The following is a 72,089-nucleotide window of genomic DNA, read 5'->3' as shown; positions in this document are numbered from 1 at the left end:
AACCTCTGTATGTTGTAAGTTCTTTTAAAATCACCTCACGTTTCAAGTTGACTGCATAAACCTGGGAAACGTACCGCTGGATTACCTGCAATGACCCGCCTTCTTCTACGGTAACTGATTGTTTGATGTTTCTTCCGTGGAATTTTTGCATTTTGTTACAGTTACACCGTCATAAGAAACAAAATGCTTTTGTTTCATGAAAATCAGTTACATATTAATAAAGTTATAAGCAGTTTTCAATACGAAGTTAATTCTCGCCCACTGAGATACTGGGGATATAGCGCTTACTTATACTATGTGGCCAAAAGTATTCGGACATCCCAAGAACATACGATTTTCATATTACGGTCATTTTGTTGCAACCTTCTGCCAGGTACTGTATACCAGCGACCTCGGTAGTCATTAGATATCATAGGAGTGCAGAATGGAGCGTTCCGCGGAACTCACCGACTTCGAACATGGACAGATTATTGGGTGTCACTTGTGTCATACGTCTGTATACACGATTTCCACACTCCTAAAGATCCCTAGGTCCACTGTTTCCGATGTGATAGTGAAGTGCAAACGTGAAGGGACGCATACAGCACAAAAGCGTGCAGGCCGACCTCGTCTGTTGACTGACAGAGACCGCCACTAGTTGAAGAGGGTCGTAATGTGTAATAGGCAGGCATCTATCCAGATCATCACACTAGAATTCCAAACTGCAAGTACTATGACAGTTAGGCGGGAGATGAGAAAACTTGGATTCCATGGTCGAGATTCTCTTCATATGGCACACATCACGCCGGTAAATGCCAAACGACGCCTCGCTTGGTGTAAGGAGCGTAAACGCTGGACGATTGGACAGTGGGAAAACGTTGTGTGGAGTGACGAATCACGGTACACAATGTGGCGGTCCGATAGCAGGGTTTGAGTACGGTGAATGCCCGGTGAACGTCATCTGCCAGCGTGTGTAGTACCAACAGTGAAATTCGGAGGCGGTGGTGTTATGGTGTGGTCGTGTTTTTCACGGAGGGGGCTTGCAACCCTTTTGTGTTGCGTGGCACTATCACAGCACAGGCCTACATTGATGTTTTAAGGACCTTATTGCTTCCCACTGTTGACGAGCAATTTGGGAATGGTGACTGCATCTTTCAACACGATCGAGTACCTGTTCATAATGCACGGCCTGTGGCGGAGTGGTTACACGACATAACTGGCCTGCACAGAGTCCTAACCTGAATCCTACAGAACATCTTTGGGATGTTTTGGAAGGCGACTCCGTGCCAGGTCTCACCGACGGACATCGATACCTCTCCTCACTGCAGCACTCCGTGAAGAATGGACAGCCATTCCTCAAGAAACCTTGCGGCACCTGATTGAACGTATGCCTGCGATAGTGGAAGCAGTTATCAAGGCTAAGGGTGCGCCAACACCGTTCTGAATGTCAGCATTACCGATGGAGGGCGTCAAGAACTAGTAAGTCATTTTCAGTCAGGTGTCCGGATACTTTTGATCATATGGTGTATTTCGAAATATTCAGCAGAGATTCTCGATCGACATCTAAACGTGTGGCGCTAGTGGTCGGACTCATCCTGCACTGCTGCTGACACAACTCTTGGCCTCGTTGGAATAAGTTCGGGGGTGACGGCGATCTGTAGGTGTTCGTGGCTGGCGAAGGCAGATCGCAGTGACACCCGCAGTGGTTACGACTGAGCGGTCGCTACGGAGCGGTTCGGTACAGCATTTCCGGCGTTGGGCCTGTTGTGGATACCATCTGCAGTCTGCTGACGATCCTCTGCAGAAAATAAAGGCCGGAAGGGCATCATCTGGTGGGCTGAGCCCGGATGCCGTAATCACCTCCGAACCCAAAGTGACGGCTGCGCGCTTGCTCTAATGGCGTGCGGTGCAGTCTGCCAATCGCCGGTGAGGCTGTGCTTACAGGTAAATTGGCAGGAAACCAAAGAGACCGAGGGACTGACGAGGCTCTCGTGGAAACAGCTGGAGACTCACGCCTCAGGAGCGGGTCTGCGCCGTCGTTCCTGATAACTGCAACAGCAAGGGTGACGTACGAGAGTGAATAACACCGTACCACAGTTCAAGAATGCGACACCTCACAAATAAATACCTATCGGGATGTGGAAGAGGTATCCCGAAGACTGCACAGGAAAGTAGTTTCGGCCGTTAACTGGAATTTAGTAAAAATCTTTTCTACGCGACTCTTACGACTTTTTTTTAACTGTACATAAAGGCATCCTTCAAACGGCCCTTTCATATGACCGAAGTAAATAATCGTTAAATAATACAAAATAATACATCAAATAAAGAGTTAATGCTACAATTCTTCCAGTCCAGTGCAAGAAACGTTCTTTGCGCCCAGGTAAATCATACGAGTAGCTCACATAGTCAACCGACTTTGGTTCGGAGATCATATCGGAAATACGGAAGTGTCATTTCCGTAAGACTTGAACCCAACGTGCTCTTAAAGTTATATCAGCAGAATATTAAGACTGTATCTGTTCATCACAATGAAATGGATTCTAAAAAGCGAAAATCGAAGTTGCGGTGGGCAATTTCAACAGCCATAGCACTTCATAATTTACGCCATATTGCAGGAAACGTGACCTCTTTCGTTGTAATAAATAAAGAGACACCGTCTGGATCACTTCTTTTATAGCCGATTTCCGGTTTCAATTTGCGCTGCAGATTATTTTCAGGTCTGCCGCCGCAAGTGCTGTTCGTCAAACTGCAACGCAGGTTGAAACCTGTAGTTGGCAAAAGAAGACAGTGACTGTTTATTTAGACACAGCATTATCTGCGTATATTGGGAAGATAATGAAAACGATGGTGAACCAAAACGATCGATTTGGCTGCGTGGCAGAAATTTTCGATGCTAGACTAACAAAAAACAGAGAAAAATTATTTAATGCAAAACATGATTATAATATCAGAACCTAAAACAATCTGTATAAGGACTATAAAAGGTTAACATTAGTACAAAAAGGAGAAACACCTGAGTACCCATATATTCAATAACTAACCAGTGCATATCAGAGTTCTTGTAAATGATGAAGATCAGTTTCGGAGTGAATTAAACCACTTCCTGGTGACCAACTCCTTCCACTCCATCGATGAATCTCTTCACAAGGATTATAGCTTATAACTCTGTCTGCAGTGGAATTGTACAATATCCATGTGTTTGAGTAAAAAAGAAAACAAACTTTGACCCTTTCCATATCCTAGAGATTTCTCTCCAAGGGATCAATGCAAAACGCTAAATGTAATGTAACGTAATTAAACACAATAACTGCGAGATGATGACTAATCAAAGTCTATAGCTCCTTTCTATTTTAATAAGTTAACTCCCTTGGTATGTATTTTACTAATGAAGTCGTTGTGTTTTATGTCCTCAACTTACAAAAAGTGAAAGTAGTTGCAATACACTTTTACATGTCTTACAATGGAGATGTCTTACATTAAGCTTTGCCTTGTATAATTTTAGTTGTTTTTGTCAACAATATTGTCCTTTTTTTGTAGATTACATTTTACGAAATTATCTTATGCTTAATATTTAGATCTTTAATTTTAACTTTTCACGTGACGAGTTCATTTCATTACTTTTATAGACTATTTTTCATAAAACGACAGTAACAATATCAGTTTATTATTTTATAGATGATTTTTTTCAAACGTCTGTATGGTTCATTTGTAAATGTTAATTTGAATTTTAATGTAACAACTATAATTCCATTTAGCGCCACCTGACGGTCACATATTGTACTTTAAGGTAGGTTGGCTCACTAAACAGCACTAGTCTGCGGTACGTTTTAGTTTTATTGTACACAGTGCATTATTGTATTTGTAGCAGATAAATTACTTCTCATTTTCTCTCTTTACCTGACAGATTCTGATGATGGCTGTAGCTGAATTCGTTAAACTACATATTTTAAAAAATGAAAACATAAATAGCGATTACATGGGCAGTAGTTTTGACTAGTGATAGTGATCATCGCCTCGTATAGTGATTCTATGTCATTTATGGACAAAACTGTGCTAGGGAGGGCTAAAAAATAGTTTAGAAATTATATTAGATGAAAAAGAACACAATGAGAGTTACAACGAAAATCAGATTTAATAAATGTCGTTTAGAACAAGGAATAATCCGTAAACATGCAAATATTAAAATTAGAAAGAATTCTGCAGCTGCCTTATCAGTAGAGGAAATAAGTGAAGTTATGTGTGTCAAGTGTGGATTTAGGTTGCAGTAAGTGAAGCGTAGAAGGTAAAAGATGAAACTAATCACGCAGTGTTTAGGCTATAACTACAGTCACGTACTATTATGACACATTGCAATTTTCATACATCTTTAGGAAAACCGAACTGATTATAGTGTATAAGCAATCAGTAGTTTTAAAGAGCCACAGGAACAAAATTTTCAATTTGCAGAGACGTTTTCGAACGAGTATGCAAGTTAGGCAAAGTATTTCTCGTCAATATGTGGATGGATTTTTAAACCTTACCAATATTATCCTGATAAAATATGAAAACGAAGGGCTTAAATTTAATATAGCATCTAAAATATTTTCCACCTAATGAAAACTACTGTGCGATATGTCTTAGATGAATCTGATTTGATTTGCTCAGCGAGATAAAAAGAACAGTAGTTGCATCCCATTATGACCGATACCAGAACTGACTCTATTTTGCACTTACTTTCTCTGTGATACTCGTAAAGCCGACTAGCGCTCTAAAGATCAGTAGATAGCGATAGAGATAGGCAGAAACTGACATCATGAATCCAGCCATTCCAGGACTTAGATCACAAATAAAAATTACACAAAGATAATCTATGAACAAGCCAACCATTAACGATACATTATGAGCTAATATGATGTCCTCGACAGCCAGTGTTCATCAGAGACAAGGGTATCTTCAGGAGCGCCCCAAGAAAGTGTGAAACTACCTTGTTTGTGTACACTGAAATAACTGAGTAGGTGAAACTTCTTAACATTTACTTAAACTGTTGAGTAAAAACTGAACCTGCTGTCTCATTTCTCATTTTAATTATTTCAACACTGACCTACAGAATTTTCCCAGACAAAGACAACACAAATTTAACTATTCATTTATTATCCACAATATACAAACCCAACGCAATCTGACTGTTCTAAAATAACAACAAGACCTCAAATAATTAACACAAAAGAATGGCCCTGAATTGGAAGAAATTCTAACAATAACCCATACCTTTCAAAAGTCACATACAGAAAATCTTCATAACACGAACTACAGCAATTACAGCAAGCAGCAACTACAGCCAATTACATAAAAGGATTCTAACTACTAGAGGCTCTAACTAGCATATGGTTAGAAAAAGAAAGGTTTTGTTGAAGATCAAAACATGTATTTTGCAGATTTTACCATATTCATGTGACATCCAGTTCCAAAAATCATATAGTCATCAATAATTCCACTACCCAAACATTACCAACTACATCCATCATCATTTTACGATGCATGTCCTACCGATACTGAGTCTCCACTAAGAACACATGTCCAAGCCGTCCACTCGCTAACTGCTAACTGCTAGTCCATCCAGCCACAGACACTCTTACCGAGGCCACAGAGAACCGTCAGCGACATTAATTACAGTCTGTAGCGCTGCCAACATACAAACATATAAAGAGGCTGCTTACATAGACCCCTGCTCCCCCCAAAAAATATTACAAAGTGTTTTGAGCAGTGGCCAAGACTATGTTGTTAAAATTTTTTATATTAACAATATCAAATAGATCAAATGCGCACAAAGGTTAAGTAATACGTTGTTGGTCAATAAAGTAAAAATTCTCCTCACAGTCCCTAAAGACAGTTCTAATTCAGCAGAAGAGACGTCTATGCCAGTTTTATGCACAAAAGCTGAGCAGTAAAAGAAAATGCGCATGTAAGTGCATGGGCCACCGTAGTGGACCACCATGCAGGCTTAAAGAAATACTGTTCTCCTCCCCATAGAAACACAGTGCTGACTCTTGATATGAAGATTTCAGTTGAGAAGATTGGTAATCGGCCACAACAGAGTGGACCCACAGCAGAGTCAGTCAGTCTTGAAGAATATTGGTATTCCTTGTAGAGATTACGGTAGCAATTGACCATCAAAAGTGCAGACCCACTGTAGTCTTTCTAGAGATTATGTTAGTAATGGCTCAGAAAAGATGCAGCAGCACTGTAGTCCTTGTAGAAATGGCCAGCAGCCATCCATTGCGACTGTGGGGGGTGCACAATCGCAACTGAAGAGTCTTGATGGTAATGTAGCAAATACATGCACCTCTTGTGCACTCACTTCCTTATTTTCTTTTTTTGCAATATCCTTACAACTAGCAATGCTGTTAACCATTCCCTTGCTGAATTATCAACACATGTGCAAGCACTAACACAAGCATATAATCTCTGTGATTTTATAGATATAGTATGACCAACAGACAAATGTGAGCAGTAAAATGAATCCCTACTACTTACCTAACTTAAAGAACTGATGTCTATATAATTACAATCTTACAGCATATGGATACAATTACAAATGTAAAGAAAACATCATTATAGTAATTAACATGATAATACAAATAACATTTGTAGTAATACAGGGTTACAAAAAGGATAAAAACAAGCATATATGGGATTATTACAGGAATTATGACATAAGTAAATAAATGGAAAATGAGAGTATCATTAGAAGCATAACAGAATAAATAATGTTTAAAGATCTTCCTAATATGAAGAAGATGGTACGAAACAGAGATTAGATTTAAGGATAGCAGTATTCCTCGTCATTGTGAATGCAGCTTAGTATTATACGGAAAAAAAATTCTACCGGATTTATCTTATCAGGTCAACACACAGAGATAGGAAGAACACAGAGACACAATGGTACACATAAACATAGTGAAATAACACGAAAGGAAAGGACATTGTCTGTTTTCAAGTGCAAATGTGTCAGAGTGTAAGTGTAACATTTGGTACTGCAGTACTTGTGGTGAGCATTTTATACCTACTTTATGCTCATACCTTCTTTACTTTCAACCAACACTATTTCATTTCCAACTAAAACTGCAAAATTCTCGCCAACTGCTCTTACTTCAACATTTCTTAGCAAAGAAAATCTTATTTATCCGTATTTAACCAAAACTACTTCATTTCCCCTTTCAAAATAATTATTCCTCGTTATACAATACTTTTTGGCCAAACCTTTTTCTTATAGCTTCTCAATGCATTTCTTCCCAACTCACAATAACTCATTTTCTTATATAGCATACGCCTCTTAAGCAAACTTAAATCTACTGAAGTCAGATACTTAAACTAGAGAATGAGGCAATGCAGCAGCTCAGAACAATTAGCACAAACAACAACGACAAAAACGCAAAGTGGCAAAGCAAGCAGCAGGTTATTTAAATTAGCAAAGCAATTGCAACATTACAACTAATGTAAGGCAATATGCAACAAACAAGTAAAGTAAATCAGTGGTAAAACTGGGTTATCACACTAATACAAAGTAAAATTCAGTAGGACATTGCCTGACAAATAGCAGCAGCAAATGAAATCACTTACAACTAAACATGAGAGTGCACAAGCAGTAAAAATATTACAATAAAGACAGCAATACAGGTAAGGGAAATATATGTGTAAACTTACACTAGCATGTGTGTATCTGTGAACATCTAAACTACTCAAAGCGCCAGCACTAGGAGCAAGATCTATCTTCCACGTCAAATGCAATGATTCTATGTCTCATCTTAACACTAAAGTGGTGCACCACAACAACTTCTTCTACCAAAAAATTACCAAGTCCTTGAAAAGAAAATTATGTATGCAGTTCCTTTTGGTAGTCCCTTCTCCTTCTTCTTGTTCTTTCCTTTTCAAGTGCTCTTTTTTTAAAATGTGGATCATAAAATTATTATTTAATGGATCTGTTGATAGAAAGAGTTCACATTAGCATATATATTGAATTTTATTTTATAAAACCATTGCTGCAGCGCAGCTAGAACCAGGTATCAAATAAAATAAGCAAATATGTTCAGAACAAAACATAAAAACATCATTCACCACCCATGTGGCATTTCATAAGTCAGCAGAAATCCTCTCAAATTGGCTCTGAGCACTATGGGACTTAACATCTGAGGTCATCAATCCCCTAGAACTTAGAACTACTTAAACCTAACTAACCTAAGGACACCACACACATCCATGACCCAGGCAGGATTTGAACCTGCGACCGTAGCGGTCACGCGGTTCCAGACTGAAGTGCCTAGAACCGCTCTGCCACTCCGGCTGGCGAAATTCTCTCAACTCTCGTAGAGAGACACTTGTCATAATTAGCTATGCAAAAGCAGGAATATTTCTCATCAGTTCATAAGCATTTCAGTAAGTAGCACAAAGAGGAAACTCCAAACTATAATCATATTTTTACAATTAATAGTGTATGTCGTGTTTGTGATGTGTTCTGCAAAGAAGTGTGTATAGCGAGGTCAATGGTCTCTCTGTCCTACAGCTGTGCGAGCAATTGCAGGAGTGCAGTCAGCGTAAAAGCGGCTGAAGCGACACAATTAAAGTTGGCAGGTAACACAATAAAGGGTTTTTCCCGCTGGGTAGCGCGCAGCCCGGCGCAGCAGAGCATTCTGTCAAGGTCACATACAAAATACATCACTCAAAGGTCTCGCAGGATCACAATGGTTCATAAAGCAAATGTGAACATTTCCCAAAATGCAGACACAGTACAATTTCATAAATGCGAAGTGATCCAACTCTGTAATTACTTAGACATATGACACAGACGTAGTAAAAATTTCTATTTCTCTCTGTTAAATGACTAGATTACTGTGTGATTCTGTGTTAAAGAAATGTGGTACGAATGTCTAAAACTGTATATGCAAGTACCATATTAGCTAGGATTCCTTGCCCTGGCCACTCTTGTGGTAGACAAAGCAGGCATACCCACATGAGGGATAATGTAATTATACCTCAGATCTTACAGATTAAAACTGCGGAATGAAATGTATCATCGAAAACAATCTCTGTATCATTGTGGTTCAAAAATATTTCTAATAAACTTCCAAGTACAAAAAGTAATCACTCAAATGCTAGTCATGTAGCGATAAACTATATTTCTTGTTGTAAGAAAATTTCTGTCATTGCTTAACAGTAAAAACGTGCCTAGTCTTAGTTAGAGTCGTCCATAACCAACGTCTCCAAAATTGATACACTTACCTTGTCATAGACAAAAGTAAAGTCCCATGCATATAAATGTCATAGTTATTAGTTCATTACCATGAGCTTGAAATTACTGTACTGTAACGTATCCATGTGAGACTGAGCAGACATAAAACAGATACAGCGTAAAAGGAATCATGAAAATTGTGTCACGTGTAATGCTTGATGATAACTATCAACTTTTACATGTTTGCCAATAGAATGACACGAAACATGTCAAATGCCCAAACGAAAGCTAAAGCTTCCAATTCAGTGATGGAATAATTTTTCTCAGATTTTGTTAGCGCGTGGCAACCAAAAGCGATCGTTTTCTTATCAGTAATGGCATTTTCTGTAGCTTCTTGAAAAAAATGGGCACCAAGACCAACTTTAGAAGAATCCGTGCTAAGGCAGAAATCTTGTGACAGACCTGGGTGTGCTAAGATTGGCGTGTTAAGTAGCCCTTTTTTCAATGCATCAAATTCCAACTGTGTTGTCCCAGTTCCAAACAGTGTTTTTGCCAGTTAGAGAACAAAGTTTTGGAGTTACTAGAATTTGCATATTCAGGAAACGACGGTAGAAAGTCACGAGACCTAGAAAACTGCGAACATGTCTTTTTTTGGATGGAACAGGAATGGCTCTGATTGCTTCCAACTTTTCAGGATCCGGCAGAATGCCCTCAGAAGAAGTAATGTGTCCTACCGAATTCAGATTTTTCCAAGTTAACTGTAATTCCAGATTCAGCAAAAATACGTAACAAACTGTTGAGGATACGTTTATGTTGTTCCCAAGAGGCTTCTGCTATTAAAATATCGTCCACGCACAAGGTGTGTTGTATTAAGAACTCAGGTAATATGGAATTTAGCCCACGAATGAATGCTACCGGAGAAATTTTCAAACCAAAAGAAAGTTTCCGAAATTGGTAACAAACGCCGGAACATAGAAAAGCCGTATATTTTCTACATTCTGGATGAAGTTCAGTTTGATAGAAGATGGATCTGAGATCAATAGAAGACAACATTTTTACACCATTGAAATTTTGAAGAAGTTCTTCCAACGTTTGCGGCCTGTCTGTTTCAGGAATGATTATGGTATTTATCTACAATCTAAGACAAGCCTGATCGATCCCTTTTTCTTCTCATCAACATACAATGGATTATTGTATCAGCTTACCGCTGGTTCAAAAATGCCCTCGGCAAGCATAGATTGTATTTCCGTTCTAACACGGTCCCTTTAATGTGCCGGAATTACGTATGGTCTGACGCAAAATTTAGTGTGATCACGAACACGAAATTTGTATTGAAATCCTTTAATTGTTCCTCTTTTGTGAGTTAAAACTTTGGAATGTGTTTGTAAGATGTTAAAAAGGTCCTGCCTATCAGTGTTATTACAGTTCTCAATTGTTAGAATTTTTTTCTGACAAGGGAACCTCCCCATCGCACCCCCCTCAGACATAGTTATAAGTTGGCAAGTGGATAGGCGTTGAAAAACTGTACACAGATCAATCGAGAAATCAGGAAGAAGTTGTGTGGAGCTACAAAAAAAAAGCGAAATATACAAACTGAGTAGTCCATGCGCAAGATAGGCAACATCAATGACAGACAATGTGAACGCAGGTGCGCCGTGGTCCCGTGATTAGCGTGGGCAGCTGCGGACCAAGAGGTCATTGGTTCAACCCTTCCCTCGAGCGAAAATTTTACCTTTTCTATTTTCGCAAAGCAATGATCTGTCCGTTCGTTCATTGACGTCTGTGTTCACCGTAATAAGTTTAGTGTCTGTGTTTTGCAACCGCACCGCAAAACCGTGCGATTAGTAGAGAGGCATTGGAGAGGCACGTCCTTTCGTCTACTGATCGCACGGTTTTGCGGTGCGGTCGCAAAACACAGACACCAAACTTACTACAGTGAACACAGACGTCAATGAACGAACGGACAGATCATAACTTTGCGAAAATAAAGAAAGTAAAATTTTCACTCGAGGGAAAACTTGAACCAATGACCTCTTGGTCCGCAGCTGCTCACGCTAATCACGGGACCACGGCGCACCTGCGTTCACATTGTCTGTCATTGATGTTGCCTATCTTGCAGATGGACTACTCAGTTTGTATATTTCGCTTATTTTTCTCATAGTTCCACATAACTTCTTCCTGTTTTCTCGATTGATCTGTGTTCAGTTTTTCAAGGCCGATCCACTGTGCCAACTTATAACTAAATCTGAGGGGGGTGCGATGGGGAGGTTCCCTTGTGGTCATCAATATCATCCCTGTCAGTATTCGAAATGTGATTCCGTCGAAAATTCCAAACTGTGATCTGACAAAAGGTAAAGCCCATTGATTTCCTCGTCATGGTTTGAAAGACAATCTTCAAATTTCAAAGCTATTGACGTACCTTCTTTCTCTAAACTCACTTCATCGTCGTGAAAGTTTAAAATTGCATTATACTCATTCAAAAAGTCTACACCAAATATAATCTCCGTCGACAAAAATGGAACAATAGCAAGCAAGATGACCTGGGTTCGAGTCCCGGACGCAGCATAAATTTTAATTCATTTCTTCTGCTCCGATCAATTCCAAGTTGGTTTGTTGGCGTACGTCTACACTTTTTTTTTTAAATTACACCTTGTCATTTGGAAATGCTGATCACATCTCTCTTGTCTGCAGGACATATTGAATGGAATGCGAGTTTCGTTATGAGAAAAAATGATCAGTTCAGAAAAACGATAGTCTGATCACAAACATTTTCTCGCAGTTAAATTACGAAATACATGCTACTTCAACAATATGGAAAGCTTCATCTGCCCATGTTAGGCAAAATTTTTCTGCCTGACTCATGTAGAACTATCAGCGTCAGAGGGTGGTACGGGACTACAAGTCCCACCGCCACACCTCCAAAGTGAATTGCAGTGACGCAGTTACTGCCCTGTGGAAATTTACTGCCTCACCTACACAGTTAGACCGCAATAGACCGGTGATGCTGTATTGTAACATATCACCCCGGACTACAAGTCCATTTAAAAAAAAAAAAAAAAAAAAAAAAAGCATTTATGTTGCTTTTAAATCATGGTGACTGAGTTGACAGGCAAAGCCAGGTACTGTAGGAAACTATTCTGTGAATCTAAGAGAATTATAGGAAACTATTCTGTGAATTCTGTGAATCTAAGAGAATTAGTGGATGTATTGATAGTTTCGGTCCTCAAACTGAATTATCAGGTAAAGCCAGCTACTGTTGGGAACAGTCTTGTGACTTCAAGAGAATAAGTTGCTATTGACAGTTTCGGTCCTGTTACGACATGCAAACGTGCGTCATTCTTTCAATGTTGTAGCTGTTGAGCTTTCTTTTTCTACAAAACTCGTAAAGAATTTTCTGAAAGAAGCAGGTCATGTTGACAAAGTAATTTCTGATAAAGGCGCACAACTTCGTTCTGTTATATGGCTAAAAACCTTGAGACGTACAAGAATTAGACCAGTATTTATACCACGCTTTATACCGTCTTGTAACCCCTCACAACGCATCATGAAGGAATTAGGGAAACTTTGCATATTGTATTGCTATCGTCAACACAGAAATTGGCTTATGCATTTGTGTGGCCATAATACCCGTAGTTACTTTATAATTCATGAGAGTATTTTTGATCCGTCGTTGCAACAACAAAATGCGTGATTTTTTCACCAGATGCATTTCGCTTTATTGAGGTAAAACATCATCAGTGGCGGTGATTTTTCGGCTGCAAGCGAGAAATTAGCAGCTACAAAATGCGTGATTTTTTCACCAGACGCGTTTCGCTTTATTGAGGTAAAACATCACCAGTGTGGTGATTTTTCGGATGGAAGCGAGAAATCAGCGAAAAAATCACCATCACTGATGATGCTTTACCCCATAAAGCGAAACGCGTCTGGTGAAAACATCAAGCACTTTGTAATTGCAAACGACGGATCAAAAATACCCTGATGAACAGAAATTGGGATTCACACCAATCTGATTTTGAAAATACCATTCCACAAATTTGCCTCCATTCCTTATATTAAAGAATAAACCACCACCAGATCGTGTACAGGTAAAACAGTCATTAGCCTTCCTGACACAACTACATTTAAGGCATCGTGAAATAATTAATATAGCACTGGAAAACATTAAGAAAGCCGCAGACAAAAGAAAGACGCTACAGAATCCACGAGTGAATGTCTCGAGTTTACACGTAGGCCAGAAAGTGTTGCTCAAGTCGCACCGTTTATCTCATAAAGATAAGTCATTAAGTAGCAAATTTTTCTTGGTGTATGAAAGTCCTTTTCGCATAGGGCGCGCACTTGCAAATACTGTGTAACTTGAAACCTTACGCACACACGAATCACGAGGTCCTAATCATGTATCGAACATAAAAGTGTACAAAGAATAGTACCCTCGGGGGTTTACTGTGCTTTGGCAAACATATGCAGTAACAAGCATAGCTTTCAGCACTGTTTCATAATCTTCAACTAACATTTGTGTCTTTCAATGTATCTCTTACTGTCAGTTCACTTAACACGGAATTTTAAAGAATAGTGATGATCTATGATTTGCGATATGACAAGAAAAGCACTTTGAATTTGCTGAGCATAGTCTCGTAAGCTATCTGTGAACAATTTGAATTCATCTGGTATTATTCTGAGTTTACTGGTGAAGTATCTGTCTGCAATGTAATATGATTATCTTATTTGATGATTTCCTTTCTTCAGGAAAGTAGTTTGCACATATAATGAAGTTTCTTGTGTCTTGTGGTAACTTGTGACGTACATTTTCCTTTGCTTTACCTTAACCTAACAGAATACTGTGTAACTTCTGAGGAAAGTGCATGAGATGACTCAAATAAGAAGTAACTACTATGTATATATCAACTCTGGAATCTGTGATTAACTGTAACATTTTTTAAAGTATGTCACTATTAATGTCTTTGGACAAATCTATATGTAATTCAGTGATGTTATATGTCACACATTTAGCGTGTTCTGGATCAAAAGATGTACATTGTGGTATTCTCTGTATTGTACCACCAAAAAATGAATTTATCTGTCTAAATTTCATATTTACATCTGCACTTCCAGGAAGTTGCCATACTTCAGTTATTACCTGTTGTTATACATACTTTGGGTCATTTACTAGGCACTGAGCTTATGTGCCTATTGGATAATGCTGACTTTTATGCTCAAGTGTATATAACTTATTATTATTTATTTATACACCATGATTCATTTCTGTTACTGTGTCATATATGATACTTTTGATTTTCTATGTCAACTACGAGAACCTGTTTTTTTTTCAAAGGGATACAATGTCAACAGTTTTATGATCTTCATGAATTCTTTGGTACTCAACAAGGTATACCTGTCTTGTACTATTACTACCGATTCTGTAGAGTATCTGTACCAGAATACGAAAAGGGGTGACACACTAAAACATTTTGGTTGGGATATCAGCGGACATAATGCATGAAATGAGTCCCCGAGTCTGCTTACACCCCAAAGTTCTAGTTTCCAAATCCATGTCATTTCTGATTATTTTTCTCAAGAATTTATTGTCTGAGTCATATTTGATTTAATTAAAATGTATGCTAAGCAACAGCCTTGCACAACAGCTGTTTGCTAACTTTACAATTTCAGGCATTAACAGAGACTAGATCGAAGAAAGTTACCATTGCGCAGATAAGCTAAGAAATTTTATTAATTCAGGGATAGCATTCATGAAGCATTTTGTTTTATTGCAAGGGCCAATTTCAAATCATTAGTGTCGCATCAAATTCAGTTTCGCTTTCACGTAAATTCATGCAGTTTTGTTTAGGTTTATAGTTATTGACAGTTTACATTCTCACAGCTAAATTAAATTTACATTCTCGCTGTCAGTTCAGTTAGGGCAAAGCACTTACGACATCAAACACACGTCCACGTGCCATTGCCATACCAACTGTTGTGTTCACTCTACTGTCAGCTACGTAACGTCACTTACATTTTTATTATGAGTGTTTCGTTAGCTCTAAACGCACATGCTTCAAATTAACCCCATTCCTGTACCACAGGGAACGTAATAAGATATTCAGAAACAAGTAAAAGTACTGCTCCGTGATTACGCAATAAGAGGGCGCGAAACAGGAGGATAAAATGGCAAAGTACGCTTTGCTGCCCCCCATGAACCATGGAACTTGCCGTTGGTGGGGAGGCTTGCGTGCCTCAGCGATACAGATGGCTGTACCGTAGGTGCAACCACAACGGAGGGGTATCTGTTGAGAGGACAGACAAACGTGTGGCTCCTGAATAGGGGCAACAGCCTTTTCAGTAGTTGCAGGGGCAATAGTCTGGATGATTGGCTGATCTGGCTCTGTAACACTAACCAAAACGGCCTTGCTGTGTTGGTACTGCGAACGGCTGAAAGCAAGGGGAAAATATAGCCGTAATTTTTCCCCGAGGGCATGCAGCTTTACTGTATGGTTAAATGATGATGGCGTCCTCTTGGGTAAAATACTCCGGAGGTAAAATAGTCCCCCATTCGGATCTCCGGGCGGGGACTACTCAGGAGGACGTCGTTATCAGGAGAAAGGAAACTTCTTTTCCTTTATATTTCCTTAATTATGTTTCATCATGTCTCTATTCTTCTCCTCCCTTCACCATGAGTCTCCCTCATACTCCCTGCTGCCGGCACTCCTATCTAAAATCTGTCTCTTCAATAATGTCTAATTATAACAGTACTTGTGACCTAAGAATATAAACTCTATATGTATGTATTTTTCCAGGTGTACCTTTCAAATTGTTTATTTCACTTTTTGTACTAGATGCAGTTTAACATGCCTACTAAAACATATGAATGTAAAATAAGTAGAATGCCTGGTTAGATGTAAGAGAGGGCCTGATGGCCCTAATCTTGCCAGGTTAAATAAACCAATAAATAAATAAATAAATAAATAAATAAATATGGGTCGCAGTGTGGAATGTCAGATCCCTTAATCGGGCAGGTAGGTCACAAAATTTAAAAAGGAATATGGATAGGTTAAAGTTAGATGTAGTGGGAATTAGTGAAGTTTGGTGGCAGGAAGAACAAGACTTTTGGTCACGTGAATACAGGGTTATATATACAAAATCAAATAGGGGTAATGCAGGAGTAGGTTTAATAATGCATAAAAAAATAGGAGTGCGGGTTAGCTACTACAAACAGCATAGTGAACGCATTATTGTGGCCAATATGGACGCGATGTCCACGCCTACTACAGTAGTACAAGTTTATATGCCAACTAGCTCTGCAGATGATGAAGAAATTGATGAAATGTATGATGAGATAAAAGAATTATTCAGATAGTGAAGGGAGACGAAAATTTAAAAGTCATGGGTGACTGGAATTCGAGAGTAGGAAAAGAGAGAGAAGGAAACGTAGTAGGTGAATATGGATTGGGGGAGAGAAATGAAAGAGGAAGCCGTCTGGTAGAATTTTGCACAGAGCACAACATAATCATAACTAGCACTTGGTTTAAGAATCATGAAAGAAGGTTGTATACATGGAAGAACCCTGGAGATACTAAAAGGTATCAGATAGATTATATAATGGTAAGACAGAGATTTAGGAACCAGGTTTTAAATTGTAAGACATTTCCAGGGGCAGATGTGGACTCTGACCACAATCTATTGGTTATGACCTGTAGATTAAAACTGAAGAAACTGCAAAAAGGTGGGAATTTAAGGAGATGAGACCTGGATAAACTGACTAAACCAGAGGTTGTACAGAGTTTCAGGACGAGCATAAGGGAACAATTGACAGGAATGGGAGAAAGAAGTACAGTAGAAAAAGAATGGGTAGCTCTGAGGGATGAAGTAGTGAAGGCAGCAGAGGATCAAGTAGGTCAAAAGACGAGGGCTAGTGGAAATCCTTGGGTGACAGAAGAAATACTAAATTTAATTGATGAAAGGAGAAAATATAAAAATGCAGTAAATGAAGCAGGCAAAAAGGAATACAAGCGTCTCAAAAATGAGATCGACAGGAAGTGCAAAATGGCTAGGCACGCATGGCTAGAGGACAAATGTAAGGATGCAGAGGCTTTTCTCACTAGGGGTAAGATAGATACTGCCTACAGGAAAATTAAAGAGACCTTTGGAGACTTATATGAATATCAAGAGCTCAGATGGAAACCGAGTTCTAAGCAAAGAAGGGAAAGCAGAAAGGTGGAAGGAGTATATAGAGGGTCTATACAAGGGCGATGTACTTGAGGACATTATGGAAATGGAAGAGGATGTAGATGAAGATGAAATGGGAGATACGATACTGCGTGAAGAGTTTGACAGAGCACTAAAACACCTGAGTCGAAACAAGGCCCCGGGAGTAGACAACATTCCATTAGAACGACTGACGGCCTTGGGAGAGCCAGTCCTGACAAAACTCTACCAACTGGGAGCAAGATGTATGAAACAGGCGAAATACACTCAGAGTTCAAGAAGAATATAATAATTCCGATCCCAAAGAAAGCAGATGTTGACAGATGTGAAATTAACCGAACTATCAGTTTAATAAGTCGCAGCTGCAAAATACTAACGCTAATTCTTTACAGACGAATGGAAAAGCTGGTAGAAGCCGACCTCGGGGAAGATCAGTTTGGATTCCGTAGAAATATTGGAACACGTGAGGCAATATTGACCTTACGACTTATCTTAGAAGAAAGATTAAGGAAAGGGAAACCTACGTTTCTAGCATTTGTAGACGTAGAGAAAGCTTTTGACAATGTTGACTGGAATACTCTCTTTCAAATTCTAAAGGTGGCAGGGGCAAAATACAGGGAGCGAAAGGCTATTTACAATTTGTACAGAAACCAGATGGCAGTTATAAGAGTCGAGGGGTATGAAAGGGAAGCAGTGGTTGGGAAGGGAGTGAGACAGGGTTGTAGCCTATCCCTGATGTTATTCAGTCTGTATATTGAGCAAGCAGTAAAGGAAACAAAAGAATAATTCAGAGTAGGTATTAAAATCCATGGAGAAGAAATAAAAACTTTGAGGTTCGCCGATGACATAATTCTGTCAGAGACAGCAAAGGACTTGGAAGAGCAGTTGAACGGAATGGACAGTGTCTTGAAAGGAGGATATAAGATGAACATCAACAAAAGCAAAACGAGGATAATGGAATGCAGTCGAATTAAGTCGGGCGATGCTGAGGGAATTAGATTAGGAAATGAGACACTTAAAGTAGTAAAGGGGTTTTGCTATCTGGGGAGCAAAATAACTGATGATGGTAGAAGTAGAGAGGATACAAAATGTAGACTGGCAATGGGAAGGAAAGCGTTTCTGAAGAAGAGAAATTTGTTAACATCGAGTATAGATTTGTCAGGAAGTCTTTTCTGAAAGTATTTGTATGGAGTGTAGCCATGTATGGAGGTGAAACATGGACGATAAATAGTTTCGACAAGAAGAGAATAGAAGGTTTTGAAATGTGGTGCTACAGAAGAGTGCTGAAGATTAGATGGGTAGATCACATAACTAATGAGGAAGTATTGAATAGAATTGGGGAGGGGTTTGTGGCAAAACTTGACAAGAGGAAGGGATCGGTTGGTAGGACATGTTTGAGGCATTAAGGGACCACCAATTTAGTACTGGAGGGCAGCTTGGAGGGTAAAGATCGTAGAGGGAGACCAAGAGATGAATACACTGAAAGATTCAGAAGGATGTAGGATGCCGTAAGTACTGGGAGATGAACCTTGCACAGGAATGGGTAGCACGGAGAGCTGCATCAAACCAGTCTCAGGACTGAAGACCACAACAACAACACAACGCTTTGCTGTTTCGGATCAAGTTCAAATTTCGTCGGATGTTTTTAAACGGTCTCCGGTGGCTTCAGTGTGCTGACGATTGAAGATGTCCGACTGTGTGAGCAGTGTCAGGGATTGACAAGAACCGTTTCCTGTCGATCGTCGCAGAGCGAACTTGCGTCTCCGACCTCGAGGATTGTGGGAATGAACGTCCCAGGGAAAGGGGTGGTTTTGTTGACGCCCCTTATACCACCCCATAAGGCCTTTTCGTGTTGATTCTGAGTCTTACATGATTTCCTCAGAAACTAAACAAGAAACCCCTGTGATTTCAACGGTGGGCGTCGCCGTTCTTTGACAGAGGCGTCAAACGAAGGGGTGATATATGTTTAAGGACGGCTGTAACGACTTTCCCATCATGCGTCATGTACACAAAGACGTTGGGCAGAATCACGGAGAAATTTGGTGCCAATATGACGTCATTAACTCACCTCAAACCTCACATGAACTTCTGAGCCGTGGCCTTTTTTCTTTCGCATGTGTTGTCTGAAGCGTCGTAGACTGCGACAGTGATTCGCAGGGTGCCACGCTTTTGCTCCGTTACTGAGGAAGATTGTACGCACGTTTCAACCAAATTTCACACTTAGGCGTCGTAATGGGAGGCAACTACAGCGTTTCGGGAAAGTGATCGTTTTAATTCTACTACGCAGTGCATTTTCTGCTCCTCCTCATTACTTTCATCTTTCTTCGGTTTACTCTTTATTCATGTACCGTGTTCAGTAGACTGTACAGGATATGCAGGTGAGTATTACGGAGGTATGGATTGCCACAGAGCCGACATTCCACGGGACACCGCGAGGCCGTGTTAGCATGTAGCTGCCTTTCTCTACACTCGGGTTCAGAAAAGTACTGTTAATTCGTTACGTTCAAGAAACGGAGGAAAATTGTCTGCCACGCTACATTTGGCTAAATGCACCTAATAAACACTCAAAATGCTGGTGGCAGTTGAGCAATTTGTGTGTTGCGGAGCACTTCACAAACCATTACGGACCTTTAACAGTGCCAGATTATATGGACATCGTCCGGAGGACAGAGCTTTCGCACGAGCTAGTTTGCGGCCGAGACAGTCGCTGTTTAGCAGCCTCCCACCAGTTTTGCGCAGAAGTTATTTCCAGTCAGGCCGTAAACGGGGCGAGCAATGTCGGCGACGCGGCGGACGTTCTCTTGTTTACGAGATAACTATTCACTTTATTCTACCGTACTTAACTGTGAGGCAAAAGGGGAAGGCCGTTTCAATAGGAGCAGCTACTGCACTGCTAGGGAACTGAAGCCCGCGCTCAAGGAAATTCAAGCAGGCCGCGGTGGAAACGTGGACGCTCCCTTGTAAGTGGTTCGACGGCAGAGGTCGACACCAGGTGCTGGATGTGTTTTATTCTGCAAAGCCTGAAAGTGGTCCCTGCGAGCATTAACAGAGGTGCGCCTTTCCTCGCTGTATGTGACTCGGAGAACGAGTCGTGGTATCTCAAGGGCACCAAGCGAGTTTTGACAATCAAAACCTAACGTGTAGAAACTGGTATTCCACACGTGTGGAAGCAAAATACTTGATTAAAAATTCTGATTTTTGCACTGATGTACTATTGTACATCCCATTTTTAATGCCAGCGTTTTTCTGATGACAACCAGGGCGGTGGGTAATGAAAATGGAACCAACCAGGAACATATTAACACCAACGTTGTCCATACTCCTGTACTCACCATTATGCCACCAATATTAATACACTACTGGCAATTAAAATTGCTACACCACGAAGATGACGTGCTACAGACGCGAAATTTAACCGACAAGAAGAAGCTGTGATATGCAAATGATCAGCTTTTCAGAGCATTCACACAAGGTTGGCGCCGGTGGCGACACCTACAACGTGCTGACATGAGGAAAGTTTCCAACCGATTTCTCATACACAAACAGCAGTTGACCGGCGTTGCCTGGTGAAACGTTGTTGTGATGCCTCGTGTAAGGAGGAGAAATGCGTACCATCACGTTTCCGACTTTGATAAAGGTCCGATTGTAGCCTATCGTAGCATCGCGTTGGTCGATGTCCAATGACTGTTAGCAGAAATTGGAATTGGTGGGTTCAGGAGGGTAATACGGAACGCAGTGCTGGATCCCAACGGCCTCGTATCACCAGCAGTCGAGATGACAGGCATCTTATCCACATGGCTGTAACTGATCGTGCATCCACGTCTAGATGCCTGAGTCAACAGATGGGGACGTTTGCAAGACAACAGCCATCTGCACGAACAGATGCAGCAGCATGGACTATCAGGTCAGAGACCGTGGCCGCGGTTACCCTTGACGCTGCATCTCAGACAGGAGCGCCTGCGATGGTGTACTCGACGACGAACCTGGGTGCTCGAATGGCAAAACGTCATTTTGCGGATGAATCCAGGTTCCGTTTACAGCATCGTGATGGTCGCATCCTTGTTTGGCGACATCGCGGTGAACGCACATTGGAGTCTGTATTCGTCATCGCCATACTGGCGTATCACCCGGCGTGATGGTATGGGGTGCCATTGGTTACACGTCTCGGTCACCTCTTGTTCGCATTGACGGCACTTTGAACAGTGGACGTTACATTTCAGATGTGTTACGACCTGTGGCTGTACCCTTCATTCGATCCCTCCGAAACCCTACATTTCAGCACTAATGCACGACCGAATGTTGCAGGTCCTGTGCGGGCCTTTCTGGATACAGAAAATGTTCGATTGCTGCGCTGGCCAGCACATTCTCCAGATCTCTCACCAACTGAAAACGTCTGGTCAATGGTGGCCGAGCAACTGGCTAGTCACAATACGCCAGTCACTACTCTTGACGAACTGTAGTATCGTTTTGAAGCTGCATGGGCAGCTGTAACTGTACACGCCATCCGAGCTCTGGTTGACTCAATGCCCAGGCGTACCAACGCCGTTATTACGGCCAGAGGTGATTGTTCTGGGTACTGATTTCCCTGGATCTATGCACCCAAATTGCGTGAAAATGTAATCACATGTCAGTTCTAGTATAATGTATTTGTCCAATGAATACCCGTTTATCATCTGCATTTCTTCTTCGTGTACTAATTTTAATGGCCAGTAATGTATGTAACTTCTGCAAGCCTCTTCTGAAAATGAGCCTTAAAATGCTCGGAAACCAGTGAACAGAATAAGCAAATGTCTTACAGATGAGTGGTCGTAGTTGTTTGTATACATATCCATAAACACAGTGACTTAGCTGCCCCTACCGATTCGTATTATGCAACCTCCTCTACATCTGTATCAGGATCGGTAGTCAGACAGGCGACAGCCATGTAGTATATATAAGTTCCCTCTCAGAGCTTTGGGCGACTGTTAGCAAACGAAATCATACTGTACAAAATAAAAGTGAGGATCAGCCATGAGTTACAGGGTATTTTTGGACCGAGATATACGTAACCAAGAGATGAATACACTAAGCAGATTCAGAAGAATGTAAGCTGCAATAGGTACTTGGAGATTAAGAAGCTTGCTCAGAAGAGAGTAGCACGGACAGCCGCATCAAACCAGTCTGTGGACTGAAGACCACAACAACAACATACGTTACTTTGGCCACACTTATCCAAGTCTCTACAGTCTTTCTTTGTGTAATTAGTGATGTAGTCATACGGCTTTCGACGTCTCTGTAACTTTATTCCATTCGTAGTACTTAATATTTTATAAATGGTTCAAATGTCATATACTGGAAAGATGTTACTTCCACACTACCCATTCTGACATCTCCTGCTAATTCCGGTTAATTTCGTTGTTTCCGGTGGTGAAACACGTATTAGAAGGTAGCATTTGATCCAAAAATACCGTGTGACTCATGGCCAATCCTCACTTGCATGATTCCTTTTGCTAACAGTCGCCTAAATCTCTGAGAGGGAACTTATATCGATTACGCGTCAGTCTGGAGAATGTTCCTGATACACACACATAGTGCGGGTTGCATAAATCGACATCGGTAGGGGCAGCTAAATTAGCCTGTATGTAAAATGATTTGACAGATCTTGAAAACAAGTCCAATGTTTACAATTGGAGGATCCAGAAAATAAGTGCGTCCATTCAGTTTAGTCACGGGATCTTTGAGATTATCTCGCTGCCTCTGCTTCTCGGCATTATATACCTGCCTTGAAGTAAAAGTTCTTTAGCACTAACAGACTGGCACACAGAGCCCTTTGTGTCCGTTTTGAGGAAGCATCTGAGCGTATGTCCAAAGTACCTTGTAATCACTTTAGATAGAACACTTTCCTTTAAGGACCATTTGATATGAACATGTGCTGAACTCAAAAGCAGAAATAACGTTCTTCGTCAGCTCTGTGGTACTATTCGGGGATCAGTAAATTCTCTTCGACTATCGGCACTCGGATTGTCGAACCCAGCGGAAGAGTACTCTGTGTCTGTTAGGCTTAATAGAAAAAGGTACAGTCTAAAAAGGCTTTCTCATAGCAATGCATCTGTGCCGAGTCTTCCTCTGGCGTTTCATTTCTTCATTCAGAGATAAGTCTTGCGCATCGTTGGTTGATCAGAAAGACCTACCGCCATAACAGGTTACCTACCTTGAGTTATATTCCACCTCCTGATGTCAAATGGAAGAAGAATGCACTACTAGGTGAACAGCACTGACCTTTACAAATTGAATGATGTGTTGTAGATGGAGCGAAAAAAAAAATAAGATGAAGACATCCTACTCACATCACAGTCGTGATTGTTGCTGACGATTAATTTAGTGCCATCAACGAATGAAAATATTTCTGGCAACAAAACTTTCTTCCAAAATGCCTGAAACTGCCCTACATCCAGCCTCAGGCTATTTGTACTGATCTGAATCGCATCCTAACGGGCCATGTAAGAAGTGCAGACAGTCTCCAGAAGTGGGAGACTTTTTCGTCACCATCCTGTGACTGTGGTGCTGAATGGCAGACAGTTGCTCATGTTGTAACGACATGTCCATCACATGTCTGCAAAGCTCCTTCCGAAGATATCCTGACAATGACGAGTGGAATGATAATCTATATAAAAGACATCGACATTCGCCTATAACTACTGTGATGTTTATTATATTATGCTGAAGAGCTATTTTGCGTTAGTGTGTAGTAGCATAGTAATCTTTGTAGATGTGTAGCTGTTGCTGTGATTCAAAAACGCTTAAAGAATGCTATATGATAAATAAATATCTAAATACGAGTAAACTGATGTTACTGTGCCTGTAAAAAGCCTCGCTGAGACGTTCGCCTCAGGCCTCGTAGCGTCGCGCGAAACCACATTCGCGTCTGCCTCGTCTAGAAAACCGGTATGTCTCAACCCGGAATCCTTTCCGCCCAAGTTCTTTCAAGACTACTATATAGAACTATGACAAAAGCCCGCACAGCAGGGTACTGACGTACTATAACATGCTTTGATAGTATGAAATGGTACATTTGTAATGGCTAGGCACTAGCCGCAATCTAGATTTGCCGAATAAAATCTGCAAGAAACGGACGACTGATCGCTGTGCTTCACAATATGAAAGCCATAGAACAGTCGTTTAGTGTACCCAAGTTCCTAATGGAAGGTAACCTGATGACGGTGGTTGTGGTTGCGATAGTTTTAAGGGCAGCTTCGGGACGGCAACGATGACAGTATCTTCTTCCAGTGAATACAGTACAATCTCGAAAGGCTTTCTCATAACAATGCTTCAGTGCTGAGTGTACCTCTGGCGTTTCATTTCTTCATTCAGAGATAAAATGTTCGTTGTTATGTAGCTCTAAGCTGCAATTCATAAAAACGCTCCTTTTGCATATCCACAATTTACCACATTTAGCGTGGTAGGCAAAGCTGTGCCCTCTGTTTGACAGATCTCTTATCGTGCACGTATTTTCTCTGCTGTCAAGTGGCCTACCATAAGAATGAATTCTTTTCAGACTAGTACGTAAGCAGAAGACAAGTTTCCTCCTCAGAAGGGGACAGCCAACGTCTGCATTTTTCCCCTGTAATGGATGTACGCAGCGGTCCGCCATTAAGAAACACGTAGCACACGAGTGGAGAAAGCTTAACGGCTTAACTGCAGCCATTACACTCTATTAAATTCGTGATCGTGAACGCTGAGGTTACGTTTCAGGCATATTCCATTACTTCGGGTGTATAAGTATGGCTGCAACTCATACAGCTAATATGGTTGCCAAATCGAAATACCCCGTTAACAACACTCATATTCCGGAAAAGTGGTTACACTGTAATGAAGTAATCAATGTTGGTCCGCAAAGCAATATCCACGCTTGAGCGCTTAAATTTTACGTTTTACGTGCACGTAGCGAAATATTCTGGGGACTTGTTGTACGCTTATTTTGCTGCAGAGTGAAAACTGGAACATGTCACTCTATTAGAGTCATAATTACCCGATACTCTCAGTGAAATAGTCTACTATCCTTTTAGAATACATTATTACCTAGACCGCAAATTTTGTTACATAGATAACCAGCTTCAGCTAGTTCTGTAAAGGTTTACACCGACATACAGATCACTAAATCTTATCCAAACCAAAAAAGTTGTAATGGAATTTTGCAGACTATAGAACCTATACAGTTATGTCAATGCTGTTAAGTAACTAATCGCATGTTTGTGTACAACAAGTAAAAGTATATGATAATTTATGGGACTAATCCGAAGTCATGATTACCATTTCACCATTGTGCTATATGTAAATTATCTACCGACAGCCACAGAACCTCTAACATACCAGACGTCGTATAGAGAGCTGCGCATTCTCACACAATGCAAGAAGCTGCTCAGAGTCCCATGTGTTTGACGATCTTACACCTTCTTAGGTAATAGAGTTGCTTCCACAGAATTTTCAACATCTTCATATCAGCTGGAGTGGCGCTCTGGACTCGCTTCCAACTATAGTGAGATTCAAATCTCGGTCCACTCTTCTGGACCACTATTTTCCGTCGATTCCCTAAATCGCTTCGGTAAAAGCTGAAATGCTCCTTCACTGCCTAAAATTCCCCTCCTTCCCTCCCCCCCCCCTCCCCGGACACTCCGAACCCTGCCCTCCCCCTTCAACCCCTTTCCCCTTCCCTATCCCCTCTTCGATAGTTCAAATAGTGACACTTAATCTGCAGTACTGAACATGTATCACTCTTAAGTAACTGGTAACTTGTATCACAGCCGTTTCTTTTTATGTACTAAAATTCCAAAGCCTAGAAAATTGGAAATTTGTGCTAAGATCTTATGGGACCAAACTGCTGAGGTCATCAGTCCCTAAGCTTACACACTACTTAATCTTAAATTAACTTACACTAAGGACAATACACAGACGCATGCCCGAGGGAGGACTCGAATCTCCTACGGGGGGAGCCGCGCGAACCGTGACAGGACGCCCGAGACCGCGCGGCTGCCCAGTGTGGCAAGCCTAGAAAGAAAGGATCGAATGAGCTCCTAGGATCTCTTGCACAATGTACGAGCGCTCATCGATTAAGATTATAGAGAGAGTGTGAGTGAAAGTGAGTGCACAATCGTGGCAGAACATGTCAGTCTCACGCCAATATAAGGTAGTGAAGGGTTACCAAACGAACTGAATGTGTCAAAATAAGTACTAGCATGCCTTGAAAATGCTAAAAATGGGCAGTATCAATATGTGACCACAGAAATTACCTGAGAGACTTCAGTTTGTCATACCTTTACGTTTCAACAGTATACTAATGATTGCATGTGGCTCAGCGGCATTGTGAAAGTCTTTCAATTGGACACTGATAAAAAATGGAGAAGAACTAGAAATTTTGACAGAAAGAGAGGGATCAAAGCTTATTTTCGATCCTGAACTAAGACCATCATTTAACAGTGGCAGGTGGCAGAGAGTTTATAATCATGACAACATCTTCATCACTGAGAACATTGTAACTGTTTAACAAGAACAAGACGCGACGTCTTGTACAGTTTCAGGAGTAGTTTGAGTAGAAAGAGTACTGTTAAAACGCCGTTTTAACATCAAGAAAGCGGAATGGAAGGCTCTGAGAGACTAACAGTATCTCAAAGTCGAAAACATAGAAGCGGGTCCAAAAAACTATAAAAAAATTGGTAAGCGCCAAGGGGGCAAATTCCTCGTGGATGCAGTAACCAACATACATCTGGCCTTGTCTATAGCTTACAAGACTTCTTGAACAAGTATCGCAGCAAGTACAACGCAAATCATTTCTCAGCGGACACAACTGAAACGTAGCTGAACGTAGATGGGAGAGATGGGCTAAATTACTACCCTGTCTGGTAACGAAACAGAACTGTCAAAGAGCGTGGAAGCTGATAAAAATTCTTGGCAGTGATCCTATGAGCGCGCCACTGAGTACAGACGTCACGCCGAATCAAACCGCTCACCAGCTGCTACTGAATGGGAAGACAAGACAGAAGGCGACTAGGATGAATATCAAGGAGGAGAGAGAGAATCTGTAGAAATCTCAGTGTCACCTGGAGAAATGGGAAGAGCAGTGCGATAACTGAAAGAAAATGAAGCAACAGGCCCTGATTACATATGAACTGAACAAATAAAGTAGTTTCGCCCAAAGACTAATGAATGGCTAGTGAGGATGGTGAACAGATGTTTAGAAACACTTCACATTCCTCAGTTGTGGTGAAAAGCACAAGTAGGTCTGGCAAAGAGCCGACTGAGCTAAAAAGTTTCCGTCTTATTTCCTCAACCTGTCACATGCATCAACTTTTTGAAAAAAATGTTTCTGTCATGAACAGACATCAAAATCGATACAAAACTGCTGAGCAAGCTGGATTCCGACCAGAGAAAATAAGTTGTAGCCAAATACCAAATTTTATTCAACACATAGAAACTGGTTTTGAAAGGGAATTGATAACTACTGCTGTTTTTGTTGACATTTCTGCTGCTTGTGATACAGAAAACCACCAACGACTCCTCGCGAAAGTCTACGAAATAACAAAGGACATTCGACTGACTTACATTGTAAGAGTCATGTTGCAGAACCAAAGATTCTATGTAACCCTCCAAGGGAAGAGAAGTAGATGGCGAATCCAAAAGAATGGATTACCACACGGGAGTGTTCTTTCCCCTGTGTTGTACGCTATGTACACAAATGGCCATCCACATCAGGCGGAAATAACGATTCATGTAGGCAACACTGGCATTACTTCTCAAGGAAGAATATTTGAAGCCGCACTGAACCGCGCTGTTGCTTCGGTAGCAGGTTCGAATCCTGCCTCGGGTATGGATGTGTGTGATATCCTTAGGTGAGTTAGGTTTACGTAGCTCTAACTTTAGGGGACTGATGACCTCAGATGTTAAGTCCCATAGTGCTTAGAGCGATTTGAACCATTTGAATATTTGAAGAGGTTGAAAGAAAACAGAGAGAGCTTTTATGTACTTTCGGGAACTACTATGAATAAAACCACCTGCTACCTAATTCATAAAAAATGTAAGTATGCGCATTTCACCTGGGTAATAGAGAAGGCTGAAGACAGTTGAAATTAGAAAGGAGATGTGCCAGACTACAAAACTGCACCAAACCAAAACGTTTTGGAGGCGTCTTAGACCATACAGTGTCATTTGAGAAACACTACCCGGATCTAAAAGGAAAAGCTGTGCAAGAATGAATATTGTATTTAAACTGACTCTTTCAACATAGGGAGAACAACTTGAAGTTCTTCGACCAGCTGGAGAATATGCGGCACCAGGATGGGAGGCGTCTAACCACTCCAAACGAGTAGACGTCGCTTTAAATGAGGCTTTCAGGACTGATCTAAATCTTTCCACAAAATTTACCCACTTGCGACTACTGTACTGTATTGTATTGTATGGAACTGGGGACCTAGAAACGACAGAGAGGCTTCGACATCGCCGTAGCCCTCAGTGGTACACAAATCCACAACAGGCTACGGCAGTTCACTCATCCAACCGCCACCCCACACCGATGATGATGATGATGATGTTTGGTTTGTGGGGCACTCAACTGCGCGATTATCAGCACCGGTACAAATTCGCAACCTTTGCTCAGTCCAATCTCGCCACTTTCATGACCCAGTCATCTCGAGGCAGGTGAAAATCCCTGACCCCTCCGGGAATCGAACCCGGGACCCCGTGCTCGGGAAGCGTGCCCCACACCGAACCGAGGGTTATTGTGCGGTTCGGCCCATAGTGCCACCCCCCCCCCCCCCACTCTCCCCCGGGAACGTTTCACACAGACGAGTGTAACCTCAATGTTTGCGTGGTAGAGTAATTACGGTGTACAAGTACGTGGAGAAGTGTTTGCACAGCAATCGCCGACATAGTGTAACGAAGGTGGAATAACGATAGCCAGCCCGCATTCGCCGAGGCAGATGGGAAACCGCCTTAAAAACTATCCACAGACTGGCCGGCACACCGGACCTCGACACTAATCCGCCGGGCGGATTCGTGCCGGGGCCGGTACGCCTTCCCACCCGGAAAGCAGTGTGTTAGACCGCACGGCTAACCGGGCGGGCCACTTGCGACTGTAGTACCAGGAAATATCAGACGCAAAGCAGCCAGTGAAATAAAGAGGAGAAAGTTGCAAACAGATTCACAGCACTTAATGTATAGCCCCCAAACAGTTCCAACTCGTCTTAAGTCAAGGAAGAGCTTAATCCAACGGGCAGTACCGTTAGGAGGCCGACCTGTCTTTATGGTTGAACACTTTGCAATATACAAACCTGCACCCCTAAGAGAAAATGACACAAGGGCAGCACCTAAAGTATTGTATATGGAGAGCACTGAATAGCTTAAGAACGGGAATAGGAAAATGCGAAGTAAGCATAGTGAAGATGACAAGTGTGAATGGGGAGAAACACAGACGATTGAATATTTGCTTCAAGGACAGTGGTTGTTTGTAGAGCAAGAGGTCTATTTTTGTGCGGTCTCAAGGCCATTAAAGTTGCAAAGTTGGAGGAAGACAGTTTAGACGTTCTTCGCCGGACACGGAAAGAGAAGTAAGTAATTGCTTCGGCGAGTTGTGTGTCCCGAACCTAACACAGTAATGCTACCGGGAAATGGGACCTACAGTCAACGGTAAATGGAATGGCCCGTCAGCATTATTGTTTAACCTCGCACTGGAAAAGATTGTAGGATAAACTTTTCATGGAAATGTTACTGGAATATATATCGGAAAAAATTCACGCACAGCTGTAGATTTAGTATTGTTCCCAAACAGAGAGAGGATCTGATACAATTGAGTGAAGCCACGGAGAGTGAAGTAAACAAGATTGGACTTTTCAGACTTTAAGCAAAGACTAAATATACCTCTCAATCAATTATAGACAACACCACGATGTGGAACAGTTGCACATCTGTAGCAGTTGGGAACTGGTCACTAAGAAATATCCAGGAATTGATTCGGGGCTCCTCACGTGCCACAGAGACAAAAGCGAGCATCCAGATCGGAAACCATAGGTACTACAATCTCAATCAACTTCTGAAAACAGTACCCTTTCGAGATGGACGTAACTCAAATTCAGTTGCAGAGATGTGTCCCATTATGTTACGAGGATGTGAAACATGAAGTACTGATACGTGGACGGAAGGTTTTAAGGAAAATATTTGGCCCAGTTCAGACTTTACCGTAGGAGATTGGCGGCAGGTTATTATTTCCCTGTGTTGGCAGTGAAAATTACTGTATGTCGTGCTTTATGGAAGGTGGTATTTTTATATGCCAAGGAAGAGATGGAGTGATGGCATTAGGTGGATCTCAGATAGATGGGTGTAAGAGCTGACCTGACTGGCGGCAATGGGCAACTGCCAGGAACCAGTGGAGAAATAACCTGTTAGCAGTATGTGGTCCTACCTACGTCTGCAAATAGGTGATAACTCTGCAAATCACAATTAAGTGCCTGGCAATGGGTTCGTCGAACCACCTTTAAGCCATGTCTCTGCCGTTCTGTGCGGGGAAAAGCGAACAATCAGATCTTTCCGTGCGAGGCCTGTTTTCTCATGTTTTCTCGTGCCCACCTATGTAGACTGACGCAAAAAAAATATTTTCATAGTCTGAAGACGCAGTTTGAAACTTTATGAGAAGATCCCTGCCGCAACGAAAAACGCTTTTCTCAGGTGTCAAATCCTTATAGCTTTGAGAAAAAGGAACAACAGGCTGCCTTCAGCTTTCTTTGCCGGCCGGAGTGGCCGTGCGGTTCTAGGCGCTACAGTCTGGAACCGAGCGACCGCTACGGTCGCAGGTTCGAATCCTGCCTCCGGCGGGCATGGATGTGTGTGATGTCTTTAGGTTAGGTAGGTTTAATTAGTTCTAAGTTCTAAGCGACTGATGACCTCAGAAGTTAAGTCGCATAGTGCTCAGAGCCATTTGAACCATTTTTCAGCTTTCTTTGCTAAGTTGTGACGGCGACTGTAGTGGGATGAGACGTTTGGCTTCTCACACAGCTGGCAGCTAGGATGTTGCGTTCTGGGTGGTCAAGACATGACCTGGCGTCATCTGAAGCAAAGTCTAACAGTGATACCAACGTATCATTAGCGCTAATGACAAAATTCAGAAACAAGGTTGCAAACATATTTCTTCAACATGAGGCCTCATGTAATAGAAAAAGCAGTGTGTCTCCTATTGTGTTCAGTAAATACCGTTCAAACACTGGACTCGCATTCGGGAGCACGACGGTTCAATCCCGCGTCCGGCCATCCTGATTTAGGTTTTCCGTGATTTCCCTAAATCTCTCCAGGCAAATGCCGGGATGGTTCCTTTGAAAGGGCACGGCCGACATCCTTCCCTAATCCAATGAGACCGATGACCTCGCTGTCTGGTCTCCTCCCCCAAACAACCCGATCTGTTCAAGATTAGTCTTTAATTTAAATTTAAAGCAGGAGGCAGACTTTGCTTTATTCGTAGGGTACTGATAAAATGCAGACAGACTACACAGTATATATACAAAACACTCTTGCGACCCATCCTACAATATTGCTCAATTCTGTGGGAACGGTAACAATCAGGACTAAAAGATAATATTGAGTGTATACAAAGAAAAGCAGCGCAAATGTTCACAGATTTCTTTAACCCACTAATGCTAGACCCTGTGCAGAGAGGCAGCGTTCTAGCCACTATGAAATACTCATCATCCAATTTTAGGAAACCTTTTCTCTAAAAAATTTGACTTTAGCACGTCATACAGTCTGAGATCCTCGCTCGATAAAGTACTGAATTTCTTTTCGTTATTCGTCATAGTTTCTGCACTGCATCAAATTAAGTGAAACATTGCATACTATTTTGAAGAGTTTGCAAAGAAAAAACTGCATTGCATAAACTTTGCGTATGGTTGATTTTGCCTCACACGTTGCGGTACATTACATTTGGATAACATACGGAAATTTTATTTAAAGGTGAGAGCAGAAAGGTATTTAATTTCGTTCTCTAGTTATTTATTTTTATATCTAACAGGTGAGCGCACACGACACGCCCAGTTTGGTCCCTGCGAAGAGAGAATTATGTGGTCATAACAATTATCACATTTCATAAACTGTACAAGGTATCGAAACGAGGCTTCTTACAAACGACAGCATGCAAAGAGGAACATATGTTGTATGATAAAGACTCGAAACTTTTTTATTCCTTGAGATATGGAAGTAATTCTTCCGCAGCAGTGAGAGGTCGGCGGCTCAAAACACATTCAGACGTCGAAAGCAGTGTAGGAAAACCTAAGTGGCGCTTCTATGTGCACCCACAGCACCTGGAAAACGACAAAGCAGGACGTGTATAAACTGATAAACCGAAACATTATGACCGCTGCTCGTCGCGATTTTGGATGCTGTCTGCTGGCGCTGCGGGGATGTGATGCAGTAACAAAAGTATGTAAGCGGAGCATACAAGGACGTGGGATCGCCCTAGCGTAAATATGAAGAAATCCATTGACAAAAGCGACTTCGACAAAGAACAGATTACTATCACGCAGAGCCTCTCGAAAAGGGGAATGTTCACGAGCTACTGGCGTGAGCATCTACGGAAAAAGATAGAAGGACAGTGAAACCACGACTAGGCGCTAAATGTCTGGACTCTTCACAGAATGTGGGATTCGGAGGGTTGTCTGCTCTCTAAAGTAGGATAGATGGTGATCTGTGGCAGCTCCGCCGTAAGAGGACAGTGCTGCCGTCTTGTATGTGTTTTGTTACGTCCACTTCAGCTGGTGGCCAAGACATCGACATGAATTCAGAAACCATTGTAATTCACGACTTACGAGAAGAAAAGTTATCCTGTCGGAAGATGCCATTGCATTCAGACATCAAACGTGAAGGGACAGTAGTGCTCGTCAGTAATGTTCACACACCACACAGCTGTCATGATGTCTAGGATTGTTACCACGTACCTCAGGGAATCCCAGATAAAGTTTCCCTATGTCGTTAGACCGCCTCTCTGGCGTGCGTCCCTTGTGCGCTGCTTGCTTCCAGTACCCATTCATGTGGATGACGGCGCATCCGGATACGACCCCCGACCTGGTGTAAAACGAAACTTGGTTCATCCCACGATGACACCCGCTTCCATTGATCCCAGGTGCAGTTTTGATCATCTCGTGCCCATTGATGGGTCACCAAGGGAACACATAAGAGTCGTTTGCAGTGGAACATCATGTTCAACCAAGTTCGCTGAACGATGGTCTCTGAAACACTTGAGTCTGTACCAGCATTGTACTATGTCGTCATAATCTGCCACAGATCGCTGCCTATCCTGATCTACAGAGCCCCCGATCCTGATGTTCTGTGACGTGCCGCGGATGTCCATCCCTGTGTCGCCTGCTCGTGCTTTCACCGTCCTTCAACGAGTTTCCTTAGATGCTCACAACAATAGCACGCCAACAGGCGAACGGTTTCGTCGTTTTCGAAATGTGCTATAAGGATTTATCCTTTGCCAAAGTCGCTTGCCACAGTGAATTTATCCATTTGCGGTCCGTATCGTCGTTAAAATGGTTCTCCATTCGTGCTTGTAGACTGAGGTTACAGAAGTTGGGGGTTGGGGTTGTTTGGGGAAAGAGACCAAACTGCGAGGTCATCGGTATCATCGGATTAGTGAAGAACGGGGAAGGAAGTCGGCCGTGCCCTTTCAAGGGAAACATCCGAGCATTTGCCTGGACCGATTTAGGGAAATCAACTAAAACCTAAATCAGGATGGGCGGACGCGGAATTGAACCGTCGTCCTCCCGAATGCGAGTCCTGTGTGCTAACCACTGCGCCACCTCGCTCGGTGTGACAGAAGTGATGGGCTAGCAAATATGCGCACATACAGATGGCGATACTTACGCACTGACGCAGTTGTCATTTGAATGCAGGTGATTCATGTGAAAAGGTATCCGACGAGATTATGGGCTCACGACGGGAATTATCAGACTTTGAAAGCGGATTGTTAGCTGGAGAAAGATTCACGGGATATTCCATTTCGGAAATCGTTAGTGAATTTAATACAGTGTCAAAAGTGTGCCGAGAATACGGCATTTCAGACATTACCTCCCACCACGAATAACGTCAGTGGTGCATGGCAGCAGTCACCGACGCCGGTGCCTTTGCTAATAACACGACACCGCCTGCAGCGCCTGTCCTGGACTTGTGACCACATCAGTTGGACCCTAGATGACTGGAGAACGGTGGCCTGGTCAATAGGTAAGAGCTGATGGCAGGGTTCGAGTGTGATGCAGATGCCACGAAGCCATTGACCCAAGTTGTCAGCAAGGCATTGTGGAAGTTGGTGGTGGGTCCATATTGGTGTAGACTGTGTTTACATTGAATGGTTTAGGTCCATTGGTCAGAATGAACAGATCATTAACTGGAAATGGTTTTGTTCAGTTGTATGGACACCATTTGCAGCTATTCACGGACTTCGTGTTCCCAACCAATAATGTCACTTCGCCAGGTTACAATTGCTCGCGACTGGTTTGAAGAACATCCTGAACAATTTCTTCTGGGGACGTCCAACGGGTTGTTGAGTCCACGACATGCCGAGTTGCGACACTACGCTGGGCAAAAGGAGTTCCGACACGATATTGGGAGGTACCCAATGACTTTTGTCACGTCAGCGTATACTTTCTGTGGTGTGCATACTGTAAGACCTTCGGTACACACACCATCAGATTACTTGACTTGTCGCTCTAACGAAGTAGGCACGTGTCAGCAATATGCCTCGTGGTCTAATCGTGACGTGCTTATCTTCTGCCGTTAGGTCAGACGATAGAAATGCCACTTGAATGATTAAAGTAGCAGATTGACGGTGACCAACTTTAAACAGAACTTGATTAATTTTCGCACACATTTATTAAAATAATAACAAGCATAGACATTACGTAACTTGATTCTGGATGCTGTTTATAATTGACAATCTGAAATTCCTTTGGTCTTGGTACGTTAATCTTATTCTCACATATATCTGATACTTGACAAAGTGTCTATTCATTTATCTTCATGGCTATGTACAGGAATATGGTAATCTTATTAGGCGCAGACTGAAACTTGACTATAGACTGGTACAGACTAATGCAGACTGGTGCAGACAAATGCAGACTAATGCAGACTGACTGATCGGAAGTCTGTACACTCGTTATAATACCTCGCACATTCAGGTATCACTGCGCGAGTGTGATCCGCCAGGAGAAAAGGTTCTACGTTAGCAGCAATCTCATTGGCTGCGTTACATATTAATACGCGGATCGGCGGAAGCAGAATTTGATCCGTCTCTAAGGCAGCGCCATCTTGTAGTGCGGAGATGGACGAGCGCTTCGCCTGCGCTGTTGTGCTTAGCGGGGCGCGCTCTAGTGGGAAAGTTGTGTACACGCTGACTACGGGGAACTATGTACACAACACTTTCGTTACCTTAAAAGTACAGACAATCTCAATAGATGGCACTAAATCAGTTGGTGATCAGTGCTCATAATGATTTGGATCATCGTTACATGATTTTACGGCTTCCTTGCGACTTTTCAAAAGTTCCGCGATGTCCTCAACTACTGTACGACAGTTATTCCGTACTGACCGGTCTTAAGCAGCGACTCAGTAGTCCTGGAAGGTGGCGATGCAGAACCAGTGTTCGCTGAGCGGCGGGCCCACACGGCCGTAATTATAGCGGACAGAGTTGCCTTGCCCGGCAGGCAGCGACACAGCCGCCGCTGCCGCCGGCTTCTAAAACACGCGTTTTAGATCGCGGCTCGCGGCTAACGGCCGAGGCACGCCGCGCTGAGTGGCTTTCCTTGCACAGCCGGTGGCCGGGGCGACCGCGGCGATTTGTGGTCCTGCCGCGCCGCCACCGCTGCCGGCACAAAAGGTGACCGCCGAGCGGACCTGGCAGACCGCAACGAGAATGCGGAGGCCTCTCCTCTGGATCCAGCTCCACCCAAAACGATAAACACGCTCTGCGACCGCCGAATCTGAGACAGTACACCAAATGCAGTACCCGTGTTGGGACTGCACGTCAACATTTTTACTTATCGTGTACACAGAAGCCAGCCTATCTTTAATACACTGATAATCAAAATGATGTGAGCAGTTGACCCTAAATAATGAAAAGTATGACGTCACCCACTTGAGTGCTAAACGGAATCCGCTAAACTTCGGTTACGTGATAAATAAATCAAATCTAAAGGCCGTAAATTCAACTAAGAACCTAGGAATTACAGTTATGAAGAACTTAAATTGGAAAGAGCACACAGTAGATATTGTTGGGGGAGGGGGGACCAAATGCTGCATTTTATTTGCAGAACACTTAGAAGATGCAACAGAACTACTAAAGAGACTACCAACACTACACTTGTCCGTCCTCTTTTAGAATAGTGCTGCGTGGTGTGGGATCCTTACCAGATAGGACTGGCGGACTACATCGAAAAAGTTGAAAGAAGGGAAGCACGTTTCATATTATCGTCAAATATGGGAGAGAGTGTCACTGAATTGGTACTGGATATGGGATGGACATCATTAAAACAGGGGGTCTTTCGTTGCGGAACAATTTTCTCACGAAATTCCAATCACCAACTTTCTCCTCCGAATGCTCAAATATTTTGTTGACGCCGACCCACATAGAAAGAAACTATCACATGATAAAATAAGGGAAATCGGAGCTCGTTCGGGAAGATCTTTTCGCACGCTGTACGAGATTGCAATAACAGAGAATTAGTGTGAAGGTGCTTAAAATGGTTCAAATGGCTCGGAGCACTATGCGACTTAACTTCTGAGGGCATCAGTCGCCTAGAACTTAGAACTAATTAAACCTAACTAACCTAAGGACATCACAAACATCCACGCCCGAGGCCGGATTCGAACCTGCGATCGTAGCGGTCGCTCGGTTCCAGACTGTAGCGCCTAGAACCGCACGGCCACTCCGGCCGGCGAAGGTGGTTAGATGAACCTTCTGCCAGACACTTAAATGTGATTTGCAGAGTATGCATGTAGATGCAGATGACTAATAAAGGTTACGAGAGAAGGAGACAGCTTCTCGGTCTCACTAGTGATAACATCAATGGCAATGAAATTTGGTTTTTCTAGTGATAATACACGTTGCTCAGCAGTGTAATACGAGTGTCAAGTTGACCAGTAGTTTGCTTATACAGGGCGACAGTTATTTAACTATATGAAACAAAATCGTCGTAACTTCTGAACGGTTTGCGTTAGGACGTTCAAACTGCACGGTCGGCCGTGAGGTATGATAGGTATTAGTATGCGCTGTATGGTTTGGTTTAGCGACGAATCCCACTTTCGTCTGGATGGGTTTGTCAATATAAAAAATTGGTGCATTTGGGACACAGAGTTCGCATCTTCACCCTCAACGGGTCACTGCGTGCTGTGCAAACTTCCAGTCACGGAATAATGGGGCGGTTTTCTGTGATGGCACGGTGACTACCAAACCGTACGTGAAGGTTTTGAGAGATAATTTCATCCCCACTATCCAAAGCGACCCTGATTTCGACAAGATGTGGTTCATACAAGACGGAGCTCCACCCCATCGAAGTACTGCTGCGGTATGTTTCCAGTTAGGATTAATGGAGTACATCGAGAAAGTTCAAAGAACGGCTGCAAGTTTTGTATTAACGAGAAACAGGGGAGAGTGTCACGGACATGAAACAGGATTTGAGGTGGACATCACTCTTTGCGGTGGGATCTTCTCACGAAATTTCTATCACCAACTTTCTCCTCAGAATGCGAAAATATTTTGTTAACGCCGACCTACATAGAGAGGAACGACCGTCATAACCGAATTACGGAAGGCAGTTCACACGGAAAGATATACGTGTACGTGTTTCCCCCGCGTTGCTTGAGAATGGAATAACAGAGAATTAGTGTGACGGTGGTTCCATGAACCGTCTTCCAGGCCCTTAAGCGTTATATGCAGAGTAGCCATGAAAATGAAGATGTAAATTACAGGCCGGTAATTTGTCGGTCTGGATCTGGTCCCGAAAGCGTCCCGTATGTGTACAATCGCCTTCAGATTATAGCAATGTATAGAAAAAGGCATGCTGATTGGCTTGGACACCATGACGTCGGAGAGGCGGTAGGAGACGCAAGCATAAAGTGTAACAACATGTAGGACTGGACAGAAATTTTTTAGTTTTGTAATACAGACTCTCTGCTCTGTGCTCTGGCTGTGATTGGCAGAGGCCTGCAAGAAAGAATGGTAAGAGAAGTAATGCGGTTTTTCGTAATTGCCACTGCGGGAGTCTGGCCTCTCTTCGATTTTCTGACTCTAAGTGAGGCTGACTGCTTTACGACACCGGCTGCTGTGGCCGAGCGGTTCTAGGCGCTTCAGTCTAGAACCGCGCGACCACTACGGTCGCAGGTTCGAATCCAGCCTCGGGCATGGATGTGTATCTTGTCCTTAGGTTAGTTAGGTTTAAGTAGTTCGAAGTCTAGGGGACTGATGACCTCGGATGTTAAGTCCCATAGTGTTCAGAGGCATTTGAACCATTTTGCTTTACAACAGTGTCCGGCTGCCCTGACAACGGACGAGAGATATTTCTGCTTTGTAATTAGCAAGTACATGTCTGCCTTAGCACACAGTCAGGTAGACAGTTTCCTGTTTAACCGTCAGTTGTGACAGGCTAAACTCTGTTCCTAACTGCAAGACTTCTTGTTATGATCACGGAAAATAGGAAGAACTCAGAAAAATTTTGTTTGCTGGTCCATTTAGGATAGCTATGGCTCTAAGTGTGGGTTTCTTCAGAAGCTTCACTCAGGATCATATGTTTTACTCTTCTGTTAGAACCTTTTCGTTCACTAGTTTTGGGGACCCGTACTTTCGTCCTCTTTAACTTTGGATAGTATTTTACGGAAAATTATTTCAGCATAGGGCAGGTTTAATGGTGATCCAACCACCGCCAGACACGGACCGATATGTGGAACGCACTCCGCCCAGCGCCAGTTGTCACGGGCAACGCAGCACAGTCACTCGGTAGGGTTGCTCAGCCACGTTACGGTAGGGAAGTCAGGTGGCAGGGCTGCATGTATACACCAATGGTTGCCAGCTCACAAATCTTCTTGGGTTGCAAGCCGGGTAGTAGCTTCGTATTGTCGCAAAAGTTTCAACAAGTTACCCATTCGTTATCTACAGGCAAAGTGACATCACCTGAAGATGATGTGATGTGTCGGAAACCCGCCAAAAACGTTCCGACGAACAGAAGCTGACGGATCTCGCCCGCCATATCAATCGCCCTTAACGATGTCGAAAATGTCTGGAACTATTTGGGACAGCGGTTGAAGTATAGCATCCAGATTCCCCGCAATGTAGTTGCCCTGCGGGACCTGATCATCAGTGAGTGACTTCAGCTGGAAATGGAGTGTTGTTGTTGTTGTTGTTGTTGTTGTTGTCGTCTTCAGTCCTGAGACATGTTTGATGCAGTTCTTCATGCTACTCTATCCTGTGCAAGCTTCTTCATCTCCCAGTACTTACTGCAACCTACATCCTTCTGAATCTGCTTAGTCTATTCATCTCTTGGTCTCCCTCTACGATTTTTACCCTCCACGCCGCCCTCCAGTACTAAACTGGTGATCCCTTGATGCCTCAGAACATGTCCTACCAACCGATCCCTTCTTCTAGTCAAGTTGTGCCACAAACTCCTCTTCTCCCCAATTCTATTTAATACCTCCTCATTAGTTATGTGATCTACCCATCTAATCTTCAGCATTCTTCTGTAGCACCACATTTCGAAAGCTTCTATTCTCTTCTTGCCCAAACTATTTTTCGTCATGTTTCACTTCCATACATGGCTACACTCCATACAAATACTTTCAGAAACGACTTCCTGACACTTAAATCTATACTCGATGTTAACAAATTTCTCTTCTTCAGAAACGCTTTCCTTGCCATTGAAAGTATGCATTTTATATCGTCTCTAATTCGACCATCCTCAGTTATTTTGCTCCCTAAATAGCAAAACTCCTTTACTGCTTTAAGTGTCTCATTTCCCACTCTAATTCCCTCAGCATCACCCAACTTAATTCGACTACATTCCATTATCCTCGTTTTGCTTTTGTTGATGTTCATCTTATATCCTCCTTTCAGGACACTGTCCATTCCGTTCAGCTGCTCTTCCAGGTCCTTCGCTGTCTCTGACAGAATTACAATGTCATCGTCGAACCTCAAATTTTTATTTATCTGAGGAAATTTGTTGATTCTCTTTCCCACGGTACTCGAGCCGTTTTCAAAGCCAGAAAAGGTGGTACAAGGTGCTAGCGTCATAGCTCATGTGCATGAATATTTTTGCTAGGTCTACTTAGACATAGATGTAGGTGAAGAGGTCTGCAGTCATCAGTGAACTCAGACCCGCTGTGTGGGCCAGCGAGGAAAACGCCAGCAGCGATCCGTCGCCAGAAGAGCGAGTGCGGCATGCGGCAGACGCTGGGTGGCCAGATGGGGCGGCCTGCGGTCTGCCGGCCATTAGTGTCGTCATCGGCGCCGACATCTGCCGCCTGATGTCGCCGCCGCTGAGGCGCCTCGCTGCTCAAACGCTGCCGACACCACCTGCCGAGCCGCTCCAGCCGCGTCTGTATCATACGCCCGAATGAAGCAGGACCGCTTGCTTGTTTGCGTCCTTTTCTGTCTCTATGCGAGGTTGAAGGAGCCATCAAGTGTGAAGAGTGTAAAGAAACTGGTTCTCTACTTCGGAAAAAGCCTTTTAAATAATAAAACCTGACCTACACAAGGAATCTGACTACCCCCGTTAGTCATGGACGAAAAAAAAAAAAAATTTGGCAAAGTTTTTGTCAGAACGTGCAGAATCTGACGCGGGGCTAATAAGACGTCAATTTTAATCTAAATATGGTATGCCAATGTTTAGGTAATAAAAAAATAATTTAGGTAATTCAGTACAATTATTATATAGATGCGATAAGTCACTTTAACGGGGGCCAAATGGACAATTAAAGTCAATATAATTCCAGTAAACCTGAAAACGTAAAAAATAAACAATAAACTATTGTAGAGGCCTACATAGACATGGCGCATCTGCTAGATGCACACGAAATACGTAATTTTGTTTTGAAGCTGACAGCCAATGAGAAAATAGGTGCAAAAATACTATTGGTCAGTTTTCAAGCAGTAATGGCGGACAGCATCAGCTGGTAATATACGTAATTTTATGATAGCTAATTTTACTGCACAAAAAATAAAATATGTACTCCCTCCAAAAGAAGTTACACACAAAATTAAAATAAAATTATGATGTGCTATAAAATGTCTGAGAAGAATTTTGAAAGAAAATTATTAATTGAACTTTAATTTGGCGGGTTTTCAACACTGTCAACAAGACGAAATAATAGAAAGAATATTTATTGGAACTAAACAAAATTAAACCTTGATATTGTGACAGTATTTCTAAAATAGATAATTTAACTGCAATTGTCTTTAGTTTTGAAATGAATGAGATCGTAATAATTTGCTTTTAATGTCTTAACTGTTGCTGCAGGCAGTGCGAAGACGCCAGCGGTGGCCGCGCGGACGATGTGTGAAGTGAATCCCGGTTCGTGGCGAGAAAATAATGATGGATCCTCCTGTTTCATTAATATTGCAGTTACGGCGGTGGTCCACGTCTCCGTTGTAGTCGAATCAGCTGGCAGCACTAGCACGATAATAATAGTTCCAGTGTGTGCGTTGTTGCTACGCGCGCGACGTTTTATTATTAAAAGTTTATTAATCACTAGGTGCGGGTAGGTCGGAATTATGCAATGTCTTTAGTATTTACGATATATAGCCTGTTAATGCCATTACTTCGCACAGTTCTTTCACCGTGTTGCCACAGGAAAACAGTCACATGTGTGTTTATTACTATAACAGTCCGTTAAACATCAGTTCAATTTACGTCGTCGTCTTTAAGACAGTTTGGATGATATAATAAATGTTTGTTTCTTGATCAAATCACAGCACTGTTCTTTTATCTAACATTTTGGTTTGTTCCACTTTCACGCAATTCTAACACTGTCTCCACACGACAATGGTGTCCGGTTCACGGCTAATTGTCGCAAGTTCACGCAGTATGTAAAATCGGTACCGCAAACACTCGATATACTTTTCAGGTATTACTGATCACTTAATAATGCACGATCTCCTATTAACACAGCGGACACACTGTAATTAATTGTTCCTCTGCGTATCACCGTCTTTCACGCCGAACTTTTCAACGTTTCTCCACCCGCGAACCGGCCACGATACCACAACAACTCGCACGCTCTCTATCGATAGTCGTTCGCTCTCTCTCTGACACAGTACTTCTCCTAGCCAAAGCATAGATTTACAAAGCATATAAAACCAGAACATTCATATTCGTACAATATGAAATATAAGACAGTAGCAAAATGAATGAAGCAACGATGTGACGTATTAACAAATAAAGAATAGTTGAAATAAATGATTCATACGTACTATGACAAGGTAATGCACAAAAGAAAAAAATATTATCAACTTTCGGGGAAACCAATGTCTTTACAAGAGATGTTAGCCATATATTCAGTACAGAAAAGTAGAGCCTCCATAATGATTATAATAAGCATTCGGCAGTACCAATGACAACGTTTATTGGATTTCAATGGCTGATTGTTTTAAAACCGGAACCCAGAGAGGTAATGAACCTAAGAACCAAACAAGCTTAAAAGAAGCTGCAGAAGAACTGAAAACAAAAAGGCCTCGATCACTGATATACACAAATGGGAGTGTGAGTTTTCTTGCCGAATTTCAGTGATGAAATCTCGGATGACTAGCCGACTCGTGATGTGCTGTCGCAACGTTCCGACGACTTTACTTCTTGTCATCTTCAGGCAAAGTGACTTCGTCCAAAGATGATACATAGGAAACTGGTCGAAACGTTGCTGCAAGGCGACATTACGACTCGGCTGATAACCCGAGAAGATTACATCAATCGACAGAACCTTAACTTTCAAACAATCCTCGTGTCCTCTACACATAGCTATTACACAGCAGTGACAACCTTACTTGAAAGATCTCACTCCGTCTGCCGCCACCAGCAGTCATAATGGAGATGAAAAGCCTGAATATATTCTGAGGAAAGGGCCGAAACCGGTTGCTAACAAATAAAAATTCTGAAAACGCGATTTAAACTGTTTTTATTTGATTTTTAGCATTTTATGCCGATCGCTGTGCTCCAATTACAGAATGCTTTCTAAAATTCTAAATTACAGTCTGCTGTCGGCTACATAAAAAATCCACCCATTTCCGATAAGCAGATGTGGCAATTAATAGGAATGGATTATTTTTACTGTGTCGAGATGTTTGAGAGTAACCCCTATTGTCCGAAGTTACCCCATTATAGGAATTACCTCACCTGACGCCAAGAGGGTCGTCGCAGCTGAAGACGAGTGAAAGAAGCAAACTGCTTATTGCAGTCTGCGTAAGCAAGCGGTGGTGAACGGAGCGACTTCATCTTTCTCGGTGCTAGACAAGTGTCAACATTCCAACTTTGCCAGTTCAAATTATTTTTCGCATTTCTACCTGATTATAACATTTATAACAACAGCTTGAATGGTGAGGTTCTCAAAAGGAGATGGTGAAAAGGCCCCCGACACATACTTGTCAAGTTATAACGGCCTGAGTCCCACGTCGTGTTGATCGTATTAGCGTATACGGGAATGACATACCTGTCAATCAGAATGTCAGCCGGGCTGCCCATAACTTACAAATTAATGAGAACGTAACGCAGCAAGTAACCCAACATGCAGTTTCATTACGCCAGACGTGCACCTAACAAGATCAACCGCAGCACAACGACCATCCAGAAGGCGGAAACCATCACTAGTGGCAACAGCAACCACAATTACAGTAGACCACTCATCCGGGGCTGCTGCCACACCATCATGGAGAATTTAATAAGCGCATTCAGTCTCAGTGGTAGCTACAATAGCAACAGCGGCAGCAGGCAGGAATTTGTCGACAAAAGCTCAAGAACTGGAAAATTACAACTCCAAATGAAACGGTACAGTAGTGTCTGCTCTATAAGCAGCAGGTTTCGCTGCTCGCTCGCACCAGGAAATAGAACCAGAGGCGGCTCAGCAGCCAATATTATTACGCGACGCGGCCGGCCGCGGGTGCAACAGAACCCATGTGGACGGGTGGAAAGAAATGTGTCAGGCTTCATAATACGTATTTATATGTGTCGTGTATTATGCATTTCTTGTACGTGAATGTGAATCTGCACATGAACTTTCCTAATCCTCCTCACACCTTTCCGTAAAGCGTGGCCAAATCTTTGTTGGGAAGTAGTTCTGTAGTATAGTAGTGCCAAACTTACTCCTGGCTAGGGGATCAGAGAGACAGCGTAGGCAGGTAAAAGTCAAAGACGTTCCAGTCTCACAAGATTTGGGGTGGAGAGGTTGATCACGGCCAAGTGGATCGACCACCCCCTCCACCGGAACCCAGGAGGACCTCCGGATGCCCGCCAGATTCTAGGAGTGTTACAGAAGACGGGTAAGTGAGCAGACGTGCCCTTAGTGCGACTGTCTCAATTTTCACGCATGGAAGAGAGGTATTTGAATATTTGTACTAATTCTTTTATTTTTAGCTTCGGATTGTCTAAGGAAATGAATGATCTCGTTAATTTAGGAAATTTGACCCTCTGTGTTAATGTATCTGGTCCCCAGTTTGCCTGTTATCCTCGTCACGTACTGGATGTCCTATGTAAAATTTTGGGAGGCTTTGGTGGTATACATTTGGCCAATGCAATTCCGTCTTGCCCGTAGAAAAGTGCGTGCAGATTGGTATATAATACACCCGAGCTATAAGTTGTAAAATTGTAATATCTGTAAACTGGAACAATTGCTGTAATCGCTGTAAAATTGAGTGATAATATTTAAAATAAATACGTAATCAATTGTCATCAATCTTTAACATACCCTTAAAAATCACAAAGAGGTCAAGTTAAAGGAATTCATTTAAAATAAAAGATATAGCATGCAGGGACCCACACATCAGCGTGTGAGCCCTCCAGCCCCTTGCCTAGTATCGTACAGAAAGGGCACGCGCTCTAGGTAGCGCTCTCAAGCTCCCCTCCCCAGTCATCCGTTGCTCAATTTTGATTCAGGGCTTGACGACATCAACTTTCATCTGGCGTCCCTAGGCAAGGAGGGGAGACGGTAAACTTCCACAAAGACAATGGGTATGAGTGTCGTGACCCTGGTATTCATTACAGGACTGGCATGTCAGCTACACTTAGTTCTGCGTAGCTAAAAAATTATGGAAAGAGTTCCAATAAAATTCATAGTGTTCACGGTAGTTATAATCAGGACATTTGGCTAGTACATGACACATGTGCAATTAACATAGCTAAAAACAATGGCTACGATCCACTGATGAGGGCCCCTGCATTGTATTCCCTGAGAGTGAATCCCAAAGTAGGGCAAAATACGTTTCAGTCGTAAGAAACTTCCCCTTTAAAAAAAGTAATAACTGGAAACATAAAACTACTAATATAAAGAGAGATGAAAGGAATACCCAATGCATCTAATTCGCTTCTGTCATCCTCATTTATCATGGAGAAAAACCTGGAATATTAGATCCCTACACATATACTACTGGCCATTAAAATTATAACACCACGAAGATGACGCGCTGGTGTTGTTGTTCTTGTGGTCTTCAGTCCTGAGACTGGTTTGTTGCAGCTCTCCATGCTACTCTATCCTGTGCAAGCTTCTTCATCTCCCAGTACCTACTGCAGCCTACATCCTTCTGAATCTGCTTAGTGCATTCATCTCTTGGTCTCCCTCTACGATTTTTACCCTCCACGCTGCCCTCCAGTACTAAATTGGTGATCCCTTGATGCCTCAGAAAATGTCCTACCAACCGATCCCCTTTTCAAGTTGTGCCACAAACTCCTCTTCTCGCCACTTCTGTTCAATACCTCCTCATTATTTGTGTGATCTACCCATCTAATTTTCAGCATTCTTCTCAAGCACCACATTTCGAAAGCTTCTATTCTTGTCTAAACTATTTGTCGTCCATGTTTCACTTCCATACATGGCTACACTCCATACAAATACTTTCAGAAACGAATTCATGACACTTAAATCTAAGCTCGATGTTAACAAATTTCTCTTCTTCAGAAACGGTTTCCTTGCCATTGCCAGTCTACATTTTATATCCTCTCTACTTCGACCATCATTAGTTATTTTGCTCCCAAAATGACGTGCTACAGACGCGACCACGAAGATGACGTGCTACAAAAGCGAAATTTAACCGACAGGAAGAAGATGCTGTGATATGCAAATGATTAGCTTTTCAGAGCATTCACACAAGGCCGGCGCCGGTGGCGACCTCTACAACGTGGTGACATGAGGAAAGTTCCCAACCGATTTCTCATCCATAAACAGCAGTTGACCGGCGTTGCCTGGTGAAATGTTGTTGTGATGCATCGAGTAAGGTGGAGAAATGCGTACCATCACGTTTCCGACTTTGATAAATGTCGGACTGTAGCGTATCGCGATTTCCATTTATCGTATCGCGACACTACTGCTCGCGTTTGTCGAGATCCAATGACTGTTACCAGATATGGAAGCGGTGGGTTCAGGAGGATAATGCGGAACGCCGTGCTGGATCCCAACGGCCTCGTATCACCAGCAGTCGAGATGACAGGCATCTTATCCGCATGGCTGTAACGTATCGTGCAGCCACGTCTCGATTCCTGAGTCAACAGATGGGGACAGTTGCAAGACTACAACGATCTGCACGAACAGTTCGACGACGTTTGCAGCAGCATGGACTATCAGCTCTGACACCATGGCTGCGGTTACCCTTGACGCTGCATCACAGACAGGAGCGCCTGCGATGGTGTACTAACGACGAATCTGGGTGCATGAATGGCAGAACGTCATTTTTTCGGATGAATCCAGGTTCTGTTTACGGCATCATGACGGTCGCATCTTTGATTGGCGACATCGCAGTGAACGCACATTGGAAGCGCGTATTCGTCATCGCCACACTGGCGTATCACCCGGCGTGATGGTATGGGGTGCCATTGGTTAGACGTCTCGGTCGCCTCTTGTTCACATTGACGGCACTTTGAACAGTGGACGTTACATTTCAGATGTGTTACGACCCGTGGCTCTACATTCGATCCCTGCGAAACCCTACATTTTAGCAGGATAGTCCACTACCGCATGTTGCAGGTCCTGTACGGACCTTTTTGGATGCAGAAAATGTTCGACTGCTGCCCTGGCCAGCACATTCTCCAGATCTCTCACCAAGTGAAAAAGTCTGGTCAATGGTGGCCGAGAAACTGGGTCGTCACAATATGTCAGTCACTACTCTTGATGAACTGTGGTATCGTGTTGAAACAGCATGGGCAGCTGTATCTGTACACCCCATCCAAGCTCTGCTTGACTCAATGCCCAGGTGGTTGTTCTGGGTACTGACTTCTCAGGTTCTACGCACCCAAACTGCGTGAAAATGTAATTACGTGGGCCGGCTGAAGTAGCCGAGCGGTTCTAGGCGCTACAGTCCGGAGCCTCGCGACCGCTACGGTCGCAGATTCGAATCCTGCCTCGGGCATGGATGTGTGTGATGTCCTTAGGGTAGATAGGTTTAAGTAGCTCTAAGTTCTAGGGGACTGATGACCTCCGAAGTTAAGTCTCATAGTGCTCACAGCCATTTGAACCATTTGTGTAATCTCATAATACTATAATATATTTGTCCAATGAATACCCGTTTAGCATCTGCATTTCTTCTTGGTGTAGCAATTTTAATGGCCAGTAGTGTATGATACATAAACAGCGTACTGTACACAACATCGACAAGGATACCAATGATGAAGACACAGTAACTAATATGCAGTCCCTGTCTCCGATAGTTAAAATTACGAAACACTCGAAAAACCTTTTGGTCAATGACGAAGACATCTACCGACCTATGCGGGTTGTTCAGGCGAAATTCAGGTCTCAACAGTTTCCGGAACGGCTTGAGTTGCGAGGTTCAGCTCTATAGATCACCAGTTAGATTTATAACTGCCTCCAGTTTTATTACGTTGGGGCGCATTGTTGGAGTAAATTCCTTCGCGCCAGATGTGGTGATGAACATGATTTAACATCCGGTCATACGTTCCTGTACTGCTCTGTTAATCACCTACCAACGAACCTGAACTGCCCTTATAGCCTGAACCACGGCCAGGAATTGGGCCACTACCAGTTTTTGACCATCTAACTTCACAAACCTGCTTTCAATTCAACCCAGAGTTGACGGTAGCCAAATTCCCGCAAGCCAACACAATTACGTCTGTCATAAATCATTAAAAGGGCAGTCTTGGTCCCCCTAAACATTTTGCCATTTGTGCACCGAGCCCACGATTCTTCTCAAATAAACTTTGTCATTGGCAGTACAGTATCCTGAGTGAAGTGGCTATGCTACACAGGTACAATGGACCCACAGTATCCTCATTGAGGTGGATATGATTGTAAGGTGTCAGGCAAATCCAACACCTTCCATGAAAACCCTGACATGGTAGCAAATCCGACAGTATGTCACATAGCTCCGAATAAATCCTGACATTAAATTAACCGAAGTAATATGATCAACGAGTGAGCAAATGGAATACCACAGACTAACACAAGAACGCCTAAATACATGTCATACCTTCCCACTGTGAAACAGACGCAGTTCGGAGGGGAGAAACGAGAACAGAAGCCGACCGCCAAGACCACCCCCCAGCCAATGTTAAAAGATAGAGCCCTCCAGAAGAACTGTATAGATCTTACGGTAACACAAAAAGGGCCACACCAGCTGAAAGTTTTAGCGTGAGACTATATGCGTCTCTGTTACGTTGCAAACATCAAAAACATTGCCCCACCACGAAAAGTATAACGTTTCTCATTGGATAGACAGAATTTTTGTAGGCGGAGCTTAAGGTTAACATTGAGAGCCTGATTGGTCAGTTTTGAAAACACAGCCAGATAGCTTTTCTTAAACCAACTTCAGTAAATGGTAGTAAAGAGAAGTTACGAGAGGGTTGCTTCCGAGACGGCGAGGTGAGCGGACCTGCGCCTCCCGCCACCCCCTGATGCTGCCTAACCAACGACAAGGTAATGAACGCACACGATGCCGCATAAGAGCGCACAAGGCTTCATTCAGAACTGCAGAAGTCTCATCTGCTACATCCACTTTTTACGTAATACTAGTGTCGATCGTCAATTAAACTTCGTGGTATTCACATTTGCTATTAGAAGTTAAAATCTGAAACGCAATGATTTTTCTGTTATATAATTATTGAGAAGCCACATCAGCCACTGTAATTTACGACAAGTTAAATAAGTAATTCAAGATGATGGAGAGACACTGTAGACCATTTTGATAGTTTTCTCTTTTATGAAACTTAATTTAAACCTAGATTATAGATGTGATATGGCATAGGTCATCCTTCGATCCATTGTAGAACTTGGAAACCCATTCTGGGAACATTCGTTCACATTTTTGTTGAACGCAGTTGGTTTTTATCACGCTGTAGTAAAATATTTCCTTTTATCAATAGTGCAATTTATAAACAATGTTTTGTGAGTAGAATAAAATTTCCACTGGTAAACTTAAGTGGTTTTTCGACGTTATTTTACCAGCTAACTAAAAATTGGAAAACCTTGAACCCATTCCACTAAATTTAGTTAGTATTAAGATTCTTTTACAGGGAGTGCAGTGGACCTGACGCTGAAATCATTAAGTATTTGATTATATCATCGCTAGTCTCACTGAACTCTTCTGAACTCTACATGTCATGTGTGGTCTGGCGTCTCCGTACCAGCAACAGGTGCCAGATTCAAACTAGTCAATTCCCTAAAAAACACGCTCAGAGCGTCGTTGCGCGAAAGTGGTAGGGAGACACGACTTAGAACAGACACCACGCAGAATGTTAGATGATATACAGATGTAATGGACCTATTGCACTGACTATGTCAAATCTCTACCCGTCCGAGCCGTTGCCATCCTCTTCCGCAAATGACAATATTTACGCGGTGAAAATCAAAATTTGGGATCTGATCATAAGTAAAATATACAAACCACCAAATTATCCATGGCGACACATATTCTTCAAAAATACCAACAACCTGCAATATTTTAAGATACTTTAACAGCACCATACCCAATAGTGATATAGAATGCCTGATAACAGTCGTGAAGCCTCAACCGACTTAGAACGAACATGGAAGATGTGCAGACTCACTTTCTAGTTGGAGAGTGCTATCCTCACCACCAAGGGACTGCAGCGCCCTGAGGCAGCCTACCCAGCACGTCAGGGGAAAACACAAGCCACAGCGTTTAGAATGGATTAGGAGGAATTCCTGATGGTAACCCCAAATTCCAATAAATACATGCAATGCTTAAATGTTTGCTCGTGATTAAGTATATAGTGATTACAAATAACATAATGTAATTCAACACTGAAATATGCTTACATCCCATACGCTGAATAAATAAACTGACAAAATATGCTGTACTAGCTACACATCCGTGCTACGTAACAGAAGTTAAAGAAGGGCCTTTGCATCTACAGTCGATTTTTGTACGATGCCCTACCTGAAGCTACAGTTGTCTGGGTGACCTAAGGGCCCTCCACGTCATATGTCTGCAGATCCTGTAAACTTTGCTCTGTGGCCGGCCAGGGTGGCCGAGCGGTTCTAGGCGCTACAGTCTGGAACCGCGCGACCCCTACGGTCGCAGGTTCGAATCCAACCTCGGGCATGGATGTGTGTGATGTCCTTAGGTTAGTTAGGTTTAAGTAGTTCTAAGTTCTAGGGGACTGATGACCTCAGATATTAAGTCCCATAGTGCTCAGAGCCATTTGAACCATTTGCTCTGTGTGTTGCCGTGTATTAACTGTTCAAGCATTGTATGAGTCGGAATGTGGGGAGTATTCTGTTATTTACCTAAATGAGCGTCGACAATCGCTGAAAACCAACACGCAGGCTGGCTGGTGTTCTAGCCCACGGCGCGGATTCTATCCATACCTGTTCCACCGGCCACTTACGCTAGCCAGCGCCCTAGGCGCTATGCTGCGCAAATAGGCCCCGTTGATGATGCAGTGCACAGGACATACGTTGTCGGGCGACTTCTCAGAGTTCTCGGAGGGCAATTACGCTTTCTGCGGCAACCCTGCCTTCCTGTCGCGCAACGCTAACCGGAAAATGGGACACTTCGTGACGATGTCTGTGGCGCAACTCATCTGTGGTTAGCCGCGAGTTCGCTCAACGGTGAGCGTGTAATGTCTACCGTGTATCCGAAGACTGGCGCAAAGGCCGCCCGCCGCAAACAGCCCGTGGCCGTGCTGTCCAGATGAAATGCGCGATACGATCTCCGGAAATTACTAAATATTTAACAGGGAAGCGGGGCTCCAGTCCTACATAATGAGTTTTCGGATGTGGCTGAGCAATTTCTGTGCCAGACATCATCGAACTAGCCAGGCTCGTAACAGGGACTGTGTGGCTTGGTGTTTCTCTGAACTAGAACTCGTAATCTGTTGTTTAGCCAATGAGCCAAACACTCTGAATTCTAGGAACGAAGGTTGAAGTAAATCCTTCTTGGAAGTATCGCCTTCAGATACTACGTAGAAATTCAATTCTGCTATCTTCGCTGTAAGAATAATCTCCTCCGTCTGTTAGACTTGTTGACTTCTATTTATCTCCAATGGTTTCATATTTTTCGGCCCCCTTTTGGGTCAATCTGTTTATCTCAAAGGAGCACCTACAGCCCATATCCACAGTTATTTGTAGTATGTATTCCTGTCTCCGTCTTCCGCTACAGTTTTTATCCTCCAGTACCAGTTTAGTTATTTCCTGATGTCTAATACATGCCCTATTATCCTTTCCCTCTTCGCTAGTGTTTTGCATATGTTCCTCTCTTCGTCGATTCTGCGGAGAACCTCCCTATTTCCTGTCTTATCAGTACAATTAGTTTTCAGCATCTTTCGTAGCACCACATCTTAAACGCTTCGATTTTCTCTTTTCCCTTTTTGGCACTCCCATGGTTAATTCCCTACAATGATGTGCTTCAGATGCACATTCCATAAGTTTCTTGTTCAAAAAAATGTTCAAGTGTTTGTGAAATCTTATGGGACTTAACTGCTAAGGTCATCAGTCCCTAAGATTAAACACTACTCAACCTAAATTACCCTAAGGACAAACACACTCACCCATGCCCGAGGGAGGACTCGAACCTCCGACGGGACCAGCCGCACGGTCCATGACTGCAGCGCCTGAGACCACTCGGCTAATCCCGCGCGGCTTTCTTGTTCAAATGAAGGCCTAAGTCTGACGTTAGTAGACATCTTTTGGCCAGTAATACCTCCATTTCCTGTATTAGTCTGCTCTTTATGTCCTACCTTCGTCTGTCGTAAGTTATTTTGCTACCAAGCTAGCACAATTCATTCACTTAGTCCACTTCGACGTCTCAAAATTTCGTGTTATGTTCATCTCTAATCTCAGCTCTGTTACTCCTCAGGTCTTTATTCAGTTCACTCTCAATCCATACTCTGTACTCATCAGACTGCTCATCACTATAATTGTTCCATTTCACGAATACCGCAATGTCACTAGCGGATCTTAACACTGACATTCCTTCACTTTGAGCCGGCCGCGGTGGTCTAGCGGTTCTGGTGCTGCAGTCCGGAGCCGCGGGACTGCTACGGTCGCAGGTTCGAATCCTGCCTCGGGCATGGGTGTGTGTGATGTCCTTAGGTTAGTTAGGTTTAAGTAGTTCTGAGTTCTAGGGGACTTATGACCTAAGATGTTGTCCCATAGTGCTCAGAGCCATTTGAACCATTTGAACCTTCACTTTGAATTTTACTCACACTCTTGAACCTGTCTTTTTTCCGTCACTGCTTCTTCGATGTACAGTACTGAAGAAAGATTGGAACATTGTCTTACAATTTCTAACGCGACCGCTTCGTTCTTGGTTTTCCATTCTTCTTATTTTTCGTGGTTTTTATACATATTGTGTATCACTCAACTTTCTCTACAGCTCATTCCTGTTTTTCTAAAAATTTCGAACAATTTCCCGCATTTTGGTTCGTTGAATGCTTTTTCTATGTCGGGAATTACAAAGACGGTTCTTTATTTTTCTTAAGGCTTGCTGCCGGTATCGAGGGCAACATCTCAACTGCCTCTCTGGTACCTTTACCTTTCCTGGAGCCAAACTGGTCGTCACGTAAGTGGTTCAAATGGCTCTGAGCACTATGGGACTCAACTTCTGAGGTCATTAGTCCCCTAGAACTTAGAACTAGTTAAACCTAACTAACCTAAGGACATCACACACATCCATGCTCGCGGCAGGATTAGAACCTGCGACCGTAGCGGTGTCGCGGTTCCAGACTGCAGCTCCTAGAACCGCACGGCCACTTCGGCCGGCTCACTTAAGTGGTTCTCAATTTCCTTTTCCATTCTTCTGTATTATTGTCAGCAACTTGGATGCATAAGCTGTTAAGATGATTTTACCATAATTCTCGCACTTATCTATCCTTACTATCTTCACAGTTGCATGAGTGAATGTTCCCTAAAGTCTGCCGGCCGCGGTGGCCGAGCCGTTCTAGGCGCTTCAGTCCGGAACCGCGCGACTGCTACGATCGCAGGTTCGAATCCTGCCTCGTGCATCGATGTGTGTGATGTCCTTAGGTTAGTTAGGTTTAAGTAGTTGTAGGGGACTGATGACGTCACGTATTAAGTCCCATAGTGCTCAGAGCCATTTGAATCATTTTTGTTTCTAGTCTCATAGGTTCTACACACCAACCTGGATAGCCGTTTGGTTGCCACTTACCGCCAGTGATTTTATAAATTCCGAAGTAAATTTATGTACGCCTTCTGCTCTATTTGATGTCAAGCCATCTGCGGCTCTGTCATACTCTGGTTCTAATAATGGATCCCCTATGTCTTCCATTTCTTCGTCAGCAGACAGGTCCTCCCAGTCACAAGGCAGTAATCGCTGGTGGGAGTCGAGAGGACACACGTCACTGAACAATGTTGCGAGAAACTGCTGGCAAGGCCCCAGTGAACACTCTCACTGTTAGATATGATAAAGATCTGATTTCGTCACTACGAAGGGCACCATTCGTTCCTCTGTCAGCACAGGAAGGAATCCAGGCTTCTTTGTTCAAACTGAAGCATGACGCACTGCTTCTTTACGACCGCTCACTTGAGTCAAGTTTCTGCTCCGGGTTTATGAGCAAGCAGGACTCTTGATTCCTGTTCGGCATTGTGCTGAAGTATTTTCGATCCTAGGACATTTGCAGACACCATTTGACACCTTCTGTGTAGTGAGAATTTACAGCTACGGAATGCACTTCGTCTGGACACATCTTGCAGTTCGGAGCTGCAGAATCGGCTTCCCCGGCACTGAATTCGGTGGCACATACGTCACGGCTCAGCAAATAGGGAATCTTTAAAAGCAAGTTCAATTGATTTGATCACAGAGCTCTTTAGTGTAAGTGCATAACTTCGATGTTAACCAGTATCAACCATTTCGTGTTACCGTCGAATAAACGGGAGCGCGATTTCGATTCAGGTCCTAGATGTTCTGCCTGTCTCAGTTTTAGATTAAGGGATAGGAATTAAAATTCTAGTCAATACTTGTTCTTTTGGCATATTTTTCTTTGGGTATTGTTTTTACAATAAATATCTTGTCAGTACACAGTTGTTTTACTTTTCCTGCGATTAGATTCCAAATACCGATCCTGGTTAAGTTCGAGTAGAGCATGATCATAATTTGGGGTACTAATCCTTATGTTAGCCCTGGTTGCAGGTTTTCAATGGCAGGGCTAATTTGACTGACTTTCAGGCGTTACCGCTCCATTGCGAACACAACAGTGACAGCCATCACACACTCATACGCTGTATGCTACCAAAACAACACACTGCACTCCGGGGTGTAATTGGATAACATCACGCAGAACGTTGTCCAGACACCTTGATACTGTCATCACCGTACACATTTCCTTGCTGGTACACATACAGGGTGAACATTAATAAAACTGAGAAACAGCGGAGATGCATTCCTGACTGTAAATTGAAGGAAAAAAGTCGTATAAACACGTGTCTGGAGATGCATCGCTGTCACAGTGGATGACGCCGATGAATTTCCGCCGGCCGCGGTGGCCGTGTGGTTCTAGGCGCTCCAGTCCGGAGCCGCGCTGCCGCTACGGTCGCAGGTTCGAATCCTGCCTCGGGCATGGGTGTGTGTCATGTCCTTAGGTTAGTTAGGTTTAAGTAGTTCTAAGTTCTAGGGGACTAATGACCACAGCAGTTGAGTCCCATAGTGCTCAGAGCCCTTTTGAACCATTTTTGAACCGTTCTGCTTCCAGATTTCCAGAACGAGACACGGACCAAGCACCGGGCACACGTGCAGCCTTCCGCCTTAGTCGGCTGCGGTAAGCCCGCTGTTCGAAGGCTGGCGCTCTGGCAGCAAGACTCTGATCTTCGATTTATCTAAAAAGCTTCAGAAGCGCATTGTAACCGAACAGCATCTGTTACATTCAAGAATATACTACAATCGTGAAAGGACGAGCAAAAATCGGTCACCCTCAAAGTGGCCTGTTCACGTAGCATTTTCATTTTACCCCTTATATTTTTGCTTTTTGTAAATAGCGACATTATCTTAACTACATTTTGTGTGTTTGTGCAACACTCAGTTTCGACTCATAGAAATAAGCGTTTCGAGTAACCTCTTTGTAAAACAACTAACGCTCTTCCGCGACTGTATAAGGTAGGTTTTTCTATCGGCCAATGGGAAGCTTTCGCGGTATGAAGGACATGAGATGTTCCTGGACCATTCGCACTATGGTGGTATTTTTCGTCGAGTTCAGTTCTACACGACGCAAAAGAATCGCAGTACCAACGAATAATTAAAGTAGAGTAATGAAATTTCGGGAATATGTTTGTACAGATAACATATTTAAGTGATTAACACTGCAAGAACACAGTTTAATGTTAGCGCGAGATAAGCCACTGAAAATGTGAAATGCTGGTACATTAATAATTGGTGTAACCGCTACGATGCTCAATGCAAAGATGCACGCATTGTGTCGAACAGGTGGCGGATGTCAACTTGTGGGATGGAGTTCCATGCCTGTCGCACTTGGTCGGTCAGCACAGGGACGGTTAATGCTGGTTGTGGATGATGCTGGAGCTGCCGTCCGATGAAAAGTGGCTCTGAGCACTATGGGACTTACCATCTATGGTCATCAGTCCCCTAGAACTTAGAACTACTTAAACCTAACTAACCTAAGAATATCACACAACACCCAGTCATCACGAGGCAGAGAAAATCCCTGACCCCGCCGGGAATCGAACCCGGGAACCCGGGCCGTCCGATGAAGTCCCATATGTTCTCCATGGAGGCAGATCTTGTGATAGAATAGGCCAAGGCAGCATGTTGACACTTTGTTGAGCATGTTGTGTAACAACAGCGGTATGTGAGCGAGAGTTATACAGCTGCAAAACACCCCCTGGAATGCTCTTCATGAATGGCAGTGCAACCGGTCGAACCACCAACTTGCTGTACGATTTTGCAGTCAGGGTGCGTGGGATAACCACGAGTGTGCACTTGCTGCCATACGAAATGGAAATCCAGGTCATAACTGCAGGTATAGGTCCAGTGCGTTTAGTTCGCAGACAGGCTGGTTGTAGGCGTCAACTGCCCTCCTCCTGATCAACACACAGGCATCATTGGAACCGAGGCGAAACCAACCTTCATCAGATAATATAACCTCCACCTTTCCCTCCAACGAGTTCTCGCTTGACTCCAATGAACTCAGGAGGACTGAAGTAGGGCTGGTAGAGAAGATCCAACGAAGAGTGGCGCGTTTCGTCACGGGATCGTTCAGCTGGCGAGAGAGCGTTACGGAGATGCTAAACAAACTCCACTGGCAGAAGTTACAAGAAAGTCGTGCATCACAGGGAGATTTACTACTGAAATTTCGGGGCAACACTTTTCAGGAGGGGTCAGACTACATATTTCTTCCCCCACATACGTTTCACGTATTGATCACGAGGAGAAAATTCGAGAAATTGGAGCCTATACAGAGGCCTACTGACAAAGGTTCTTCCCACGCACTTTTTGCGAGTGGAATAGGGTTGGAGGGATCAGACAGTGGTACCGAAAGCACCCTGCGTCACAAATCATTAGGTGGCTTGCGGAGTACTTGTTGATGAATTGGCGATGGTTTGTGGTCAGTGGAATGCGCGCTACAAGGTGTCTGACTGGGAGCTGTCCTTGGCGTAGATGATTTGCAATACTTCGTTGTGTTATTCTGGTGCCAACTGCTGCTCAGATTACTGCTTCAGATGCAGCACGATGCGTCAGAGCGACACGCCGAACACGACGGTCTTCCCTCTCGGTAGTGTCACGTGGCGTTCCAGAGCCCAGTCTTCTTGCGACCGTACATTCCTGTGACCACAGCTGCAAGCAATCATGTACAGTGGCTGCATCCCTGTCAAGACTTTCTGCAGTATCACAGAAGTAACATCCAGTTTCTCTAGCCTTATTACACGATCTCATTCAGACTCAGTGAAGTGTTGATAATGGAGTCTTTGTTACCTTAAAGGCGTTCTTGACTAACGTCACCCCACCAGATCCGCTCTCAAAGGTAAGGAACACTCACGATCGTTACAGCGTTTGTTTAAAACAAACATCATTCCCATCCACATAGTGGCGCTACTAGCGACATTCTTATGCGACTAGAGTGAAAAATGGTTCAAATGGCTCTGAGCACTATGGGACTTAATATCTGAGGTCATCAGTCCCCTAGAACTTAGAACTACTTAAACCTAACTAACCTAAGGACGTCACACACATCCATGCCCGAGGCAGTATTCGAACCTGCGACCGTAGTGGTCAAGCGGTTCCAGACTGAAGCGCCTAGAACCTCTCCGCCACCAGCGGCCGACACTAGTGCGAAAATTAAGTAGACAACTTCTTTCAGATGTAGAAGCTTGCCTACCAACGTAGGTTTATGTCGCACAACTCCTTCTTGGTGGCCGGCTGGAGTGGACGTGCGGTTCTAGGCGCTACAGTCTGGAGCCGAGCGACCGCTCCGGTAGCAGGTTCGAATCTTGCCTCGGGCATGGATGTGTGTGATGTCCTTAGGTTAGTTAGGTTTAATTAGTTCTAGGTGACTGATGACCTGAGATGTTAAGTCCCATAGTGCTCAGAGCCATTTGAACCATTTTTGAACTTTCTAGGTGCTACGATTTTTTTTCCGCCATTGTGTTTGTGTTAGAAGATCTGGCTCCGTCTAGTTGGTGCGACATGCCTCGGAATTTCTACAGTGATAAAGAAATCGGGCGAAATCCTTTAAATTACTTTCCGTGGTGTGTATTAATTGACTGGTTATGTTATTCCGGGATCCTATTTTAAATTTCTACTCAGTTTAATTCTCTCAGTCTTGCGGCAAAATTCCTTCGCATGGGGAAATGAAACCTCTCAGGTTGCTCATTTTTGCTTAAATGGGAGCTGATTATAGGAACACTTGTTATCTCCCCGACCCGTCGAGCTGTAGACTCAAAATTATCGACTCCTTCTGAATTATAAAAGTGTCATTGATTTATTTAAGGTTGTGTACCGAGAACATATTACTCTGATTTCTCTTTGTGAAATCCACTTTCGTATCTATTGCTCAGAGGACCTATGCTGGCCTTGTGACCGAGCGGTTCTGGGCGCTTCAGTCCGGAACCGCGCTGTTGCTGCGGTCGCAGGTTCGAATCCTGCCTCGGGCGTGGATGTGTGTGATGTCCTTAGGTTAGTTAGGTTTAAGTAGTTCTAAGTCTAGGGGACTTATGACCTCAGATGTTAAGTCCCATAGTGCTTAGAGCCATTTCTTGAGGACATATGTGGGCTTCTAAATTAGCTGCATACGTTTGATTGCAGTACATAATGAGATTCGTTTCTGAATTATTTCTGTGCGGGCCGAGTCATTTATTTCTTATTTCTACGTGACGCAGCGGCAAGCCACAATATTGGTACGTATTATGTAAATTGTAGCCCAGTAGGCAGTACAGATGAAGAGGAATGTACATTACTAAAAAGGGCAATCACAGAAGTTGGAAACAAAGTAGGTAACTGCTAAGAAGCCATGGGTATCACAAGAAGATCTTCAGTCGATCAAAAGAAATAAAAAATACAAAAATGTTCAGGGAAATTAAGGAACACAGAAATACAAGTTGCTGAGGAATGAAATAAATAGGAAGTGCAGGGCAGTTGAGACGAAATGGCTGCATGAAAAATGTGAAGAAATCGGAAAAGAATTGACTGCCGGAAGGACTGATTCAGTATATAGGAAAGTCAAAACAACCTTCGGTGAAATTAAAAGCAAGAGCGGTAAATTAAAAGCAAGAGTGGTAACATTAAGAGTGCAACGGGAGCTCCATTGCTAAATGCAGATGAGAGAGCGGATAAGTGGAAAGAGTACATTGAAGGCCTCTAGGAGTGGGAATATTTGTCTGGTGTGATAGAAGAAGAAACATTTGTCGATATAGAAGAGGTAGAGGATCCAGTATTAGAATCAGAATTTAAGAGAGCTTTGGGGGACTTAAGATCAAATAAGGCAGAAGAGATGGATAACATTACAACAGAATTTCTAAAATCATTGGGGAGAGTCACAACAAAATGACTATTTACATTGGTGTGTGGAATGTATGAGTCCGGTGACATACCATCTGAGTTCCGGAAAAATATCATCCACACTACTCCGAAGACTGCAAGAGCCGAAGAGTGCGAGAGTTATCGCACAAACATCTTAACAGCTCATGCATCCAATTTGCTTACAAGAATAATATATAGAAGAATGGAAAAGAAAATTGTGGAAGCGTCAGGTGATGATCAGTTTGGCTTTAAGAAAGGTAAAGACACCAGAGAGGCAATTCTGACGTTGCAGTTGATAATAGAAGCAAGACTAAAGAAAATCAAGAAACGTTCACAGTATTTGTTGACTTGCAAAAAGCGTTCGGCGGTGTAAAACGGTGCAAGATGTTCCAAATTCTGAGAAAAATGGGAAGAGACGGGTAATGTACAACATGTACAGGAGCGAAGAGGGAATAAGAAGAAGGGACGACCAAGAACGAAGTGCTGGGATTAAAAAGGATGTAAGACAGGACTGTAGTCTTTCGCCCCTGCTATTCAATCTGCACATCGAAAAAGCAATGATACAAATAAAAGAAAGCTTCAGGAGTGGAATTAAAATTCAAGGTGAAAGGATGTCAATTATACGGTTCGCTGATGATATTGCTATCCTGAGCGAAAGTGGAGAAGAATGAGATGATCCGCTGAATGTAATGAACAGTCTAATGAGTACAGAATATGGATTGAAAGTAAATCGAAGAAAGACCAAGATAATGAGAAGTAGCAGAAATGAGAATAGTGAGAAACTTAACATCAGGACTGAAGGTCACGAAGTAAGTGAAATTAAGGTATTCTGCAACCTAGGCAACAAAATAACCGGTGAGGGGCGGAGCAAGGAGGACACCAAAAGTAGACTAGCACTGGCAAAAAGGGAATTCCTGGCCAAGAGAAGTCTACAGTATGAAATAAAGGCCTTAATTTTAGGGAGAAATTTCTGAGAATGAACGTTTGGAGCACAGCATTGTACGATAATGAAACATTGACTGTGGGAAAACAGGAACAGAAGAGAATCGAAGCATTTAAAATGTGGTGCTATAGACGAATTAGGCAGACTGATAAGTTGAGGAATGAGGAGGTCCCGCGCAGAATTGGAGAGGAAAGGAGCTTGTGGAAAACACTCACAAGGAGTAGGGACAGAATGATACGACGTCTGTTAAGATATCAGGAAATGACTTCTATTGCTCTAGAGGAAACTGTAGAGGGCAAAAACTGTTTAGGAAGATAGAGATTAGAATACAGTCAGCAAATAGCTGAGGAGGCACCTTGCTAGTGCTACTCTGGGATCACGAGTTTGGGACAGGAAAGGAATTCGTGGTGGGCCGCATCAAACCAGTCATAACGCCGATGACTTAAAAAAAAAGTGGGAGGGAGGGGGATGAAGAGAAAAGGGAAGGAACTAATGACATCAGCAGTATTGGGACTTCATGCGGATTCAGCGGCGACGAATGCAAATGTGTGCTGGACCTTGACATGAACCCCGGATCTCCTACTTACAAGGCACTTGGGTTCACCACTATGCCATCCGGACACAGTGTTCATCGCAAATGCGCGGACTTTCTCGGCACGCTCCCTTGCAGAGCCACAGTCCCCGTCCATGTCCTCCATGCTCGCTAATTTTTAGGTTCTCACGAGAGTCGAACGTAAATGCGCATCCGCACGGAAGGGGGTGGATTCATTGCCCTTTGAGATGAACCATTTGTATGAATGCGGGGTGTCTGTTCGTTCGAAAATGTCCGAATTAACAGATACCACGTATTCATGTCATGTTGGTATACCTTGTTGATTCCATATTCGGCTCGAGAATATTCTAATGCGTCAGAGGTAGCTCTCTGAACTTAGCCTGCATTTTCAAAACAGTTTCTTCTCTCTTTGCATGAAATTAGGTTTCAGATGGACGAAGATAAGTCGATAGCTCTGCATAAGGACGAACTCTAGTTTCTTAATATATCACGGAGTCAAAAAATGTTCAAATTAGTGTGAAATCTTATGGGACTTAACTGCTAAGGTCATCAGTCCCGAAGCTTACACACTACTTAACCTAAAGTATCCTAAGGACAAACACACACACCCATGCCCGAGGGAGGACTCGAACCTCCGCCTTGACCAGTCGCACAGTCCATGACTGCAGCGCCCAGACCGCTCGGCTAATCCCGCGTGGCTATTACGGAGTGTTCTGGCATTTTACTGAGGGGTTATGTATAGATGGATTGATAATTTGTTTGCTGATCTTAATCATTTAATTGTTCCTTCATGTTTAGAATCCATGATTTCTCGCCAGAGAGGAGATTCTCATCCGTACTGCTGGAAGCTATAAGCCGAAAGATAACACGTCATCCAATTCTTGGTCAGGTTCTTGATCAATCATTTTTCATTTAATATTTGACAAAATGCTATACAAAACCCAGTTTCGTTACAATGACAATGTGTAAGCATATGTATGTGTCTCTGTTTTTTCTATTAAATGTACAATGTCAGATTGCGTTTCAAAATTATTTTCTGGGGCGTAAAGATTCATACTTACTGCATAATTTAGAAGTCCAGGCCCATACTTTCACTGCTATTGGGAGGAGTTCAATTTTGTAACACACACACACCTTATAATCCATTAGACATATCCTTCGCCCATAAGTCGTCACACCCTACAGTCGTGCTGCTTTGTCAGGAGAATAATAACAAGACTTCATTTTGTTCTAGGGTACACTACAGAGCGGGCACCAGTGATGCATATGAGTACAATAAAAATTGTTTCAAACAGCACTGCGGGTGTTCAACGCGAGACTCTGCATCACAGACGATCTCTTATATCTCGGCTGATCGCAAGTTCTCCTGCTGACGTCACCTGTGCATACGAGAGGCGTATTCCCAGAAGTATCTCGCCAACGTGCTGAACAGATTGCGAACCAGTAATTCAGAATTACACGCAACAGGTTCGCAGCTAACACCCTCTTGTAACAGCGTTGTCGGAAAACCTGATTCACAGACTAGCGAGACCTATACGAGAACAAAGATAACCTGTTTCCTCCGCAGCGAGAGCACACGCGTGCATCTGATAGAGACGATTTCTTCTGAAGTGATAGGCGGGGCCCACGCCTCTTTCCCTGTAGCGCAGTCTCCTGACCTCACTCCTCGTAAGAAATGCCAAGTCTGATCTGCAGATATCCAACAAATCGTACGGCAACCTATAGCCAGCTCATATCCAAAAATCAAAACATATGTTTCTTCTTTATTCCAATGAGCTACTTAATGTCATGACCTGGCATTTACAATACATACACTACTGACACCAGAATATTAATTTGGTAATCGTATCGATTATTATATATGCGACCTACTTGGGATTATCCTTCCAGCCTTCAGTTCTAGCTAAATACAAGGACACGGTCAGAATTTCTCGATCTGACAGTAAGTAAAAAACGTATTTACTTTTTAAGGTAGACCACCATTAGATCAACGCGTTTTGTCACTTTCTTGAAGTGCGTTTCATAGTCCTATTGAAATTAGTTGGGACTCGGCAGCGTACGAGCTGCAATACACCCGCGAACAATACACCAGTGGTCGCTATACTTGCACTGTAGGCTCCCACTGTGTCGACCATTTCTACTTGGTAAAGCGCTGTGCCTTCTGTTTGTCAAATAAGGGAATATATCAGAGATTGAACACTCGGCTACGTATACACATGACTGCTTAGATACATCTACCATCTACACCATAAGTGAATTTCAGAATTTTTTTTCAAATGTTTGAACAGAGCGAAACCGAGATTCCCTATAAATTATATAATTGGTTTCTGTCCGAAATTACATCCGAACTAAGAGTGGAAAATCGATAAATGGGGTGTCAAATTAAGCAGCAATAAGGTCTACTTTTGTAAATATATATTTAATTGCTCGAAAGTAGTCACGGTAGTTAAAAAAGCTTAGTTACTGTTCGGAGTAAAATTACTCAATATACTTTTCTCCCTGTTTTCGTAGACGAGAGTGGAAAATGGAAGGATGAGGCATCAAACTACACAAAATGAGGTCTAGTTTTGAAAAAAAAATAATTAATTCCTTGAAGGTGATTATTGTAGTTAATAAAAGCTTGGTTAATGGTTTATGGGCAAATATTTGTCAGAAAGTTTCATAGCCAAAAGGAGAGTGGGATATCGAAAAATGGGTAATTAGTTATTTGCGGAAAAAATTGAAATGTTTGAGAGCAGTTACTGCTAGCTATGCGACTGAAGTGTCAAAAAGTTCATGTATTACAAAGTTGCCTTGGCGTGATATTTGTCAAAAAGGTTACCTTCGAATCAAGTACTAAATTCAAGACTTATTGAGCACAGAAGGCACTAAGAAGGCGAATGAGATGCCAAAAAGTTCACCTCTTCAAGACCTTGCTGTTTATCGCACAAAATGGCTTCTTTCGAATAAAGTACTAAATTCAGAACATTTCGAGACCAGACGTGGATAGAAAAACAAAAGACGTCAAAAACAGAAAATTTTGTGTAGAAAACTTGAAACAAAAATTTAAAAAAACGGTAAAATGTTATGCGAAATGATTTCTCTAAAGGTAAAATGTAAAATAGATTAGCGAAACATTTCATGTGCCTCTAAGTCAAGAACAGCAACTGAGGTCCCGAATGAAAATTTAAAGCTCAATCTTTAAGTTAGAATCTTACAATGTTGAAGAGTACTAGAGAGTATTTGTCTCGTGGATTATGTAGACCATGCAACCTGTTGCCTTATGGCCATATCATACTTCTATCATCTATGCACGAAGGTGTAAAGAAGTTCAAAGAAGTCTTCAGTCTCATAAATTTTCAATAGAGGTGCCTTCAAATACGAAGAAAGAGAATGCTGGACCTCGTATGATGGGCATGATTTCGAACATCATTCAAAGGCGCATCAGTTTTTTTTTCTAATCTGTTCCATGTCTTACTTTTAGACAAATCATTTCACAAAACATTTCACTGTTCATTTCCTTCTTTTTTTGTTTTTTCTTTTTTTAATTGAATTATATAGGTTTTGTAGGAGACTGAGGTAAAATTTAAACTGACAAACTGCCTATTGGCTTCTGTCTCGGGTTCTTCGGCCGACGTTCATCTAATGATTTTTCTGACGTTTCGCCAGCACGAGTGGCTGGCATTGTCAAAGCTTCACCCTCCATTGCCGGTGGTGAACTGGAGGCGAGCTCGCGGCCGCAGACTATATGTACCTGGCGCGCCAACGTCCGAGGGCTTCTCCGCGGTCATTTCCGGTGCGGTTCTCCTCTTTCTACCTACGACGGTCGTTCGCTGAAGTACGGGCAGCCAAGATTCGTTTACCTTAAGGCTTTCCTCTTTCTTGTTGAAACTGTTCGAGTGTTTTTGGATTTCTACAGCTTCTCTGAACAAGCGCGTGTGATAGTGCTTCTCTACAGCCAGAATTTCCGTGTCGGCGAATTGTATTACGTGGTCGGTCTCATTCAGTGCGTGCTCTGCCACGGCCGATTTCTCCACCTGCCCCAACCTGCAATGTCGCTTATGCTCTTTGATCCTGGTGTTAATTGATCGTCCAGTCATTCCGACATAAACTTTTCCGCATGTGCATGGTATACGGTATATTCCCGACATTGCAAGTGGGTCTCTTTTCTCCTTCGCCGATCTAAGACACTTTTTGATCTTTCTTGTCGGTTTGAAAACCTCACTGAACGACAATTGACCGAAGAGGAAGTGTCTGTTCTTCAAAAAGGAGGGAATTTCGCTGTCATCCCGAGAACTATACCTATGGAGGACATCATTGCCAACACCGAAGCAGCCATTCGGAACCTTCCTTGTGAAAGGGCAGAGGCAATACGCACTGAAACAGCCAGGATACTGCGCCGAGCAAAACCACCAGCTTGCAACCTGAAGAAAGAAGAGGTACAAGCCATTAAGTTTGTGTGTGATACACTTCGTTCGCCTGCCATGTAAGCAGGAGATCCCGGGTTCGAGTCCCGGTCTGGGCACACATTTTCAACATGTCCCCAATGAAGTGTATCAACGCCTGCTTGCAGCTAGGGTGTCTATTTAATTATCATTTCATTTCTAGCAAAGCTGCATGGTCATCCACGGTAACTGTTCTTTCGGGAACAGATACTACCGTCATATATAGTTAAAAATACGGGTTCCTGGCCTTTGACCTTCTTGTGCGAACGCACACGCTATGCCCGAACTCGTACGGGACTTCGTAGATTAATCTGCCACGAGTAATGAGTATGATGGGCAAACATCTATTAGGCGCACTACGAATGTAGTGTTGTGGACATGTTGGGAATGTGGGTCTCACGGGGAGCGTGCAAGGGATAAGTCCCTCCAGACGCACTATCCTCTGTGCCCGCGGTGGCTCAGATGGATAGAGCGTCTGCCATGTAAGCAGGAGATCCCGGGTTGGAGTCCCGGTCGGGGCACACATTTTCAACATGTCCCCAATGAAGTGTATCAACGCCTGCTTGCAGCTAGGGTGTCTATTTAATTATCATTTCATACTCACAACATTTTTCATTGTCCACAACTCAGACTCATATTTTCATTTCCAACACAAATTCAAGACTGTTCATATTCAACACAAAAACTTGATTACTCTGTACGCTTCCGCGCCAAAAGTCACACGCCAGCATCAAAGATAACAATATGTACAAAGATATTCACACTAGATATTATATCGATTTCAACATCTCAAAATATCGACGTACATACATATAAAAATGAAACCAAATTTGAATAGACGGAAAAATGAGACATTATGTAGAAAAATATTCATTAATCTACTGTATCGAAAAATAAGGTTGGCGGGTGGTAATGGTTTCGCAAATAAAGAACCATTACACGTTCCTGTCAGTCGGCAGCTCGTGGTCTCGAGGTCGCGTTCTCGCTTCCCGAGCACGGGTCCCGGGGTCGATTCCCTGCGGGGTCAGGGATTTTCACCTGCCTCGAGATGACTGGATGTTTGTGTTGTCCTCATCATTTCATCATCATTCGTGAAAGTGGCGAGACTGGGCTGAGCAGAGGTTGGGACATTCTACGGGTGCTGATAACCGCGCAGTTGAGCGCCCCACAAACCAAACATCATCATCATCATCATCACGTTCCCATCAGAGGAGTTGGAGTGACCTCATGAAAGCAGTTATATGGATTAGGAACTTTGATATTGCCATTTAGTTAGTTTTGTATGTAGTTTTTTTTATTTTCGTGCTCTTGTTATATCCATGTACTACTGTTATATACCTGAATTTATAAACTGCATATGAGAGATAGGAATAAACAAATAAAATATCTTGTGCGAATGCCCTGTGATGCCGCTGCTCCTGCTGCGTCGAACCAAACTGTGGTCATCATTTTCAAACAAACAGGACACGGATTCATCTGGAAACACCGTGTGATGACATTCCTGTCCCCAGAGACGTCATTCCATACACCACTGACGTCTAGCACGTTTCTGCACATCCGTCAAAGGCAGGCGGAGGAGCGGACGACGCCAACATTACCGATGCCGTAATAAGCGGGGACGGAGACGGACTGCCACCCCTGATAATGTGCAGTGGGTTGCACTGTTTCACTGTTGCACCAGAGCCGAGGAGGACGTAGATCTGTCCTGCAGTGCTAGTCGGATGAGATGTCGATCTTCTCGGGGGGGGGGGGGGGGGGGGGGCCGTCTGGGTGGTGCGACCTGACCCATCCCTTCGTGTTCTGCGGCCTTCTGTGAACCATTCTGCACACACCTGTTGCCCTGCTGAAACACTTCGTCCCACACGAGCAGCAGTTTCTCGAATGGACGCATTACATTCTGTCAAGCCAATAATGCGCCCTCTTTCAAACTCACTGATTCTGCACTGACCCCTTACCTTCGGCTTACAGCGACAACGAGAGTCGCAGCCACATTTCACCGGCAGGTGGCGTTGCGTGGCGATATCGATGTTGACCCTGAACCCCGGGCCGACGTGGTTCCAATGCTAACCATTTCTACAGAACATACTAATATACGTGTCCTGTAAATATGAACGCCTTATCTCTAGTCGTTCAAAGTGTCATGTTTCTTCTGAGCATGAGTGTATACAGGGTGGTCCATTGATGGTGACCGGGCCAAATGTCTCACGAAATAAGGATCAAACTAAAAAATTAAAAAGAACGAAACTTGTCTAGCTTGAAAGGGGAACCAGATGGCGCTATGGTTGGCCCGCTAGATGGTGCTGCCATACGTCAAACGGATATCAACTGCGTTTTTTTAAGTATGTACCCCGATTTTTTATAACATATTCGTGTAGTACGTAAAGAAATATGAATGTTTTAGTTGGACCACTTTTTTCGCTTAGTGATAGATGGCCCTGTAAAAGTCACAAACATATGGCTCACAATTTTATCGAACAGTTAGGTAGGTTTTTAAAATTAAAATACAGAACGTACGTACGTTTGAACATTTTATTTCGGTTGTTCCAATGTGATACATGTACCTACGTGAACTTATCATTTCTGAGAACGCATGCTGTTACAGCGTGATTACCTGTAAATACCACACTACTGCGATAAATGCTCAAAATGATGTCCGTCAACCTCAATCCATTTGGCAATACGTGTAACGACATTCCTCTCAACAGCGAGTAGTTCGCCTTCCGTATCGCTCGCACATGCATTGACAATGCGCTGACGCATGTTGTCAGGCGTTGTCGGTGGATCACGATAGCAAATATCCTTCAACTTTCCCCACAGAAAGAAATCCGTGGACGTCAGATCCAGTGAACGTGCGGGCCATGGTATGGTGCTTCGACGACCAATCTTCCTGTCGTGAAATATGTTATTCAATACCGCTTCAACCGCACGCAACCTATGTGCCGGACATCCATCGTTTTGGAAGTACAATGCAGTGAAACATCTTGTAGTAACATCGATAGAACATTACGTAGGAAATCAGCATACATTGCACCATTGAGATTGCCATCGATAAAATGGGGGCCAATTATCCTTCGTCCCATGATGCCGCATCATACATTAAACCGCCAAGGTCGCTGATGTTCCACTTGTCGCAGCCATCGTGGATTTTCCGTTGCCCAATGGTGCATATTATGCCGGTTTACATTACCGCTGTTGGTGAATGACGCTTCGTCGCTTAATAGAACGCGTGCAAAAAATCTGTCTGAACTGCACACGACGTTCAAAGTCGTCGCCATGCAATTCCTTGTGCATAGAAATATGGTACGGGTGCAATCGATGTTGATGTAGCATTCTCAATACCGACGTTTAGAGATTCGCGATTCTCGCGCAATTTGTCTGCTACGGACGTGGGGATTAGGTGCGACAGCAGCTAAAACACCTACTTGGGCATCATCATTTGTTGCAGGTCGTGGTTGATGTTTCACATGTTGCTGAACACTTCCTGTTTCCTTAAATAACGTAACTATCCGGGGAACGGTCCGGACACTTGGATGATGTCGTCCAGGATACCGAGCAGCATACATAGCACACGCCCGTTGGGCATTTTGATCACAATAGCCATACATCAACACGATATCGACCTTTTCCGCAATTGGTAAACGGTCCTTTTTAACATGTATCATGAAGCAAATATCGTCCGCACTGGCGGAATGTACTTATACGTTTGTGGCTATTACAGCGCCATCTATCACAACGCGAAAAAGTGGTCCAACTAAAACATACATATTTCTTTACGTAATACACGAATATGCAATAAAAATGGGGCTTCCTATTTAAAAAATCGCAGTTGATATCCGTTTGACCTATGGCAGCGCCATATAGCGGGCCAACCATAGCGTCATCTGGTTTCCCCCTTCAAGCTAGACGAGTTTCGTTCTTTGTAGTTTTTTCGTTTGTTGCTTATTTCATGAGATATTTGGCCCGGTCACTATCAATTGACCACCCTGTATAATATGTGAAAGGATGCCGATAAAGTGCTTGGATATCGCGATCCACTTGGGCACAAGACTCAAGCCCATTCATAAAAATCTATGTTCCAGTTTCAGTCAGAACGAAAAAGAAAAGTGAAAGAATTTATTATACGTAGCTACGCCGTGAGTAACTGAAATGTGTTGCTAGTGCCAAAAGCGATCTCACTGGAAACACTGCAGCTTGAACGTAGACATCGCGTAGCCCGACAGTACGACACCCAACGAAACATTGTCTCTGAGCGAGCGAAATGAAATCCAAGCAACCAGAAAGTGGTAACGTTTAACAGTCATGAGTCAAACTGTCGGAGCAACGCATCTGACTAGCCGCGTATACCCATAGAACCTCACATAGAAAGTCACTCATACAGCTGTCTGGTCCAAAGAGCTATGGAAGATACGTCCCTCACTCCAGTTTATGTTCATACACTGGTGCTAGTTACAGGATACAGTATCGGTACAGGATGCGGTATCGGTATATAGTAGATGCACTGCAGAGGAAAAAATGCAATATCCTCAAAGTCCCGGTCTTTTATTAACAGGTAAGGTGACAGGTAATTCTTAATTGTAGGAGTATCCAAAAACATAAGATGAAACATACATGTCACAATGTACAAGTAACCTCATCAATTCACAGTGTGCCGATAGGTATCTTCCGCTACATTCTTCTAAGCGTTTTCCGCCTGTTGTTGCATTTGGGCAATGGTTCCCGCTTCATCATGTCCCATACGTGTTGAGTTGACGAGAATTCTGGTGATCTTACTGGCCAGGACAGTAGTTGCATACAAGGAATATCACGTTGTGTCGCAGAAGCCGTATTTGTATGTGCATTGTCCTATTGAAAATGCACATCAACTACTTGCCGAAGAAATAGTCGTAGCACGAAAATAACAACGTATGAAATGCAGCGGGCACTAGTTTCATTTAATCTGCAGAGACTCCAAATGTGGCCGCGATTTGTAACTGATGGACCCCCACAACATGAAGGGGGCGTGTGTGTCGTGGATGAATCCGTTTTGAAATAGGTAGCTCACCAGGTCTACTCTATGCATGTGTACGTCCGTTACTTGCATACATATTGAACCTACGCTCATCACTAAAGACAACAGAGCGCCATTCACGACACTAGAGTGACCACAGTTGGCGGTGGTGTCAGTGACAGTCTGGCGAGAGCAGCATGCGATGTTAATCTTGCTGCAAGCAAGCAGATATTTCCCACTGGTCCCTGATGACACTGTAAGTGCAACATATACCCAAATTTCGTCCCTGGATGATGCTCGGCCGGCCATCGCTGCTTGCTCGATGTGTCGATCTTGTCGTGCGTCTGTAGCACGTGGACGTCCAGAACCTGATATACAAGTGTGGGAATGTTCCCCAAACCAATACTGAAAGTAGCGACACATCTCTGATACACTGTGCCCAACATTCGAGCAGTCCGTCCATACGTTTATCCAGTTTGCCGCAGCTACACAACGCGACACCATCCAATGAGGTGAAGCTGTTCGGCAGGGGGACGTACTCGCCAGTGGGGCGTGGCTGTACCGTGGGTTGCATATTCAAGCACTGTTCACCTCAAAACTCAGCACAGTTACTGCCTGCAGAGTCAAAACACAAGCAGCACATACACGCCTTCTGACAAATGAAATACTACCTCTACAGCCACTCAGTACTCACATATCATGCTCTGCTGTCTCTAAACACAATCCTTGACGATGTTACATTTTTTTTCCGGCATTGTATATATTGATGCATTCCTCTTTGGGGATGACAGAGTAGCGTCACCTTAATGTGTTAATGAAACGCGATGACAAGTAGACCCGAATCAAATTATATTATGCTACGCCCTACCTTCCTCGTGTGAATAAGGCAAGAACGACATTGGCCGGTACATGGCTCACGTCAGTATAACACAACAATCCACAATTGCACCGAATAAAATGCCTAAAATAACTGTAAGTGACGTCTATGTGCTACTTTCAACGTTACACAGCGATCTCAAACATTCATACAGGGCGACAATTATTGAACTGCATGAGTAAAAAAGTAAATTAGTTACAATCTACGGAGTGCACACTCTTTATTCAACATGTAAAGGTAACTACAGATATTCTGATTTAGTTTATGAAATATTCGGTCACT

The sequence above is a fragment of the Schistocerca piceifrons genome, chromosome 7 (assembly GCF_021461385.2).
Source record: "Schistocerca piceifrons isolate TAMUIC-IGC-003096 chromosome 7, iqSchPice1.1, whole genome shotgun sequence".
Lineage (NCBI taxonomy): Eukaryota > Metazoa > Arthropoda > Insecta > Orthoptera > Acrididae > Schistocerca > Schistocerca piceifrons.
Note: the sequence above shows the minus strand (reverse complement) of the source record.